At 53.0% G+C, this 61,742-nt stretch overlaps 1 protein-coding gene across 2 annotated transcripts; it reads left to right on the forward strand.

Moving 5' to 3' along the window:
* Positions 1-9,834: 9,834 nt before the first annotated feature.
* Positions 9,835-45,818, forward strand: RCL1 (RNA terminal phosphate cyclase like 1). 2 transcript variants are annotated; one of them, XM_075559884.1, is made up of 9 exons: positions 9,835-10,103; positions 21,945-22,016; positions 25,823-25,998; positions 26,968-27,042; positions 27,854-27,978; positions 30,319-30,444; positions 33,037-33,193; positions 34,288-34,391; positions 42,338-45,817. In XM_075559884.1, exons 1-9 carry the CDS (start codon positions 9,968-9,970, stop codon positions 42,486-42,488), a joined length of 1,122 nt encoding a protein of 373 aa, XP_075415999.1. In that variant the 5' UTR covers positions 9,835-9,967; the 3' UTR covers positions 42,489-45,817. The 2 variants fall into 2 exon arrangements, with proteins under 2 accessions (XP_075415999.1, XP_075416000.1); XM_075559885.1 differs by lacking the exons at positions 9,835-10,103; positions 25,823-25,998 and having other exon boundaries at positions 21,963-22,016; positions 42,338-45,818.
* The last annotated feature ends 15,924 nt before the right edge of the window (positions 45,819-61,742 follow it).

Consider the following 61,742-nt stretch of genomic DNA (forward strand, 5'->3'; position numbering starts at 1 on the left):
ATGTCTTTTGCCAGGAGAGGCACGTGGGCCACCAGGGGATGGGAGTTAGAGACTGAATGCTGCCCAGTCAAAGGACTGCAGAATGCGGGGAAGGAGGGTGGACTATATAAAGAACTTTCAAGCAACGAGTGTCATTGGGAAACGAAGCCTGTTGCCTGGGAGATAACAGCTGCCTCTCCAGGGGGGTGACAAGAGGACCTTCCCTGGGGATGGTGTACAGGGGTCCTGGGTGTGAGGCTGAGCTGAAGACGGGTTCATCTCCAAGATCCCTTCCAACTCTTGCTGCTGTGGCGGTCTTGACGCTGTGGGACAGGTCCTGACTCATGAGGACCCTCGATACCGGGGGAAACCCCTGTGTCCTCTCCATGATGGGTGTGAGCAGGGCTGGGGGGGGTGTGGTTGCTAGCACCCTACGAATGCTCACGGCCACACCCTGTGTGCAGAGGAGAGCTGCCCCATGGGGCTTTCAAGGCTGGGACGTTTCAGAAGTGGAGGGCCAGGCCTGCTTCCCTATGCACTTTTGGTGGGTTTGAACTGCGCACCTTTTGACTTATAGTCAAGCCCTTGTTGGGGAGTGAACTCTCTTAACAGGGCTCTTCCCAGTGTCTCTCGGTAACTGCCCCCAAACGTTTGGGTGGGACTGTGCAAACAGGGCATGTGTAACATTGATTGAGGAGATTAGTCAGATTCAGTCACTCCACACACCACCCTCCCCCCCCAGCCAGGCTATAAGGATGAGCCCACTTTGAAGCAGCAGCAGGGGGAGTGTGGTACAGCAGGGGGAGTGTGGTAAATTACATAATCTGGTGTCAATTTGAGGATATTCAAAGTGAAGGGGTGGAGTTTAGCCTATTAATCCGGTTGCAGCTTGATGACCTCATTTGGAGGTGTGACAGAGATAAATAGCTCACTGGAGGTTGACCCCACACTCTCTCTGTCTTTTCCTTCAAGAAGACACACTCAGGGGCTGGAGGAGCCACATGGAGACCTGTGCCAGTGCTGAGATGCTTCCACCGCCACTGGAACCACAAGACTTTCCACCCACTGGCCTGTGGTCTTTTATTCAGCGTCATTGCATGTGCTGCATGAAAAGAAAGAGAAATTCATGGGCTAATATTGGACTTATGGGCTAATATTGAACTGATGGACGTGATCTGGACTGGGCTGTTTTATTGATGCATAAATGCTCATTTATATAAAGTTATTTCACACATATATGAATGACTCTGGATTTGTTTCTCTAGTCAACCCGGAGTAACACAGGGAGAAAACCCAGGAGCATGGGAAGAGCACGCTCCAGATCTCTGGCTGCAGTGGCTGAGGCGGAGACCAGAGGCTCCAGAGACGGTGGCGCAGAGATGATGGGACAGAGGAAGAGGAGCCGCGCTGCGGCAGTGGGACTGGGGGACAGAGTGACAAGCAGGCTTCCTGGTCCACAGAGGTGAGGCCAAGGGGCCATGTGGCTGAGAGGCTGAGGACCAGAGAGAGAGCTGTGGCTGCTGGCTGAGGAGAGGTGCTGCCGTGAACCAATGATCGTTTCTTTGCAGTTGGCTGATCTTTATTGTGGTAACTCACGAACTTCCCTACTAACCCCCTTCCCTGTGAGTATCGTCTGCGAGCTCTGTGTGGCCATTGCAACGAGATGTCAAACCCAGCACTGAAGGTCTGCCCCCAGGTGCAGACCTTGTTGCGTGACCGATGAGGTGCAAACTCCCTGCCGTTGAGTTGATGCCGACACATGCAGAACAGGGTGGAACTGCCCCCCGTGAGTTCCTGGGACTGTAAATGTAACCAGATTAGCCAGCCCTGCCTTTCTCCTGTGGAGCAGCCTGTGGTTTCAAACTGCCGACCTTGTGGATCGCGGCCCAATGTGTAATGACTATGCCACCAGAGTTCCGATGAGTTGCGAGGTGTTTCTAATTTTGTAAAATCAAATGAACCATGTCTGTCTTACCAGGGTCTGAGAAATAGCAGGAGTTCAGCTAAATGTCTGCTCCAAAGGCCCGTTATGCCACCCAAACGCCCATGGGTGGCCTTCAAGGCTGCCTCCCCTGACCCTCCCCTCCCCCCTAACCTCTTGCCTGTACTTTCCTAGCCACGCGGTCACAATGGACTCAGTGGCAGAGGGTCTGCCTTGACTTGGTGGGATCTCATGGCTGCCTCAGGGCCTTGGTACTTGCTGTTCTTTTGCTTGGAATGTTCTTATTCTAGATCTTACTAATGGAGGCTCTTACCACTTGGATCATGTGCTACCTCTTAAGCGTGACCCTCCCTGACCGCTAGCCTTAGTCCTTTCCACCCTCTGCCCATCTCTTAAGGGTGGAGCCACCGTGACATCGCCATGTGACTTGTTGGATTCCTTGCTTGTTGACCGTCTCCCTGAAACTGAGCGTAAGGACGGTGTCCGCCCAGAAATCTGTTGTCTCCTCTGTTCTGAAACCAGGACCTGGCATCTGTAGGAATTTGATACAGGTTAGTTTCTCTCCTTTTCAGATCATCTCTGAGTTCATACATTAATTTTTTTTTTACTCCTTTGGCCCTGAGAAGCCCCCTGGGTGGCATAAACAGTTAAGCACTTGATTACAAGCCCAAAGGTTGGCTGTTTGAATTTGCCCAGAGTGAGGCTGAGGACTAGAGAGACATGCCTTCCAGTATGACTGAGAGGAGGCTCTGCAGGTGAAAGAACTGTATCCTTAATGTTTTCTGATCCTGATTTGTGGTAACCTGTCAACTTCCGTAATAAACCCCACACCGTGAGTATTGTCTGTGAGTTCAATAATCCATTGCAATGGGTTACTAAAACCAGCAGAGAAGTAGCGTGCTGGTGGAGGTGGGCGGGTGGGAGCAGAAGGATGGTTGGTAGATAGGCCTGGCAATCTGCAGCCGTGAATTTCAGCCAAAGAAAGCCTACTGAGCAGCTTGATTCTGCAACATAGAGGGCTGCCATGAAATGGAGCCAACTTAGGCAACACACAGCTTGCAGGTCATGTTGACCTGAAGATGGCAGAAAAATGCAATGGGTATGAATTGGGTCTATGATGGTCCAACTCAAGATTCTGTTTCTGGCTTCTCAAGCAGCTACGTAGGACAATGTGGCTGAGCTCTGGCCTGTGGTGGCAGAAATCCATGTGCAATTTCTGGACTGTGAAGAGAGAGAGAGAGAGAGAGAGAGAGAGAATATGAGCAAACGAATGAATGAATATGCTATTTCCCTTTCTCCTTTCCTCTGGACCGTACGGGTCATCATGGTGGAAGCTGGAGCTGCTGTTTCAGACCACAAGGTAGAAACCTCAGGAAGATGGGAAGGACAGGACTGGCCCTGTTAGGACACTTGGCTGTGCAGACAGTCCCAGATTTCCAGAGGATTGCAATAACACACGTGTGTTTTCCACCCGGATGACATCTTAGCTGAGTGCGTTGTGGGCTGACCACGAATGTTTTATGTCAGGCTTCATGCTGAAGCAGCAGCCCTGGCTGTGGCTGTGACTACTGCCAGTGAGTCAGTTCCATTCCTGGGTGACCCCCTATAGGACCGACCACGACATTGCCCTGTCCTGCCCCACCTCCACCCTGGTTGGTACGTTTGAGGTGATTGGTGTGGCGATTGGGTTAGTCCATCTGTTGAGGGTTTCCCTCGTGTTTGTTGGCCTTCTGACGTTACCAATGAGGCTGTCGTTTCCTAGAGATTGGCCTTTCCGATGAGATGCTGTGGTGAAGTGAAATGCCGTGCTGTGGCTCTCCTGGCCATAATCTTTGTAACTCCCTCTCAGTGACAGGGTGGAAGCAGACCAAGAAGGGATGTTGTGGCAGTCAGATGTCGTGGAGCCTGTTCTGACTCATAGCTACCTTACGGACGGCAGAAACATGCCTCGGTCCTGTGCCATCCTCACAATTTCCCTTATGTTGGAGCCCATTGTTGCTGCCATGATGTCAGTAAGGGGTAGAAGACTCGAACTCGGGCATTGGTCAGTTTTGCCATGTCGCTGCGTATAAACATGAGCCGTCTCAGAAAGAGACAATCCCACGATCATCAGGAAAGTGGAGCCACCAGCAGAACATGTGCAAGATCCCTGGCTGCAGTGGCGGGTAGCAGACGTACCAGCAGCTCCAAGACCATGAGACAGAGCAGGGGAGTCACATGCACTGGAATGATCAGACAGTGTGGTTGCCCCTCCCTCACAGAAGGAGCAAAACTGAGGGTCTTGGCGCAGGAGGCTGGCTTGCCCTTTGGGTATTTATCAGTGCTGAAGGAGTGTTGTAACCCTTGCCCCAGCAGGACAGAGGCCAAGGGGCTTCTTGGCGGAGATGCCAAGGACTAGAGATATGTCTGACAGTTTGGCTGGGATGATGTTCTTCAGAGAAAGGACTGCATCCCTTGTGGTTTCTGGTCCTGACTTGTGACAACCAGTTGACTTCCCAAGGAAACCCCCACATCCTGAGTATTGTCTGTGAATTCTGTGTGGCCACTGCAATGGAATATCGAACCCAGACAAGGAGCAGGGTGCTGTGGGAAGGACGGTTGGTGTCAGAATAGGGTAAGTAAAATTGGAAGGTGGAGGCATGTCTGACCTCTGCCTTGTGGCAATTTGCCAACCATCCCTCCCACAAGTCAAGATTCTTCTTCCCTGTATGCAGCTAAAGGCGGTCTGACATGTGCCTCACCTCACTATATCCTCACATGTCCAAAGGAAGACAGTCAAAGTTTCACCATCGTTCTTTTCTAAGGCGCATTCTTGGTGGTCATAATTCTTCTAGCTTTGATTTGTCTATTCATGTAATCCATGAGCTGTACAATATTGATCGGCAACACCGCAATTCATATGTGTTCCTTTTTCATCATCCGGGTATCTCGTGCCTATGAGGTAGTTGAAAAGACCCCGGGTTGAGTCAGATACACCTTAGACATCAGAGTGACATCTTCACTGGCTAACACTCTGAAGCTGTCTTTTCAATAGAATTGCCCAAGGCAACGCCTTGGATTTCTTGATGGCTGCTTCCATGGATGCTGATTGATGATCCGAGTAGAACGTGTCGAGACCTCTTTTCATGATAAAAGGGCACAGAGCCAGAGAACTAGTGGAGACATACAACCTCTCCACCCACTGCCATCAAGCCCATGTAGTCACAGTGACCCTACGGACAGAGTGGGATTGCTCCTGAGGGCTTCCCAGATGGAGGCAGACAACCTGTCTTTCTGCTGCACAGTAGTTGGTGGGTTTGAACCACCAACCCCGTGTTGGCAGCATACTGTTTGTTCCATTGTGCCACCAGGGCTCCTTAGAAATATACAAAGACTCTAGAAATCTCCACTGAGAAGTGGCAAGCATCATGTCGGCTCACATACCATTGGTCAAAGCAAGTCATGTGCCAACCTCCCTACTCCCAAGGTAGAGTTGTATGTCCTTCCCATAGAAGCACAGGTGGGGATGTTTGTTCTGCAGGCTTGAGAATGAACCATTCAGAGCAATAGTGCAAGCTGCTGCACTGTCTTCCTTTTGCTTGGTTTTCCTTCCACGCAGAAGCCGTCCAGTGTGTCAACTCTGATGGCTTATGCTTGGTCTACTGCTATGTGTGCCTTGTTGCAGGAAGAAGACATTGGCAGCTCAGTGGGTCGAATGCTTACCTTCCATAAGGGGTCCAAGGAGCCCTAGTGGATCTGTGGGTTAAGAATTAAGCTGCCAATCATAGTGCTGGTAGTTCAAAACCATCAGCCACTCCTTGGGAGAAAACTGAGGCTGCCTGTTCCCATAGAGATTTAGTCTCAGAAACTCGATGGGCAATTCCACTCTGTCCCAGAGGATTGCTATGCATTGCAATCAACTTGACAGTACTCAACAACAAAAAGAACCACAATAGCACCATACTTAAAGCGACTGGGGATATGATGGGTGCCATGAAGAACACCAATGCTCGGTTTTCCGTATTTGACACCCTGACTGTCCACATGCGTTCCTTTAAATAGAGTAACATACTCCAATACAGGAAAGGACTCAGTAGGATACTGAAATCTGAAATGAGAAAAGAAAAAAAAATCTTCCCAAGTCACCATCCATATTTATTACCGTGACAGGGGGTAAATTCTATTTTTAAGGTCACCAGCTGTACAGAGGAATTCTAGCAGACAAGCCTGGTAGCCAAGCCTGGCACTTCTTGGCCTAACGTGGATCTAACAGTTGTTTTTCTTTCTCTTTTTAAATCATTTCATATATATATATATATATATATATATATATATATATATATATATATATATAACTTAATGGCATACAAATGCAAGAATGCAAGTCGACTTCAGGATGCCTGTGACCGTGGTCCAAGGCCCCCAAAAGAACACCGAACTCCCTGCCATCAAGTCACTGCTGACTCACAGTGACCCTATAGGACAGGGCAGGCCTGCCGTGGTGGATTTACGAGACTGTAACTCTGTATGGACGTAGAAAGCCAGCTTTTCAATAGAGCAGCAGCTTCCCCTGAGGTAATGCTTTACTCCTCGGTGTGTGTGTGTATGTGAATTCCTTATTAAATGCTGACCTGGCATTTAGTGCATGTTGAGGATTGGTCTCAGGATTGTCTTATTTTATGTTTTTAACCTTCAAGTGACCTTTAGTTTGGAGTGAGAGAAAAGTCACTGCTTTGAACATCTTTCAGTGTATGCCTACAACTCAGTGGCTTTTAGAATATGTCGTGACATCCTGTGACTGTCATGGTCTCCTGAATTCTGGAGCATTTCCATGGCCCACCAAAAGCAGCTCAGAACTTGCCAATGTCCCAGCACCCATCTCCTGGCAACAGTGACCCTACTTTGTGTCTCTGTGGTTCCCCCAATCCTGCACTCAAGTAAAAAAATGAAACTCACTGCCACTGAGTGGGTGCTGACTCATAGACAACCCCTAGGACGGGGTAGACCTGCCCCAGGGGTTTCCGAGACTGTACATCTTTCTGGGAGTAGGAAGCCTCAATCTCTCACCCTTTGAGAAGCTGGTGGTTTCAAACTGCAGACCTTGTGGTTAGCAGCCCAATGAGTAACCACCACACCCCCGGGGCTCTCTTCATTCCCGAACATGGGCTGTAAATGGAACTGGGCAATGTTAGCCTTTTACATCTGGCTTTGTCTGCTTCGCTTCATGGTAGCCTAAGTTCTTACCGGAGGTTCAGGGATCCCAAGACAGAGAGCGACAGATGGCCTTTCTATTTCTGGCTCTGCCACTGACTAGTGTGTCATGTTGAGCTGGCCCTTAATTTCTCTGACCCACACTTCTCAAGATTGAAAAAGCAGGACTCACGCGCCTCTTGGGGTTGCCTGGAATGAGATCCTGTAGCAGAACTGTCAGTGCAGGTCTCCTGCCTGGAATGGTGGCGCAATGGTTAGGTGCTTGGAGGCAAACCAAATGAGCTCTGGTTAATGAACCCACAAGTGAGTTGCTTCACTGAACAAAGGCCTGGCTATCTGTCGTGGCTGTTGTTGTCAGGTGCTGTGGTATCAACACAACTCACAGGACCCACGCTCTCGGTTCCCCGCCATCCTCACAGTCACTGCTGTGTTTGAACCCGTGGTTGTAGCCACGCTGTACATCCCTCTCAGTGCGGGTCTTCTGGCTTGCTGACCCTCGACTTTACCAAGCACAACGTCCTTGTTCAGGGAACGGTCTGGCCGATAACCTGTCCAAAACATGTGAGATGAAGTTTTGACATCCTCACGTCGAGGGAGCGCTCTGGCTGCATTTCTTCCAAGGCCCGCTTGGTCCTTCTTCTGGTTGTCCATGTTCTTCCCCAACACCATCACTCAAAGGCAGTAGTTCTTCTCCTGTCTAACTGATTCACTGTCCAGCCTCCACACACACACACACACACACACACACACACACACACACGACTTGGCATGGGCCACCTTAGCCTTCAAAGGGATATTCCTAATTGTTAACACTTTGGGAGTGGAGGGGTGTGGGGGGGGGGAAATAATTCTCCAACACCTTGGCCTGTTGGGTCCCATGCACCTAGCCCCAGACCAGGAGGTGTAGGTGTTGACAGAGGAAAACTAAGTCGGTCTGCTGAACTAATCTTGGCTGTGGGCATATGGATTGGGAACTGACGAGGATGATCATTCCAGTGAGGCTGTTGAGTGAATAAGTCAGACAGCATGCCCAACAAGGACTCCGGGGGGTGGGGGTGGTAAGAGGTAAAAACTACTCAGGTCTTCACCCAAAAGTTGAGGTTTCAAGTCCACCGGAGGCCCACAGAAAAAGGCTTGGCACCTGATCTGCTTCTGACGATCTTCTGACTTTCAGCATTGAAAGTCTGTGGCCCACAGGTCTTCTCTGGCAGCAGCTCACAGGGGGTGGCCATGAGAAGGCCCGATGCAAATAACAGAATGCAAACCCTGAAGCAACACACTCCCGCTGCTCCCCCTTGCCCCGAAACTCCTACCTCGGAGGATCTCAAGAGATTCTGGATCCTTCCAGTCGCTCCACACCATCGTCCACTTTATAAATGGCTGTCTGGAGAAGGGCATTAGTGTCCCTGGGTTAGCACCACCCTAGAAGGACTCTTGGATTGCTTCTGCCAAATTCTACCTCCATCTCTACCACCTTGTCACTGGTAGGGCATCAGACCCACAGGGAGGCAAGAATTGGAGTCTCAGCCCCTCAGGTTAGCTCCACCCCTAACCTGATTCAAGCTCCTCCCTCCCTTGTGCTCCCCGGAGCCCCTGGTCCTGTAGTGACAGCACGACCCTAAAGTGACTGTCAAGGTGTGCTATGATGCTGGACACACAAGCATAAGGTTACTTGCTGGCTAGCGGTGCATCTTCGGAGGTTTGGGAGCCGACTGATGAAGACCCATCTTTGTGTGTGTTTGGGTTAGCAGGGGCATGTGGAGGAAGACGGGCAAATCAATTCCAGCGTCTGTGAAATGATTACCACTGGGCTTTGAGGTATTGGAGACAGATAGCTGCCTTGCAGGGAAGCAGAGGCCAGAGCGTCCCGATAATCATTCTGACTCATGGGGACCCCAGGTGTGTGAGGAGAACAGAGCCCAACGGGTCTTCTTGGCTGTTAGAAGCCCAGTGCCCAAAGCGATTGAAGGTTGGTTGCTTGAACTCACCCAGGGGCTTCGTGACAAAAAAACCCCAACAAAACTCTGATGATTTGCCCCTGCAAATATGGGGAGACCGGACGGGACAGTTCTATCATGTCACCTGGGGTCGTTACAAGACAAGTTTGACGCTGAAGCCATCTGCCAACAGCAATCTTTGCCAAAGCAGATGGCGCGGCCTTTGCTCCACGGTGCAGCCGGGTGGGTTGATCCACTAGGCTTTCGGCCGTAGCCAAGTGCAAATCATGCCATCCAGGCACCTACAGTGACAGGACACGCCGGGGCTGAGTGCACGGGGCAAAGTGACAACAAAAGCACAGTGCAAACGCCAGTGCATAACAAGCTCCGGGAGTCTTCTGCGGGGTGGGTGGGGGTACTCCCTTGCAGCGCACATTGGGGGCTGAGGACCGCGCCTGTAACAGGGCTAGCGTGCCAGCCCTTAAGAATAAAGAAAAGCTAGGGAGGTGACATCCACCTCCCCTCGGGGGCTGCCCACCTCCCAGCCCGCCCGCAGAGCAGCTCCGGAGTCGGCCGGGCTCCCGGCCACCCTCCCGCGCTGCCTCCTGCCGCGCGCTGTTGCCGGGGCTTGGGGCCCCGCCCAGCCCCAGCGCGAGCCAATAGCGGCGCGGCACGGGCCCCGCCCCGATCCCTCAAGGACCAATGGTGGCGCGGCCCGGCCGGGCGGGGAGGCGGAGGCCGGCGGCCGCCCCGCCCCGCTCCCCTCTGACCCCGTGTCTCGTCGCTCCGTCTTCCTGTTCCAAACCACGTGGACGCTCCGGGGGCCGCGGGTGCGGAGGGAGCCCCGCCGCCGAAGCCGCCGCCGCCGCCCCGCGAGCCCGCGCCCGTTCCCCGCGCCGCGCCCGCGGAGGGCGTGCACATGGCCGACCCCACGCACTGCCTCGCCTACGCGGGCTGCAACTTCTTGCGCCAGCGGCTGGTCCTGGCCACGCTGAGCGGGCGCCCCGTCAAGATCCGCAAGATTCGGGCCAGGGACGACAGCCCGGGCCTCCGAGGTAACGCGGGGCGGCGTCCCGGGGGCCCAGGGGACGCGGCGGGGACCCTGGGGTCCGAGGTGTCAGGGCGGGAGTCCTGGGAGCCGAGGGGACGGGGCGCGCGCCCTGGGGACCAAAGGGACGAGACGGATACGTCGGGACATCCGAGGGGACCGGGCAAGCTCCCTGGGGTGAAGGGTCGGGGCGGGCGCCCTGGGGGCTGAGGGGCGGGGTGAGTGCTCTGGCGGGGTGGGGGGCAGTGGGACGGGTGGGCACCCTGGGGCTGAAGGGACAAGACGACTCGGCTGCGGGATCCGATCGACGGGGCGGGAGTCCTAGGGACTGGAGGGTCAGGGGGGCGCCCTGAGCGTTCCCCGAGGACTGGGGGGTACGACACCACCAGCTCCAGTGGTGCCCATGGCGGAAGGGACCTGGGCTGGGCCCCAAGGGGAGCGCCCACGCTTTCCAACACTGGGTGTTGCAACACGCCCGGCGTCGCCCCCGGCCCCTCCCAGCCTTGCTCTCTGTGAACCTCTCTAAGGAGAAAAACAGTTTCTTGGCCCGAACCGCGGTGATGGGGCCGATATCAAAATGGAGTGACTGGGAGAGAAAAGTCCTTGGGGTTGTTGCCGGCCCCCCTGGAACTCGGCATCCCTCCGCCCACCGTCTTTCTCCGCCCCCCCACTCCTCTCCGTGGGTGTCATATGCAGCCCCACCTCTTTTAAGGTCCAGCGTTTTCGTTTTTTCCCCCTGTTGTGAGATGAGATTGATGTGCTCAGGACAGGAGTTGGGGGTGGGGGGGGCAGATATTCACAATCTGGGGCCTGTTTCCTGGACTTGGAAAATGTCGGTGACAGGTGCCAAGCCACAGGTCCCCAAGCTCACGTTTTGCCCTTTCAGGCAGATGGGTGCAGATAAACAACACCGTGTTCGCTGGGGTTCCCGGAGAGGAAGACGCTTGCTTTAAAAAGCTTGTCTGGTAATTCCAAATTGGGAGACTCCGATAATAACAAAACCAAACCAAACCCATAACCAGTCATTGCCAATTGAGGGCAAGCATTGGTGGCCGCTCCTGCAGCTTATTTGGTGGCCTGGGTGTGTTCCATTTAGCACAGGCTCTCGTATTAAGCAACCAGCCCATCGCAGTCATTGGCCTGAATGCTTGTGGACAGTTCCAATTCTGCTGCCCTTGGGCTGTGACTGGATAACCTCATGCCACGTCAGGGATGGAGAGAAAAGATGAGGAAAGAGATAACCCAAGGGGCTCCCCAGTTTCACGGTGAGGAGACAGAGGGAGGGCAGGAAGAAACGTTTGCAGGGCTACGTGGCTCTGGTCTGCTTGCGACAGCTCAAAAATCTCCCACGCAGGTTTGGGGGAGCAGGGTCCGCTGGTTTGTGGCAAGTGCTGCCCTCCTCTGTATCTGGTCTGTTGACCTTATTTTGAGTTTGGCCTTTGGGCAAACCACTGCTTGGTGGACGTCCTGTGGTGTTTTCCGCCATCTCTCCCCTCGTTACCAAGGTCACCCAGAGAACTTACGGTGAGTTGGGTATGGTGAGCTTTGACTCTCCGAGAACCGCAGGCATACCTTTTCCTGGGTTAGATGGATAAAGGCCTGTTAGCTTCAGGAGCTGGGGCTTCTGTCACACAGGATACTGCTTCTACTGTCCCTTGTTGTCATCATGTCACTTCGGACTCATAGTGACCCCATGTCTTACTGAGTAGAACTGAGCTCCGTGGAGTTTTCTTGGCTGTAACCTTTCTGGCAGAGGGCCAGGTTTTTCTTCCCAGCTACCACAGCAGAGGGGTGGTCTACCCACCAACTTTATGATTTGTCAACAGTGCAGACCACCCAGGGATATGCTGTTTCCTCTCTGAAGGGGTGGCCTGCAAACTAATAAGCACTGCTCTCCTTCACACGTCTGATGTCCTGTCACTGAAAAATAGGCTCACGTGGCCCTGTCCTGAAAGGGTGCCCACACTCTGGCTCCTGAGGGACGTGGGCCTGATTTGGCACATGTGCTGGTGTTTCTTGAGGAATGATTATTAGGTGCCGTCCAGTGGGCTCCAACTAAAGTGAGCAACCTGTGTACAGCAGCTCCAAACCCTGCCCGGTCCTGCGCCGTCTTCACTGTTGTTCATACGGTTGAGTGCACTTGGAGTCACTGTGTCAGTCCATCTAGTTGTGGCCCTCCCTGCGTCTGTTGCTGACCCTCCACTTTACCAAGTATGCTGCCCTTCTCCAGGGGCTGGCCCCTCCTGGGAGCACTGAGGTAGAGCATCATCTGCCTGCCACATTAGTCCAGGCAAGCCCCGTCCCTGTTGCCCCTCACACACGCCTCTCCTCTTTAACAAGGTGAACGCCTGTCCAGCCCCAGGCCAAGCAAGAATGCCAGCACCAGTTCCCCAGCAGCTCGCTTCTCTCACATGCTGGTCATTCGCACACCGGTTAGGCCTCGGAATGGGTTTTGGGGTGACGACTAGTGCCTCATTTTAATGGAGCCGATCTGTTGGTCTTTCTGTAATCTGTAAACGACGCTCTAAAAGTTATTTTCATGACCCTCAAATCCTGGAGATGTTCTTGAAAATTAAAGCCTCTTGTTTTTAAGTATAAATCCTTTATTACTTTAAAACAAAAATCCCCACCTCATTCCTGGTTTGGGTTTACATGATCAACATGGCCCTCAGGAAAGGAGATACCGGTGCTACTGCAAAGTGTGGTGAAGAAATTAGATGGTGCCCAGCTATCAGATAAAATAGCACCTGGGGTCTTAAAGGCTTATTTATGTCCAAACAAGCAGCCATCTAAGTGAGATATCAATGAAGTCCACATGGAAGAAGCACACCATCATCAGGGACCAAAGGAGTGTAAATCATGTAAGCTGAAGGAAAGAATAGCAGCATGGCCTAAGCTGTGAGATTCTGGTTTGCAGAGGCTATGCTGACAGCGGGAGCCCGAGACACATCTGTGGGATCTCCGTAGGAAATAAGCCTCCGGCGACTTCCTTGATCCATAACAGGGAGGAGAAGAACCTGGTTCCCAAACAGTGCGTTGGAGGAAGGACTGTAGAAGATCAAAACGAGAAACCTGAGTTGAAGAGTTACCTTGTCAGTTGATGTCCCCTCCGATGCACGTTGGACCTGATCTGGCTTCCCATGTTTTCTGTATCTTTTTGTTTGTTCATATTGGGGTTTCTCTCAGATGTACTTGGTCACTTGAGCCTTTGTTACATGTTTTTCATCATATGAAACCCAGGACTGATGAACCTCTAGAGGCAGAGAGCAGAATAAGGTTCTGGTGGTGGTGGGGGGGTGGTGGGGGTAAAAGGGAGCTGCCTTCAAGGACTTCGAGAAGGAGGAGAATGTTTTGAAACTGATTGGGGTAGCAATTGTCCGATACTGCTTGATGTGATTGAACTAAGGAGTGATATGCTATCTGTATTAGCTCCCAATAAAGTGTTTTTTCTTTTTAGGAAAAAAACCCAAAACAAAACTCATTCCTTCTGTCCTGCCTGGGTTGATAAGCTGTGTTTGTATTTAGTTGTGTTGGGTGGGCGGGTGGTCCTTGAGTTTTCTCTACAGACAATATCCGGGTCTTGGTTAAAGAACATTCCTGGGAGGTACATTCCTGATCCGTCTTGGGAGAAGTACAGCCTGGCTCCTTAGAGACAAGGGCCGTGAGACTTTGTCTGGCATACTTTGGACATGTCGTCCGGAGAGACCTGTTTGCTAAAGTGGAGGGGCAGCAAAAGAGAGGCAGGCCCTCAAGGAGATGGATGGACACGTCTGCATTAGTGGGCTCAGGCACAGAACAGTTGTGAGGACGGCGCAGGACCGGGCAGGGTTTCCTTCTGTTGTGCATGGGGTCACGATGGGTCAGAGCTGGCGTGCTGGTACCCAACAACCACAGCCCTTCAAACCAGTGGCGTGGGCTCTTTTCTAAGACTTTCATCTTGGGATTTTTTTTCTTTCCTAGTTTGATGAAATTAATTTGTGATTTATTATTTTTGGTATCAACAGAGATGATTAGAGATTAATTTGCCACAGAATCTCTTAATGTGTCTTCGTGCTGGTTGTCTTACTCTTGGGCTTTTTGATTCTACTAATTCACATTTTTATTTTAACTTTACAAAAGAATGAGGCCATTGATTATTTTTTTCCAAGGAATTAATTGACTTTATATTACTTTATCTCTTCTGGGACATAAACTTTCTCTTTGACTTGTAATTTTATTTCATTTCCACAATACAGGTTTATTTTATTTTGCTTTTTATCTTAATTCCTGAGGTACTTAAGATGTTTGTGGATTTTTTATTCTAATATTTTCATAAAATATATATTTGCTTAAATATTTAACTATGGAGGAGGGTACCAAAAAAAAAAACACCCAGAGAAAAGTTCCGCTAGATGGAGCTTTTGTAGTGTGCATCCCCCCACCCCAACCCCTGCTATGCAGGCCTCAAACAATTCGCTCTGAGTTAGTGCAACCAGTGGCATCACCTGGGAAGGTTCTCTCTGGCCACAGTGAATTTTTTGTAAAGGCAGTTTCGCTTGAACCTTGTTTCTTGTGATGGCCGGTTCAAGAGAACAGCTTGCACCTGTGAAATTTTGTTTCCTGCTTGGGAAAAATGCTGCAGAAACTTGTAATGTTGAACTCAGCTTGCAAGGACAGTGCTATGGAAAAAAACTTAGGTGTATGAATGGTTTTCTCATCTCAAAAAAATGAAGTGCTGAATGATGACAAACCTTGTTGTGGACATCTTTCAGTTTCCCAAATGGACAGAAATGTTGACTTATAGTGCATTTGGAGTTCATTCCACCAGGTCAGATTGTTAAACAGGCTTTCTATTTGGAGGTTCTGAAATGATTGCATAACAGTGTGGGACAAAGAAAGAAGGCTTGATTTGTGGCAGATGAGGAACTGGTTTTGCCACCACAACAATGTACCTGCTCATGCAGCCATCACAGTGTGTCAGTTTTGGGCAAAAAACAGCATGCCTCCCTTGCCCCACACACTTTACTCACCTGACCTCTCGCCATGTGACTTACTGTTTCTGAGAATGAAGACAGACATGAACAGACAGCAATTTGAGAATATGGACAAGGTAAAGAAACTAGAGGGAGGGTGCTGTTAGCCATCCGGACAGATGGGTTTGAAAAATGTTTCCAAAAATGGAATCACAGATTTGGCAAATGTATTAAGTATAATGGAGAGTAATAGAAGACGATAAGGTTTTGTAAAAAAATTTTAATACATAACTTTGGAAACAATCTGTTTTGTTTTTTTTAACCATTTTTAGCCATTTTCCCCTAGCTTGTTTTTAGTTTAGATAATGCTATACATTTGTGTATAGTATAACGTGTTAATTTTAAGTATACGTATGTTTTTTAAGGAGCCCTGGTGGTGTAGTGGGTTATGCGTTTGGCTGCTAACCACAGGTCAGCAGTTTGAAACCTCTAATCTCTTCAAGGGAGAAAGATGAGTCTTTGTTGCTCCTGTGAAGATTTACAGCCTCAGAAACCCACAGGGGCAGTTCCACTCTGCCCGATAACGTCGTGAGCCGAATCGACTTGGTGATGGTAGATTTGCACATTTGTGAAGTGCATGTCAGTTATTTTATGTATCACACCCGAGTGCGTGGAGATCTTCTCCTGTGGTCTGAGAGTTGGGTGCATGTTTGTGACCTTCCCCTCTTTGGCTTAAGGAGGAAAATAATGACACCTGATTCCACTTCTGAGCAGTTTGCTGACGTATCTTCTAGTCATGTCTCTAAGAAAATGAAAATCACATGTTTTAATTTCTTTAATCATTTTATTAGGGGCTCATACAACTCTTATCACAATCCATAAATTTATCAATTGTATAAAGCACATTTATACATTCATTGCCCTCATCCTCAAAACATTTGCTCTCCACTTAAGTCCCTGGCATCAGCTCATTTTCCCCCTCCTTCCCTGCTCCCCTCTCCCTCATGAACCCTTGATAATTGATAAATTATTATTTTGTTATATCTTACACTGTCTGATGTCTCCCTTCACCTACTTTCTGTTGTCCATCCCCCGGGGAGGAGGTTATATGTAGATCCTTGTAATTTGTTCCCCCTTTCCATCCACCCTCCCTCCACCCTCCCAGTATCACCACTCTCACTTCTGGTCCTGAAGGGATCATCTGCCCTGGATTCCCTGTGTTTCCGGTTCCTATCTGTACCCGTGTACATCCTCTGATCTAGCCAGATTTGTAAGGTAGAATTCAGATCATGATAGTGGGGGGAGGAAGCATTTAGGACCTAGAGGAAAGTTGTATGTTTCATTGTTGCTACCCTGCACCCTGACTGGCTCTTCTCCCTGAGACCCTTCTGTAAGGGGATGTCCAATTGCCTAGAGATGGGCTTTGGGTTCCTACTCTGCACTCCCCCTCATTCACAGTGATATGATCCCTTCACACAGGCTGGTGTGCTTCCTCCATGTGTGGGCCTTGTTGCTTCTGAGCTAGATGGCCGCTTGTTTACCTTCAAGCCTTGGAGACCCCAGACGCTATATCTTTTGATAGCCGGGCACCATCAGCTTTCTTCACCACATTTGCTTATGCACCTGCTTTGTCTTCAGCGATTGTGTCCGGAAGGCGAGCATCATGGAATGCCAGTTTAATACAAGAAAGTATTCTTGTATTGAGGGAGTACTTGAGTGGAGGCCCAATGTCCATCTGCTACCTTAATACTAAATCTGTACATCTATATACATAGATCTGTTTCCACATCCTCATATATAAATATATTTACATATGTACATGCCTTTATTTAGACCTCTATAAATGCCCTTTGCCTCCTAGCTCTTTCCTCTATTTCCGTTTACTCTCCTCTTGTTCCACTATCATTTTTCAGTCTTCATTAGGGTTTCAGTAATTCCTCTCTGTTACATTACCCTTGGTCACATCCTACCAGGCCTCCTACACCTTCCTCACCACCAATTTGGATCACTTGTTGTTCTTTTGTCCCTGGGTTTGTTAACACCAATTCCTTTCCCCCCACCTCCCACTCTCCTATGCCCCCCCCAGAACTGTTGGTCCCATTGTTTTCTCCTCCAGATTGTTCATCCAGCCTATCTTATTTAGACAGACCTGTGGAGATAAATAACATGCACAAAAACAAGACAGAGCAAAGCCAAGCAACAAAATAAAACAAGCCAATGACAAAAATCAAATCAAAACACAAGAAAGAAAAGCTTGTAGTTCAAGGACTATTTGTTGGCCTTTAGGAATGTTTTCCAGTCCAGTATGTTGGGGTGCCAAGCCCTGGCCCCAAAATCTATTTTTGGTATTCTCTGGGGACCTCGTTGCTCTGTTCCCCTAGCAGTTCTGTTCCATGCACTTAGTATTTTGCCTTGGTGTGGTGGGATCAGATAGGGTGGAATTCCCACATTGTGTCTCCAGTGTTGTCCCCTGTAGGGCTATGGGTCAGTGAGAGATGTCGTGTCTCATAGTGGGGCCGGCCATGTGGTCTTCTCTGTGGATTGGCTGTTCTGAGCAGGAATATTGTCCTTAAGGCTTGGTGGGCCAAGATGTGATCCACTCTCTCTTCCTCCCGCTTCATTCCTCCCATGTGCTCTGATCAGACATGTCCCTTTCCCGGAGCTGCAGATTCAGGTCTGTCCTCTGGAATAAATTCTTCTGTGGGGAGGGCCAGGTATCCAAGTAGTAGTTGGGAATGGGGCTGGCCCCTCAGACCTCTCCACTGGTTCCCTACTCCATGCCGGCAGGAAATCACATGTTTTTAATTAAAAAATTTCCCCCTTAATGTGAGCATTTCCTCATCTAATTAAATACTTTTAAGAGAATTTTTAATGGCTGCATAGAATGATAAAGAACCATTCTGAATTCATGAAAAGAGTCTTGTTGGCTATTAAAATTGTGTTATAACACTGTTATCTGCATTTTAAAAATTCTGCATACTTAAAAGTAATGTGCTCATGGCATGAAACACAAAGGGAACACGAAGGCTTGCAATTGAAATTACCCGTCTGGTCATATTCCCTTGCCCCCCCCCCACTTTTATTACTTGTGTGTTGTGGTCTTTTCCTCTCCCCTAAAGACAAATATACATAAATATAAAACAACAAGGCAAACTTACAGCCATATAGTGGAATCCGACCCTATAGGAGAGAGTAGAACTTCCCCAATGTATTTCAGAGACTATAAATATTTCCAGTAGTAGAAAGCCTCTTTCGTCAGGGCTGGTGGTTTCGACCTGCTAAGCCCAACGTTGTCAGTTCAGCCCCTCCAAGGGCGAAACCTGAGGCCCTGTGGTCCTCTAAAGACTTAGTTTCAGAAACTTTACACAGGATTGCTAGAAATCAGAAAAATCCACTCACTGCCATCAAGTCAGTGCCGACTCATAGCGACTCTCGGTGAGTTTCAGATACTCCAACTGTTTACAGGAGTGTCAGTCTTCCTCCCTCGGAGCTGTTGGCTGTTGAGAACTGCCGGCTGCATGCTTCACAGCCCAACACATAACCACTACACCACCAGGGCTCCTTAGGAACCAGAAGACATTTAAAAGACAAGAAAGTAAGAGAGATCAAATTGGATGTCAGAAGAGCTCAAAACTTGCTCCTGGGCATTGCGAAAGCAGTGGAAGAAATGACGTGAAAGAGCTGAACACAAAATTTCAAAAGACAGTGCAGGGGCAGTGAATGATTTCATGTGGTTCTTCTAGGCAAAGTCTAACCCCCCACCAGACGCCTTTTCCTTGCACGGGTCTGACAAGATGTATAGGGAGCTACGGACACAGGATTCCCTGGCGTGCCGTCCTGCTGTGTATAAAAGGGGCCCTCTGAGAAGCTGGAGAAGCTTGTCCTCTGGGCCCACTGAGTTAGTTCCCTGTGCGGTGAGCCTCCCGCCTCCAGACGACAGCTGTGCCAGCAGAGCAGCAGCCGCAGACCAGGGCTCAGAGCATGGGCAGAGGGGTGGACTGCCCACCCATGGAGCAAGTGAAGCTGAGAGCTTTTGTACAGAGGGCTGGCTTGCGGAGTGGGTTCCTCTGGGCACTCCATTGGGGAATTGACTCCGACTGGTAGTTGACCTGTGTATAACGGAACAACCCCTGCCTGGCGCGCCATCTTCACACTCTTATGTTTGTGCCCACTTGGTAAGCACTGTGTCAGTCCGTCTCTTTGATGGAATTACTCTATTCGCCAACGCGCGGCTTCTTCCCGAGGCAAGCACGATCCCTTCTCTGTGAGTGGTCTCTTCTGGTAACAAACCCAACCAGCGCACATGGGTTTTGGTATCTCTGCTGAGCTTTGTGGCTGTACGTCCTCCCAGGCTTTTGGGCCACCAGGATCAGTCTTGAAGAGGAACAGTCACAAGGACTGTGGGAGGGGTGGGGTCATTTTGTGTTTGCGTGCGCCCGTGTGCATGCGTGCACATGTGCTCTTAGTCCCCAGGTGCTGCTGTAACATGGCTAACTTAGAGATGGGAGACTAGAAGTTTAAATTTCGGATTCCTGCTCTTGGGAAAGGCTCCCTCTGTTAACTCTGGAAGACGGCTTTTATCTCTGTTGACTACTTGCTCCTGGGTGATCTTCATGGACCACAAAGAGATTGACTCAAGATACGCTGTGTGCAAATACTGTTTTATTAATATACCAAAGAGACTCTATTAGGGTAGGATGTACAGCACATCTGTTGGGGCTCAGGATCAGGCACACCGTGTGCAGGTGAACTGGGCTTTTTAGTTCCAGGTGATGGCGCTCTTGTTTCACTGTTGGCAGGACTCTGGTGCAGCTGTGTGTCCACTTGGATGGACTGTACCCGAGACACCTGTGTGCTGTGTTCGGAGGTCCCCCCAGGTGTGCCTAGCTGTCATTCCTGACGGGTCCACCTGTAAGAACCCCTGTGGCTCACAGCGCCAACTGAAGTCTGTGTGTGTGGCAGTTGCTGAGTTTAATCTGGGGCTGTACTTACGAGGCCTGTTTCTCACCCTCTCAAACACCTGGCAAAGTGTGAACAAATCAAGAGTTTTGTTGCATTTGCCACAAAGCGAAGCAGAAAGTGTTATGACGAGATTTACAATTTTAAAAATGGTTTTGTTGTTGAGACTCTGGCCCAGAACTTTTTCGCCAGTTCAGCAGTTTGTCCGCGAACCTTCAGTTCATTGGCCCCAGGGCCTTCTTCCAGGTGTGCAATCACTCTCCCCTGCTTTCCCGAGTGAAACTCCCCCCTCCCCGACTGCTCTCGTGTGTGTCTGCGTCCTGTGGCTGCCCTCCCTCCCAGCTTTGGAGTTGTTTCCACTGTGATCTCAATCACGAGCAGAATGTGCAAGGCGCATGTTTTTTTTTTTACCCCTGACTGTCGTGCATCAGAAAGCCCCGGAGGCATCTCTTGTTCCGCCCCATAGCTCGGCTTCTGTCGGGTGTTGTGGGGCTGCTTGCAGGTCCCATAAGCCGGGATTTTCACTACAACCTGGGATATCAACAGATGTGTGAGACTGGTCCAGAGCACGGGCAGCGCCCGGAGGCCTCTGGCGCCCTGTCTTCTGTGTGAGGATCATTAAAGGGGACTGTGGGGTGGGGTTCCTACCCTTAGGAAGGCAGGTGAGTGGCCCTGCTGAGACGAGATCGGGTTTTCCAGGGAGAAGTCGGCTCGAGGGCATAAAGGGAACCAAGGCTGAGTGGACGTGGTGTGACCCAGTGGGTCAGAGGACAGGTGTGGGCTCCAGTCCTGGCCCTGCCAGTTGGGCAGGCTTTAGACACACTCACCACCTGCCCGGGGCTGTCCGGAGCAATGAATGAGAGCCTCTCTGCCATCCACTGTTTCCCACTGTGGACAGTCCGGCCTCAGGGTGGGGGTGGGGGAATGCGCAGTCTCGGGATAGTCAGGGGGAGCTGCAGAAGCAGATCCCCACACTATGCTGAACGATGGGCTATAGTGCAGAAGTCACCCATGGCGCCAGAGCCCTGGGTAGTTATTTTCCCGAGCCAGCGGGAAGGTGCAGGGCACAGTAGACCACAGGGGACAGGCTGTGCATGAGCATTTGGCGTGCTTTCTGCCAGCCGTTTCTTCTGGTGATGATTCTGCACACTCGTGGGCCTTCTTAGTGGGTCAAGGCGGAGCTGTTCCACAGCTGAGGATCGGAGTGGTGGCAGGAGGGAGGGCTCTTTGGGGCTGAAGAGTGACCCTCCATTGGGAATTCAGATGTGAGCGTGATTTTGGCTCTAGCCCATCTCCCAGCCCTCTGCCATTTCTTCCTGTGTGGCACACCCACCAGAGGCCATAGGAGCCCAGTGGTGCAACGGTGAAGTACCAAAAGATCACTAGTTCATATCCACCAGCCGATGTCTAGCTTTGAGGGGGCTGGGGAGGGTCACCAGGCCTTTCTCCCAAGGCACTTCTGGCTGGACTCCCACTAGTCAGTCCGCAGCCGAGTTCACCCAGAACTGGACCAGCAGTCTAACGAGGTGTTTGAGTCAGCAGCAGAAATAAAACCCAGAAAGATCTGCTTGGGCTGCTGAACCACCCTCTGCTGTGGGGCCAGTTCCTACTTGCCACAAGGACACGGGCTGGGTCCTCTTGGAGTAGCTGGTGGATCCAAACCACCAATCTTCTGGTGAACAGCAGGACAGATGCTGGGACCCCCTGGATCACAGCTTTTGTCCACGCAGTGGGGCTGCCCTCGCAGGGTTAGCCCGTTCAGTGGCAGCTGGTTGCTGGTGACGTTGCTGTTTCTCTGTGGAATGATGACGCTGAACTGTCTCTAAACGTCTTCCAGGTGATGGCAGCCAGGCCCCTCAGGAAAGCTGGGTGGGAGGCACCCTCTCATATGTGGAGTGGTGAGCAGTTTAAGCCAAATCTCCCCTCTCTCCTCGCAGATTTCGAGGCCAGCTTCATCCGGCTGTTGGACAAGATAACCAATGGTTCTCGAATCGAAATAAACCAAACAGGTAAGCTCCTCCTCCCAACGTTCCTGGAAGCACCTGCCCAGACTGCTTCAGCCTTCCTGCATACCTCACTTTATCCTTTTCTTTATGTACAGGTTATTTTTAAAGTTTTTTTTATTGGGATTTATGGGAAGATGATAGAGTAGATCATCAGCTTTCCATTCAACGGTTTAGACATAACGTTTTTTTTCACCCGTTGCTGACACTTCATGTAGCCTCACTCCTCCACTTCCGCCCTGCCCTGCCTGTGTCCATCCCTCCGTCCTAACCCTTTTTGCTCTGCAGTGGTTGAATTCTAAGTGGGAGCGAGCTCATCTCCAGACCCGAAGGGTAAGGGCCCTAGTCCCACCAGTGTCTGTGACCACGGCACCTGGTTGCTTCCAAGTTCCAGGTCTGTTCTCTCCAGGACCTTCTCCTGCAGCCCTTTCCAGAGCTGCTGGTTGTAGTGGCTGGGTACCATCCAGCTCTGATTTCAAGGTGGTGTAGACAATGCTTGCCTCTGATTTTCACCGTATCATTCGTTCCTCTGGATGGGGGGAGACCCGTGGCTGCTTACAGCTTTTAAGAGGTCAGTCCCTACTTACCAGAGTCTTTGTGAACTCTGGCCAGTTGGCCTTCGTGCCCCTGAGGCTATCGTTTTGAGTTCCCAGGTCCAGGACTCATTCCCTGAACATGTGAGCCTGTGTCTGACGTTTGTATCACTTGACTCCCTGTGTGTGCGCTACAGCATCCATGGGTGTATTTGCAGCCAACAAAGCCCCTGTCAAATCTGTGTGTGTCATGGTGTGTGCCGCTCTACTCCCACCCCTCTGCAGCCTGTGTCCCTGCCCAAGCACCTCCGATTATAGGACTGTGTCTAGAGCAGCATTTGTTTGCCTCAGTTGCTTTTAACTCTTGCAAACCTGCCGGGGTCTTCCCCCCACCTCTGTCATTTTTTGCCAACCCCCTTACTGTATATTGTCTTCCCCTTCACCCACATTAACCCTTGTGCTCCCTCCTCCCTCCCTGCCTTCCCTCTGCCCCTGTTGGTCACCAAAGAATGTTTCCTTTAGAATGAACGTCTTTTCTCAACTTCAAAATGCAGGTCTCATACAACATTTATCGTCTTGTGATGGGCAAATTTCACCCAGCACCGTACCCTGCAGGCACATCCCTGTTAGGAGGTGTTTCGCAGCCCCGCACGGGGTCCTTTAATGCTACGGACCTGCTGTTGCGTGTGTGTGTGCACCACAGAGCTTTCAGAACTCCTCCACTGGGTGGGTGTTTAATGATGGTTTTCCCGTCTTCCTGCTACCGTGAATAGTGCACCTATCTGTCTGAATGCGTTCCGGTGGGATGCGTTCCGGTGGGATGCTCAGCCTCTCCTCTGTGATACAGCTGCTGAGAGATGTCTGAGAAACCCCATATGAAGAGGGGTACACTCCCATGAAGGAAGCTAGAACACGAGGAGAACTTTCAGAAACTCCCCCTTTTTTGAGCAATACAAATAGGCCCACCATTTGGAGAAGGACCTCGCGTTTGGTGAGGTGGTGAGCAGCGATACAGAGGAGGACCTTCGGCAAGAGGGGCTGACCAGGCGGCAGCGGGCTCACTGTTACGGACATGGTGAGGATGGCACAGGACCGCTCAGCGCTTCCTTCTCTGTGCCCACTCGATGGTACTTTGCAGCTGCAGCATCTATCTGCCGCTTTCCAAGCCCATCTACTCGGACGAGCTCATTACAATCTTCGCAGAACTGCAAGACGGCTAGTTTCATCTGCTGGCTTTTTCTTTGTAACAGCTTTACAAAAGTACACGCAGAAACAAATGGGGAACCCCTTCCGCTCTTCGTTCTTTAAATCCCTTTTCTGAGGCTGGCCACCGCCACTGCGTGGGCGCACTCCTGTCTGTCACACAGTTGGCGAAGATGGGCCGGATCTGTTGCAAGGCATCTGTGAGCAGGAGCACGCTCTTCACATGTCCCACCAGCACACGGGCCTGAGAGCCCCACTGTCTGTGCCTCGTGCAGCCCGGCCTCAGTAGCGCTCCGCTGGGTAGAGCCTTCATTTAACTGCTCCTTTCCCTCTACAGTCTGGTGGCCCAGTGACCTACGTCACAAAATCTGCGGTTCAAAACCACCAGCCACTGATTGCAAACAGAACACGCTCGAGGGTGTCCCTGGGGCCAGTGGATGGCTGCAGACACGGTCTGTCAGCAGTCCCCTCTCTTAGACTCCTAGGCTGTCTTCAGAGAAAGGTCCAGTCCAAACTGGATTCCAGTGGATTCCCTGGGCCACTTAAATTCAAGACAGGTCTCTCAGAAGCCTGCCCCAGTTGCTTTTTAGAATTCCCAAATGGGGATCATGTTGGTGGATTTTTCCTGAAGGACACAGGACCACCACGGGGCTTGAGTGGGAAGATGTTGGGAGAGAATGGAGCACCAGGATGTTGAGAAGGCCGGGAAGGTTGTTTCTGTCGGGTTAGCCACGGAACGTCAAGGGCTGGGCACAGGTTACCACACAGACCCTGCAGCCCTGAACTCAAAGGATGTTTGCAAGGAACACGACTCGAGTCCCCCGAGGCTTCCACGCTGCCATGTTCACGTGGTGCCAACCAAAGTGTGCCGTGTTCTCCAGAGGAGGATGAGGGACGGGTGGGGGGTGGGCGGGCATGCCGGGAATGGTGGCTGCATACCTTGCTGTTTGTGGTTCATAAGACAGGTTTCTGGAGCTTTAGTAGAAATACTTTTGACTTAGCTTTTTTCTTTTTACTTAAGTTCTTACATGAAAAGTAAATGACGCTAGGAACAGAGTTTCTAGCTCTCGTTTTAGATATTTCTGTTTGCCAGTATTAGAATATTGTTTCAGGGGCTGCACTTCTCCCAGGGCTGGTGGTGCTGACTTGGGCCCAGACAGGTCCCCAGCCACGTGGGCCAAGATGGCCGTGGGTGTCGGCTCTTCCTGAGTTTTACATTTCAGGGAGACTTATTGCTCCAAGCACAAAGCTCTAAAACCAAACAGACCGGGCTCCTTAAATAGCAGACCCGCCTCTGAAGCTGCTGCTAGAGAGACAGGTTATGTGATGTGTCAGGCAGGGCAGTTGCTGGCAGGACAAGCCAGAGCAGACACAGTGTTGAGGGTGGCATGACCCTCTGTTCAGAAACCCTCAGGAAGCACGACTCGTAGCAACCCGACAGCTCAGAGTGGACTTACCCCGTAGGGTTCTCTAGCCTGACATCGTTACCAAAACAGACCGTCCACTCATTCCCCTGTGGGGTGGCTGGTGGGATCGAACTGCTGGCCTCTTTGGTTCGTAGCCACACACTTAACCCCTGTGTCACCCTCCGTGAGGGAGGGTGGTGACTTGTCTCAACCACTGTCCCATGGGCTGTCTGAGGCTGTGAACCTCTGGGGCATAGCTTTCCTCATCCTTCACTGGGGAAGCGGCTGGTGGCTTCTCACTGCTGACCGCTTGGCTAGCTGCCCAGTGCCCTCGGCCATCACCGGGGCGCCTGTGACTTATTAAAGCCCTCCCTCCCACTCGGCACGGTCTAGGAGTGTGCCCTGGGGTGGGTGGGGAGGAACGATGGCGGCACTGCCCTGACACCCATAGCTCAGGGGGCTTGGGTTGGGCCGCCACGTGCTCACGGTTTACTATTGTGACAGCTTTGGCAGCAGTGTCAGCCTTGGGAGTGAGGTGTGGGCTCCTGGGAATGGCATTTCAAGTGCTCTTGGCTGTCCTTGCTGGCCTGCCCTGGGGTCACAGACTCCGTGGCCTTTGGGCACGTGGCTCCTCTTGCTGAGCGCCGTGTGTCTGTGTCCCCGGCCGCAGGCACGACCTTGTACTACCAGCCTGGCCTCCTGCATGGCGGCTCCCTGGAGCATGACTGCAGCGTCCTGCGCAGCATTGGCTATTACTTGGAGCCCCTGCTCTGCCTGGCGCCCTTCATGAAGCGGCCTCTCCGAGTGGTGCTGCGGGGCGTGACCAATGACCAGGTGGACCCCTCGGTGAGTACCCAGGCCGGGGGCTGGCTTCACTCAGGTTTTGTCTCTGGTCACCACCCGCAGACACGCTCTTTCTTCCCTTCATGCCTCTGATTGATGTCACTCTTCCCCGTCGCTTGTCACCACCCCAACCTCGAGCCTACTCTCCCTTTCGTGTCACTCACACATCTCAGTCCTCCCTGCACTTCCCGGGCCTGCCCTCCCATCCTGCCTTCCCAGCTTTGTGCCTGGACAGCTGTGGCCCCAGGGTCTCGAGTGGCCGGGGATCTGGGGAGCGCACCTCCCTTGTGGGGCCGCTCCCCTTATAGGCCTGTTAGTGATGGGCACTGGGGGCAGGTACAGCCCCAGGACTGACGGCCATTGTCTCGGTTCGCTCCCCCACCCCCCACTCCCTGACGGTTGTACTCCGAGCACCGAGGCCCCCACTGGCATCGGGTGATCCCAGCATTTTGTGTGAAACCCCTCGTACCTAGGCTGACCGTGTGGTGGGTGAGGGCCCCATGTCATAAACCGAGGACAGGGGGATGCAGAAGCCTAGTGGCCTGTAAAGCCACGGACTTCCAGGCAGGCCTGGGCTGAGGGCCCTGTGGGATCCAGTGGCCTTTTCCTTGACCTGACAGCCTCTTGGAGCTGCTGGCCGAGCCCTGATCTGCATTGTGGACTCTCTCTTCTTCCCTCCTCTTCGGGGGCGGAGGAGCAGGCATGGGAGAGGGGCTCACTCCCAGCCACCACCACGCAGCCCTTGCTCGGGGGTGGCATGTGGTGCTGTGTAGGTTCTACCTGAGCTTCCAGACTGGGAGGAGAAGGCTGGTGGCTTGATGCTGACCGTCAGCTAGTGCAGACCCAGCAGATCCTGAGACTCATGCCAGGCCAGGCAGCACTGATCCGTCATTTGTGGGCATGCCCCATTGGGGGCCGGCCCACTGCAACTCCACGGTCTAATTAAACTCTCCCCCCTAAATAACCTCATAGGTTGATGTTCTTAAGGCAACAGCCATCCCTCTCCTGAAACAGTTTGGGATCGATGGCGAATCCTTGGAGCTGAAGGTAAGCTGTGGGAACTTAGGCTGAACGCCTGGGTACGGTACTTTCGTAGGGACTCGGGTATGTGTTTGTGACATTCAAGGTCCTCTTGTGTGAGGGGGCTTCAAGCTGTTTGTGGTAAAACTCCATGGTCTTTGAATTCTGTTTTTTCCACAAGCATTGTGGAGCCCCCTCGTTTGAGAAGGCCCATAACACTGAGGACCCAGCACCATAGGCTGGAGCTGCCAGGATCCCTTAGGAAGGCGCAGTGGCCAGCAGTGAGCTCAGGCATCTTCCTTGGTGGCCCCTGCCTGGCCTGAACAGTTCACCCTTCTTGACCTGCCAGTGTCCCGGAGCTAACAGGCAGGAAGGATCCTGGCTGTGCCTGCTCGCTGCAGGAGATCCCCTTGGTTCACGCCCAGGGGCGCCCAGCCAGGATGCCGAGAAGGAGCCTCAGGGCTTCCAGGCCTGGGAGGGGTAAGCTAGCGCCCATCCGCTGTGGTGACTCCTGACATGGAAGGCATCCGTTAGCATCTGCTGCCTCAGTTCATGGCTTTACACAGGGAAGCGCTTCATTTGTATGGAGCAATGTTGCCCTATGGTTGCTCGTCTACTCCAGCAGGGGCCCTTCCAGAAATGGCAGGCTCAGGACCTAGACGCAGATGTGTGGGCTGTGTCCTCTGCCCCATCCTCCTTGACAAACCTCAGGTGCGCCCTTCCCAGAAGGCATCCACCTGAGGTTGGGGGAAAGTCCCGGCTGGTTGTGGGCTGCTCCTTGGTGTCTGGGGCCACTGCTCTGCCTGGCCCTCACCTCCTGTCCCCCTGCCCCACGCAGATTGTGCGGCGAGGGATGCCCCCCGGAGGCGGCGGTGAAGTGCTCTTCTCCTGCCCCATCAGGAGAGTCCTGAAGCCCATTCTCCTCACAGACCCCGGGAAAATCAAGCGCATCCGCGGAATGGCGTATCCTTTGTGCTTGGTGGCGAGTGCACGCTCTTCTTCCCTGTGGGGGCCTGCCTGAGCTTTCCCATGCTGTGACCGTGGGATTGCGGGCTCCGTTCCAGACTGTGCGCTCTGAGGCGAGGCGCACATTAAGTTAGAAAGTGCAGTAGCCGTGGGGGCCTTGTGGGGGGACAGTTGCCCACGTTGCACATGTGTGACCCTCCCCACCACACAGATGACCAGCTGGGGTCTGGGCAGGAGTGGGCCCGTGGGCTTGTGTTTAACTCCATGGCTCTTGTCCCTCCCATCCCAAGGCAGAGACAGGGAGCTCCCTGCCCTCCCTGGGCCCGAGGTGGAGAGGGGAATAGCCATCTTTCCTGGGCCCTGCAGTGGAGAAGGGAGAGCAGCCAGTCGTCCTCCTTGTGCTCCAAGGTGGAGAGGGGGAGCTGTGTGCTTTCATTTCTGACCTGGCCCTGGTAGCCACATGTCAGCAAGCCCAGGATACAGGGTTTCATGATTCCATACAGGAAGTTCAGTTAGAGGCAGGAGAGAGGTGACCTGTGATTTGAGGCAGCACACCGATTTCCTCACCCAGAATTGAGGGAAGGTTTAGAGCCCTGTCCTGTCTGCTCACATATGTCTATTTGTATCTGAAGCAGGCAGTGGGGGGTGGGCAGGCACTATGGCTCAGAACTTGGGCCGAATGGCATTGCTTCCCCACGGGCCCTCAGACCTTGAGCTCCTGCCACATGTCAAGTGGCACGCTCTGGGCTGTCCCCGCAGCATTGGTACTGCTGGCCCTCTGCCCCGGAAAGAGGGGCCAGGCCAGCGCATGGACCAGGTGACGTGCTTGGTTGGAGCTGGGGCTGAACATATACACTCTGATCCTAGACCTTGGTTCTGCGCGTCCTGGCTTCAAGGTGTCTCTGCTGCTGGTGTGTGCTGAATCCCACCCTGGGCAGACCCCTCATGCCCACCATAGCACCTGGGCAGGGGTTGGGGCTGATTTTTGGAAGGGGGGTGGTGCTGCTGGGAACGTGGCACATGTGACACCAGACATGTGGAACCCAGGGGAATGTGGAACCCAGAGAATGCCGTTGGATCATGTATCATGAGAGGCAGGTGGCCGTGCTGCCCCCTCCGCCTACAAGAACGCTGGCACCTCCCAGTCCAAAGGGCATGTGGAGCCGCCTGCGATCCAGGGACCTCTTTGGACTGGGAGGTGGTGTGGCTGCTCTGCGGGACGGCACGGACAAGCCCTCTCCGTTCACGCCACGATTGTCCTTGGGCGGCTCACAGCTTGGTCTAGTTTCTGGGTACTGGAGCTGAATGGGAGGGCCTCCTGGGGGCCCCGTTGGTGAGCAGGAGCTTATGATGTGAAGGCAGCTGCATGGTCATTCACGTGAGGATGGTCAGGTGCTGGCGGGGGGTGGGGAAAGGGGTGGGTGGGCATGCCCAGGAGAGCCGTGGAGGATGGCTCAGAGAAGGGGGACCTACCCAGCCTGTGCAATGTGAACTATTGCATGGGCTTCAGGCTGGGACCTATTAGAAGCAGGTGCTGCCTCTGGGTGGGTTTGGACCAGATGGCCTTTGGGGTAGTAGTCAAGCACTTAATTGTTTGCACCACCCAAAGCCAGATGTGTTGAGTGGTTTTTTGGTGCACATTGAGCTGCTCTGGGGAAGTGGAGGCCGGGGATTGTCCGAGGCGGACCACCAGGTCTCTCTTCCAGGAGGCCTCTGGGTGGGCCCAGTCTCCGGCCTCGGGCTGAGCAGTGCAGGGGTTGGTCTCTGAGGCGTTGCTTCCACAGCTTAGATGAGAGTTCAACTTGGGGAGTCAGGAGTCACCCTTGAACACTCGGGGCTGGACGAGGCAGACCCCCCCCCAGGCTTACCTGCTAGGGGCTCACCTCTGCCCTGTCGCCACTCCTCCCACAGTGGCAGCTGGCCCTGGCCCGTGTGGGCTGTGCGCTGAGGAGTGCTCAGTCCATCCGTCGTCTTCATGTAGTCCCTGGGCCCGAGGAGAGTTGGTCTCTGCTAGAAACTCAGGTTTGAGGGCACCGGTGACCCAGCCTTCTTGCTTCCTTGCTGGGGTGCTGACTACCTGCATGTCCTGATGGGGCGATGGGAGCTGGTGGTGGCGGTCCCGCCAAGTGGCTCCAGGTCCCGGTCACCTCTGCAGGGAGGCGCTGTGCTGCAGGTGGTGGCCAGGCCTCCATCAGGTGGGGGCGTCCCACATCTTGGTGGCCTCCACTCAGCACGGTGATGCCCTGTTTCAGTTACAGTTCTCTACACACACACCTGCTGGTGCCCCCGCCCCACGCCGGGGTTAAGCAAAGTGGCTTCCTTAGCTCTAGGCTGCAGCTACTCTGTCCGAGTGTCCCCTCAGATGGCCAACCGGATCGTGGACTCAGCCAGGAGTGTGCTCAACAGGTTTCTCCCAGACATCTACATCTACACAGACCACATGAAAGGAGCCAGCTCTGGGAAGTAAGTGCACGTCGAGAGGCATCAAGCTGAGGCTGCTCTCCCGCCCTCCCTTGCCCATGCCCATGCCCGCTCCAAGGTTGGCAGGCAGAGATGGGGCGGATTTAGACTCAATCACCTCTTCACCGGCTGGCTTTCCTTGAGGGCCTGCCACACGTGAAGTGTTGTGAAGTTTCACTTGGTGCTAGGAGGCTGAGGGGTTTTACCTCTATGATGAGAAAGCTGGGCTTGAAGCTTTAAATCCTGCCTGACCTCTGTTCCCACCAAACATTAGTGGGAGCAGCTTCCCCACTTCCCCAGTAAATAGTGAGGGGAGAACTCCTTTTTCTCAGCAAGCGCCAGTTGGCCTCTCCTCACCGATGGGGACAACACCCTTAGATTTGGGCAACTCACAGATTTGGCTTTGGTTTAGGACAAGCTTTTGGGAGAAAGCTCACTTGAAACAGTGCAAACACAATGCCTGACAATCTCTGCTATGGAACTGGATTTCGGCTGGGTGTTTAGAAGCCAGGAAGGATGGAAGTAATTAAAACTAACTCTTTTTATCCTGTTCAAAAACAAAAGCTCACTGCCATTGAGTCGACTGGTGGTGACTCCGTAGACCACAGTAGAACTGCCTCTTTGTGTTTGGAGACTTAACTCGCTCCGGCAGCCAACAGACTCTTCCTCAGAGTGGCCTGTAGGCTTGAACTAACAACCTTGTGGTAGCAGCCCAGTACTTCACCTCATGCACCATCAGGTGACCGTTGCGTTTCTTTACTTTGTGATGTTGAGAATACGCAGCCAGCCATAGATGGAACAGCTCAGCAGTCCCGTGGCAGGTGTACACGGAGTTGTACAAGGCGCTCACCCACCTCCTCCAAACTTGGAAGAGCGGTTCCTCTGACACACAGCCTGCTGGCCCCTAAGGCTGCTCTCTGGTCTCTGGAGTGGCTGTCGCTCATATGATCCCACAAGGGCGCACGGGGAGGTCAGGCTTGGTTAGAAACCTCAACAACCAAACTAACTGCCATTGAGTTAGAATGGACTGGATGGCAGTGAGCTCCTTTGAGCAGTGAGACTGTGGTGTCAGCTCAGTGGGGGCTGAAGGCTGAGGGCAAGGGAGCCAGTACTTCCCTCAGTGGCTGCCCAGGGAGTGGGGAAGAGGAGAGAGTAGAGGGGTCGGGTGAGACCCAAGCTCTCTGACCTCAGAGGCCCAGGGGAGACATGTGGTGGCTTCATCAAACCCAGACTTCGTGACTCCGGAAGTACAGGGGAGACAGGTGCTGGTGGTGGCTGAGGTTGGTAGAGAGGGTTTGGGTGCAAATCCAGTGTTTTTTGCTGGCACCAGGGAAGTCAGTGGCCCCGCCCTGGGTGTGGCACTCCACCCACAGCCTCCAGGGGGGGTGGCGGCTGTTTCCCTGCCTGCCCCTCCCTCCAGGTTACTTTGAAGCGGGTCCTCTGAATGTGAGAGCCCTGGACCAATGGATGCAGTGGCCAGCACAGAGCTGCTGCACCACCCTTTCCACCCCCTTCCCTCTGGGCTCGGCTGGCCCTGAATGGCAGCTGCTCTCTGGGGAGGTGGGTGGCAGAAGCTGTCTGATGGCCTGGCCTCAGCCCCTCCAGATGGAGGGGGCAGTGTGGACCTGAAAGTCAAGTGCAGGGCCTTCTCTGGACCAGTGACTCAGCCGCCCCTACCAGTGGCTGTCTAACCAGATGCTCAAGAGTAGAACCATTTTCAGCGAGTAGCTCTCCAGGCCTTTCTTCCCAGGGGCTTTCCTGGGAGGAGCAGTGCTCCTGTCTTCTGTGCACAGCCTCCCAGGACCGGCCACCATCTCATATTCCATGTGCCTGCTGCTCTTGACCCCTGACGCTTCGAGGGGGCAGGGAGGGGAGAGAGAGGAGCATCATGAGGAATGCCCCCCCCGAGTCACCACATGCACCCCAAATTGAATTAAGTGAAAAGTAGAAACCAAACCCATCACGGTCTCCCTGTGATTACCATGCAGAACTGAAGCCCGCGGGGTTTTCTTGGTTGTTATCTCTAGGGGTGCAGATCACTGGGCCCCTCTTCTAGAGCTCAAGGGCGAGTTTGGACCCTGTCAGCTTTTTAAGTTAGTAACTTGAGGGCGGAATACCCCCAGCCAGGCCCACTGCCATCACACTGATGTCAGCCCACAAGGCTCTGAGGACAGAAGCAGCCCCTCCTAGAGCGGCGGTTCTCAACCTGTGGGTTGGGACGACCCTTTCATAGGGTCACCCGATGCATCACAGTAGCAAAATGACAGGAAGGAGCCACGACCATAATGTTATGGTTGGGGTCACACCACATGAGGAACAGTAGGAAAAAGTGGAGGCGTGAGCAAGGTTGAGAACCACTGGCCTTGAGGTTCCGACAGGTGATGGTCAGGGAAGCCAGCTGCCTCATCTCGGCCCAGAGTGGAGGCGGCTGTGTTCAACAGGTGCAGGCACCTGCCCTCCCAAGCCTTTCCACTCTAAGCAAGAGTGATGGAGACAGAGAAAAGTCTGCGGACAGAAAGCCATCAGAAGCTGCTGCCTCCTTCCCCGCTCTGGGCCGTGGGCCCCGCCTCGCTAACCTGGCTTTCCAATCCCCAGGTCTCCGGGCTTTGGGCTGTCCCTTGTTGCCGAGACCACCAATGGCACCTTCCTCAGTGCTGAGATGGCCTCCTGCCCTCGGGGCCAGGGCACGGCAGTGCTCCCTGAGGACCTGGGCCGTGACTGTGCCAGGCTGCTGCTGGAGGAAATCTACAGGGTACGTGACCCGGCCTCCCCCAGGGCTGATCTCCCTTCCACAAGCACCGGTTCCGGCCTGTCCGCCCCCCCACCCCCAGAGAGGGGCACAAAGGGATGCCAAGGGCAGGGGGAGGGCACCCTGCATTGTTGCTGGGTGGGCAGTAGGGCTCGTTGTTAGTTTTGAGGAAATTTGGGTTTGTTTGTGATCCAAAAAGCCAAACCCGCTGCTGCCGGGTCAGTCTGGACTCCCAGTCACCCTAGGACAGGGTGGGACTACCCAGCCATAGGCCCTCTAAGGGGTTGTCTTCGTGGAGACAGGCTGCCACTCGTGTCCTCCGTTGGCGGGCTTGAACTGCCGGCCGTTCAGCGCTCACCCCTCTGCACCACCAGGGCTCCTTCACAGGACACTGGGTCCATATTCTAAAGGAAAGTCACCACATCCAGCACTGTGCTCTAGAGGAAAGGGCAGGGGACCGGCCTGAGGGCATGAGGCCAAAGACCACTGGCCCCCTCAGCCCCACCCAGTGTGTTCTCCACCCACCTGCACATGACCCAGCACGCTGCACTCCGCCCCTAGCCGGGGAGGGGCCTGAGGAACTGACGGAGGGGAGGGAGGGAGGGAGGGAAGCTGGTGCCTGCAGGAATGAGGCGTGGCTAGAGCACCTCCACCTGTGTGTGTACCACCCTTGGCCTCTGAGTGGGTGGGCCATGCCAGCTCTCCACTCAGATCCTGAGCCGGGCCCTGCTTTGGGTTCGTACGCTGTCGTCTCCTCGCAAGGCAGCAGAGAACCTTTGGTTTCACGTATTTGCTTATTTCATATAAACAAGGCCGTATGATAATTGTCCTTTGGTGCCCACTGGCTTGCTTAGTGCATGTTTTCCGGGTTCGCCCACATTGTAGGTGCCCCCCGGCCCTCACTTTCCTTTTTGGCTGAGTCATTGTACAAAGAATGTGCCCACAGGCAACCAGAGTTGAGTGTGTTGTTTCTGCTTGGACTTTGTCCTAGTCTGACATCTTACGGGTCTGGTATTCCAAGTGGCACCTCCTAGCCTGGCTGCTCGGTGGTGTTTGGTTTGCACCCGGCTTATTCGTTGCCGGGTTTGTGTTTGCAGGGTGGCTGTGTGGACTCGACCAACCAGAGCCTGGCCTTGCTGCTCATGACCCTTGGACAGCAGGACGTTTCCAAAGTCCTCCTGGGACCACTCTCCCCCTACACGTAAGTGCCTCCTCTTACCCGTAGAGAGCCAAAGCTGGGGATTCTTGACCTGGGGGGAAAGGGGGTGGACACAGGAGGGTGCACCTTTCTTGCTGTGCTGTAGTTCTCATCCTTCCTGCCATCCCGTGGACTGGTGTGCATCTCCTCTCGGGTTCCCTTTGGACATCCACCTCGCAGCTGCACCGCCCCTGTTATACTTTTGGTTTGGATGTTGGTCCCTCTTGGCTCCTCTCCTCCCCGCAGTCTCTCTCACCATGGCCCGAAGGGCTGCCTTGTGGTCCAGGCCGATGGTGCTGGTGTTGCTACTGGACTAGCCAGGGGAGTGTCCACTGGATCTGGGCCCACTTCGTGGTGGAGGCTGCACTCTCAAGAGAGAGCAGCTCGTAGAACACCTGAGTCGCAAGCAGCTCGATGAAAGGGTCGCCTGGAAGCGGCTGCTTGGAGCCCTGATGCATGCCTGCGTGTGCTGGTACACGCATGTGCTCTGGTGCCTGCATCCATGTGCTCATGCGCTAGTGTGCTCACAGGCTCAGCGAACATGAGGTGGCTGTGTGCGGCAGGAGGCAGCACGGTGGAGAAGAGACTGAACTGCCCTTTTTCGGTTATCATGGTACCGATGCCGTATGTCTGAAAGGTACAGTACTGTGATAACTGAAGAATGATGGTGCCATCACCTGGAGCAGGGGTCAGGCCTGCCGGGCTCCCTGTCAGCCCTGGTGCCTCAGGCTGGGAATGGGACTCTGGGAAGGGATGTGCACGGTGGGGGTGGCGGTGGATGAAGGGGAGACTTAGTGGGAGTGGGGACTGGAAGCAAGTCAGGGTTGCCCTCTACGGCAAACCTGTGTAAACTGAGTCACCCTGGGTGGCATGCTCTCATCAGTGGTCAGCAAGGCTGGGGCCTCATGAGACCCGCTCCTCTGAGCCATGGAGGCAGCCTGAGAAAGGCCTCTGCTCGGGCCTTCAGAGGCCTGTCTGGAACTGCGTGTGGTCGCGGACATGGGGTTTGGGGAAACGCTGGATGAAAAAGGGAACGTGCGTTTTTATGTTTTCTTGACTTTTTTTTTTTTTTTTGCTCTTGGAGAATTTTTCTTCCCTGAACCCAGCGCCAAGGCCTTATTTGTGCTATTCGTGCCAGCAGCCTCCTCGGCGCACGGTGGTCAGGATGTGACTGGACATCTTTCAGAAGTCTCTGCGTCCGCTGCTTACACCCGCCCTCAGCGGTGTCTCTGCTTTCAGAAACTCCCCAACTCCCCCCCCCCACACACCCCGCCTGTCTGAACTGCACTCCAGAGGAGCCGGGCGGAGTTCTGTGAGCATGGGGGTGGCCCTCCCTTAGCTCCCTCCTCGCAGGACTGTGGGCAAAGGGGCTGCCTGGTGTGCAGGTGGGGAGCCAGCCCGGGAGGGACCTCTTGGCGTCACTCACAGTGAACAAAATGCTGCCCCTGCCCCATCCGGCATCTTCGCCCCAGGCTGGTGGCCTGTGCTCTACTACCTACAGCCTTCTCTGCTGGTACCACTCGTCTCCCACTGTGCCCACTGCTCTTCAGTGGGGTGCTGGTGTCTCTCACGGTCTCAGCAGGCCATGGGGAAGTTAGCGAGTACCGTTCAGGTGCAAGGGCTCAGGCAGCCTGGCTCCATCAGGACGTGTGGCAGGGTTCTTTCAGGTCTGCTCACCAATGCCCGCTCTGAGCCGCAGCAAGCCCGGCTCCCTGCACAAGCGCCCAGAGGAACCTCACTCTGTAAGCTGACCCCCGGCCCCAAAGCACTCAGCTGCCCTTGCTCTGTGTGCTGGGCAGTCACACTGGCGCCTGGTCCTGCTGCTGCCCCTCTGCCCATCCTCTGGTGTCACAGCTAGATCCAGGAGTGCGGCCCTGTGGGGGTCTTGGGGCCACAGGACATGCCCCACCCTGGCTCTAGCTGGTAGGGGCACTCCTCCTCCTGATCCTGAGAGGGCTCATTTTACACCCAGCAGGGTGACGCTCATAGTGAGGCCTGTGGGCAGGTGCTCCGAACCGACGCCTCTCAGTGTCTTTCCTCCCGACCAGATCCTTCAGGAAAAGCTCACCAAGACCGTAGCTGCAGAGCCGTGTTTAGGAATGTACTGCCCTGCAGATCCTTCAGGTTTTCACCAGGCCTTTCCTCCCCGTCTCTCTCAGTCTGGAACTGCCGGCAAGATCTGACTGACAAGTGGTGTTTTCACAGGAGGTGAACCGGGGTCTCTGGCAGGCCAGTGAGCAGTCTGTCACAGCCGCTGGTACGTCCCATGAGGCAGAGCGGCAGGGTGGGAGCCGGGAGCCCTTGTCAGGGTGGTGATCGGGTATAGAGCCGGTGAGGCGAGGGGAGCCTGAGTGCTGGAGACTTGTGTGGTGCTGCCCCAGCCCTGGTCCCACTCCTGTGAGAGAAGCAGCTGCGGGAGCCAGGTCCTTGGGTCCAGACTGTTTCTTCTGACCATGTCCGTCCGTGTGCGCACACAGCTTTGTACAGATCTGGAGACAGGGTCCTGGCTAGGGTGAAGGAGGGCATTTTGCCATTGAGTGGGTCTTTCAGACCCATTCTTATTTCTCCCAGAGCCTGGGGAGTGCACATGGTGGGGATTGTGACAGCCGACTGTCCTGCGATGCACCAAACCCCAGAACACTGCTGTAGACTTGGAACGGACTCGAGGGAGAGCAGAGCTGGGCCCCAGGAGAACTCACCTGGTTCATCAGACAAGCAGGTGGTCGCTGTCTTGAGGCTGCCAGAAGTTCGTGAAAGATGCCCTTGTCTGATAATCTCATCATCCCCAGAACCTTGAGAAGCCCCTCGTACGTTTCAGACAAGAAAGCAGCACTGACCTGCATGTGATGTGCTCACAAAAGCACACAGCAGGGGGAGCACCTGCACCCAGAGCTCCGGCCACACAGCCAGCGTGGGCTCAGTCTCGCGATGCCCCAAACCAGTCAGTCAACTCTCAGAGACCCAACAGGACAGAGTAGAAGGGCCCATAGGGTTTCCTTATGGAAGCAGACGGCCACATCTTTCTTCCTTGGAACTGCCCATTACCTTGGAAGCATTCGCTCACTCTCCTGCTGAGATTCACAACTCCTCTTTGGAGCATTTTGGGCACGCGGCCGCAGAGGGACCAGTCCTCCCGTGTTTCGAAGTTGCCATGTAATGGCCAGAGACCCTTGGTGGCCCAGATGGTGAAGCCTTTGCCTGCTAACAGAAATGCTGGAGGTCTAAAGTACGGTGGAAGAAAGGCCCGGCGATCCACACCAGGACCACGGGCCACTGGACACCCTGTGAATCACAGTTCCACTGTGACACATGCAGGTTTGGGGTCCACTCGACCAGCCCTACCTGGTGGTGCTCCCTCGGCTGCTTAGCATCTCTGCTTCTTAATGTCTAAGGTCAGGGAGACCTCTGGAAGCACGCTGGGCCCGCCTCCCCCTAGCCTTCCTCGGAACGGCCAAGGTATTTGGCAGAACATTCTGTAAAAAGTGGAGCTGACTCAGCTTTTTCTGCCCGTCCCAAAGTCTACGGATCTGCAGCCTGCCCCGCTGGCGCCGGTGTGGTCCCACCTTCCTCCAGGGGCCGGCTGAGAGGGTGTCCGGGCTTCCACACAGTTGAGCGAGTCACAGCCCAGTGGGCTGGATGAGGCCCTGGAGTGGGGGCCAGGGAACCCTGAACTTGGAGGAACAGTTGCCAGCTGGCAGGGGGCTGCGCAGATGCGGACTGCCCATCTGGGAGTGGGGCGTGTTTGTGTGTTTTTTTGCAGTGGACAGGGTGGGCGGAGGTGGTAGGGCTGGGCTGGGGACTTAGAAAAATAAACAGAACACTCGCAGTTGGTCAGTAAGCTGGGGAAGCTGGCAGGGGCAGAGCTGTCTCGGTACGGTGCCTCTGTGATTCTCTTCCTGATGGCGTCCAAAAGGGGGAGCTGGGGACCCCCGCCCCGGTGAACCTGGGTAAGAAAGGGGGAAGGCTGTATTGATGACGTGCTTACGAGTTGGGCTATTGATCTTGAGACTGGCAGTTTGAAACCAGCAGCTGCTCTTGGGGAGAAAGGAGAGGCTCTCTACTGCGATAGAGAGTTACAGCCTGGGAAACCCACGAGCAGTTCTCTGCGCTCCCACAGGGCCATTTCCAGTTGGAGCCAACGTGATGGCCGTGCGTTTGGGTTTGGGTTATGGTACTTCCAGGTAGAGCACTCACTCACCTTCCACTCAGGAGGCCCGGGTTCAACGCCGGGCCAGTGCCCCTCGTGCACAACCACGCCGCTTTTCCCTGGAGGCTGGCATGTCGCTATGAGGAGGAGGAAAACCCTGAGAATCTTCTGAAAACTGACCCTGGGACCAGCCGGCATTTCTTCAGCTGCACTTGGGCCGCCTTGAGCCCTGCACACAACAGTGCCCCGCAGGCCCAGCGAGGGCCTCAGTCATCGGTCAGGACCTGGCCCTCAAGGAGCTTTTGTAACCTGGCAGGGAGGGGGAAGTGAGAATCTAAGCAGGCTTCCAGAGCAGAGCTGGACGTGATCTGGATCCAGAGCTGAGGGGGGCGGCCTGATGGGAACCCCTTGACTGGGTAAGACTTGTCAACGTGTTGGGAGATGGGGCCTCACTTTGACGTGGGGAGAGGCAGGGCAGGGTGCACTGGTGTCATCACACCAGGCTGCTGTCCACCTGTCCTTCGCTGCCTCTGGCCGGTTCAGTCACCTCGAAGGCGGAACTTCATGGCAGCTCTGCGCTTAGTTGGCAGATAGGGTACAGAGGGAGGAGAACCAGCCTCTGTTGGCTTTTTCATTCACAAGCACGTGCCCGTGCCTTCATGTAAAGCAGCTTTATTGGGCGAGAAGCCACACAGCGCGCTAAAGTGCAATCCAGGGTGTTTTGTGATGGAAACAATTAAATTCGCCATCTCACTCTAGAATGTGCCATCGCCCAGAAAGAAACCCAACGCTCTTCAGCAGTCGTTCTCCACTTCTCCCGGCCTCCCAGCTTCTGGGCAACCACGGATCCACTTTCTGTCCTCCTGCCAGGCGTGCTGCCCCTCTCCTGGCCAGTCACATCCGGGTCATACACCATGCTGCCAGCAGCTGCGATTTGGCTTGTTCTTTGGGCTCATCCATGGCATAGCGTGTGTTAAAACTTCGTCATGTTTTGTCACTGAATGGTGTGCAAGAGTTGAAATGATACTGGAAAGTGAATTTGAAAGAATTCAATGAAACCAAAAATGTCAGTGAGTAGAAACCCACTGCCATCGAGCTGATGTTGACTCAAAAGTGGTTCGGGTTTCCAAGGAAGGCTGTACATCGTAAGGGAGCAGGAGCCTCATCCTTCTCTCTGAGAGAGACTGGTAGGTTTGAACTGCCTACCTTGCAGTTAGCATTTGAACGCTTTTCCATTAGTGCATCCAGAGCGCCTCTACTGCCACTTTCACAAATAGTGGTCTGTGGGTGACCAAGGGTGTTGCACCTGCTCACTGTGGTGGGCAGGCCTGCTATGAATAGTCGTGGCCAGGTTCTGTGTGGACACTGAGTGGGTGAAGTATGGGGTCACGTGGCCACTATATTTAACATCTGGCACCAGGGCGTATGAGGACTCAAATTTCTCTACTCCGCCTCCACATTGTGCTCCATGGGCAGTGGAACTGTTAGCCTCTTGTGGTTTGGTTTTGCTTTACCTAGTGCTTCCTCGATGTTACCGGGATGACTAGTCCCTGGAAAAGGACACCATGCTTGGTAAAATAGAGGACCAGCGAAAAGGAGGAAGGGCCTCAGCCAGATGGACGGATACCTTGGCTGCAGCAGTCGGCTCAGCATGGGCACGGTTGTGAGGATGGGCCCGGTGGGCAGCAGTTCCTGCTGTCGTACGCTGGGTCGTCCCAGTTGGCCATCGGCCGGTCCCCTCTGGAGCAGCTCTGCTGGCGCTCGGCTGGTCTGGTCAGTTACTGGCCAGTCTTCACTGGACTCGTGGGGCTTTTCCTTCTCTTTCAGTGGCGGTCGCCATTTTCGTCAAGGCTGTGTTTAGTTTTCAGCCTGTGCCCTTCGTGCCGTGTCATGTTGGTGACAGTGGGCTTCGGGGCTGTGGCCTGAGTTGAGTTAAATAGCCTGTGTGTGGGAAGCCACCAGCAGCTCCCTGGGAGAGAGAGCGCCTGGCTTTCCATCCCCGGCAGCTGTTTCAGCAGGGTCGCTGCGTGCGAGGCAGCATTGACTCGATGGCAGTGAGTTGGCTTTGGTTTTTGGTGGCGTGAGGAAGGACCCAGCATCATTCTTTTGTAGGTGGGTACTCGGTTGTCGCCACGCCGACTGTCACAATTCTAATTGCCCCATTACATGGACTTTGTTTTTAAACTGACCATAAGTGTAGGGTTTCGTTCTGTGTTCTCCTGGTCTCCGTGCGCCGTGGGTTAGCCCTCAGAGCCCGTCAGGTGAGCCCTGGTACAGCTGAGACAGGAACCTGTCCGGCGGGGGTAAGATTGGCAGACTGCCCAGCATCCATTGCTGGGATACACCAGGTGCTTGATGGGGGAGATTCCTGGCTCCTGCATCCTGAGGGTCCGACTCGGGTGGTCTGCACTCGGCCCCTCTGCAGACACGTCTTCCCACTAGTTGCCTGCTGGTCAGCCCCTTGAGGAAGCATCAGATGCGTCATGCCATCAGATTGGCCCGAGTGAGACGGAACCTGCTGGACCAGACTTAGACCTGTGTGGCAGCCTTGTGGCCCTACCACAGAATCCTGCTTTACGTCCACCCGGCAACGCCATCCCTCCACACCGAGGGAGCCAACTCGAGACATCCCATGCTTGCTCCGAGCTCCTGGCCAGTCACCAGACTGAGCCTTACCCCCTGCCAAACCCACCCAGATGCCACTGAATCCACCCGCCCTGCCCCTCCGCCTCTGCCTGACATGTCCATTCTCAGGAGTGTTTGCTGGCCTGAGTTGTCTGCGGTCTTCCCTGGGGAACAGACCTTCTTTTCTGCCCCCCCACTCTGAGCAGGGTCTGACACGCAGGGGACCCTGTGTCAAGCAATGGAAGGGCGTAGTTGAGCTTGTGAGACGAAGGGAGCACCACCTTGGTTCTTTCAGGGTAGTAGGGCTGGCCAGGCTGTGTGTGTTTGTTTTAACTTGTTGGTGTGAATTCGGTGATGGTTTACTGAGCAGTTCATCAGGCTTACGTTCAGCAATGCACACACAGTGTGTCAGATTCTCCGTGGGCGTCCCTCAGTGTGTCCCCACTTCCTGTTTCCTCCACCTCCTATCCCTGCCTGTCCTCTGTCTTTAGCTAAGGGCTGTCTGTCCCTTTGAGGATCCTCACACCAGGGGAGTGCAGCTCCCGACCTGAAGGGCAACTAAGGGCCATGATCTTGGTGGCCCCACCAGTCTCTGCCCAGCCAGCCTGCTCTTCTATGACCCAAGGATTGTTTCGTCGTAGCCTCCTGGCTCTGTGACTCTTTGCAAGCACACACTTCTCTCCTGTGAGCCCCAAGGATGCCCGCCATGCTTGTGCCCAGTCTCTTAACCCGTAGGTACAGGACTGACCGCCGTTGCCATGTCCTCGCCTCCAGCCATGCACACCGCTGTCGTCATGGCAATCCGGATAGGCTCCCAAGGTTCTGAACCTTGATGGCGGTAGACAGCCTCATCCTTCTCTGGTTGGAGCGGCTGATGGGTTTGATCCTGGCAGCACCTCTGAGTCCCCCTGAGTCAGCATTGACTCGAAGGCAGAGTCGGGTTGAGTCTGAGCCTCTGTAGAACATGGGTCTTATTGAAACATTTGAGCTGCCCCTGCCATGTTGTGAACGTCGCTGCAAGCTGTCTAAGCCCTGGCCGGTGGGAAGTTCCCGATTTCACTCATCCCAGCTGCTTGGGAAAGTGAAAACTTGGGGTTTTGGTAAAAGGAGAATTTTTTTTTTTTTAATGTCAAACAGAAGCAAATTCCCCTTCTCATTTCCTCTTTTCTTTTTTTAGGATAGAATTTCTGCGGCATCTGAGGAGCTTCTTCCAGGTCATGTTTAAGATAGAAACCCAACCGTGCGGCGACGAGCTGAAGGGTGGGGATAAGGTGCTGATGACCTGCGTGGGCATCGGCTTCTCCAACCTCAGCAAGACCCTCAAGTGATGGGTCACAGCATAAGCTCCCCGACGCTGTGGGCCACCAGAGGGGCCACGGCCGAGCGCTCTCGTCGGGGATGCGACGGCCTCTTCAGAGCAGGGACTTCCTCTATCTTCCGTGAAGAAGACGACCATGGAGCACGAGGTTCCAGCCACTTCTCCAGCCAGGGCACCTGCGTCCCCGAGGATGCACATCTCCATGCGTGTCCTGACCAACACGTGCACGCGTGTGTGTGTGCGTGTACATATATACACGTGTGGGGGGTGGGGCACAGCAGGAGTCCAGTTGAAGTTCGCACACGTGTACGTGCCAGATGTGCTGTAGATGTTCTCCTTTCACCCTTGGGCCACAAGGACCCCTAGATTTCATGGTCTTCCCAAGATAATAAACTACGTGACTTTTTTGTGAATTGAGTCAAGGTTGACAGAGCAGAGCACGGGTTTTGCACCTAGCAAGACTTAACTTCGTTTCCTTCATTGCGGTCCCCGCAATATGACATGGCTTACGTGACTTCAAAGACTATCCCGTTCCGTGGGATGTGTTGAGCCCTGGGACCACATAGTCGAGCGGGCGACGAGTTAGGCTGTTAGCTGCAAGGTCACAGTCCAAACCCACCAGCCCCCTGCGGGAGGGAGGTGAGACTGTCTGCTTCCTACAGCCTTGGAAACTAAGGGATAGGTCTAGACTTATGTTTTAGACCTTCGTGGTGGTGTGGGTGACAAGTTGGGCCCCCACACTTCCGGGAGATGGAACCCCTCTGTTGGAGGAAACCCAGTCAGCGTACCTCTTAGCAGAGCAGGGTGAGACTTCTCATGCACATGGGACACGGTATCAGTCTGAGGACAGCGTGTGTGCTGGGCATGCGTGAAGAAGAGGAGGACCTGGGGATTGGCTTCAAATGGGCTCCACATTTTCACAGACAGAGCCTGGCTCTGTACACAGGGTCACACAGACCGGAAGGGCCTGGCTCTGTTGTTCGTTCACAGGGTCGCATGGAGTTGGAACAACTCTATTGTACCTCACAACAAGGCATGTGGGAGCCCGGAGCTCAGCCTCCCCGGGAGGCAGCAAGCCCATGACAGACTGATGGTATCTACGAGCCAAACGTCATGAGATCAGGGTGGCAGAAAGGGGCATGCTTGGACTTCCAGTGGTGTCCACTCTGGTGGTGTGGGGTGGCCTGAAGTCAGCAGAAGTCTGCTATACCAGCGCCTCCGGGGACCTTTCTCCCTCTCCGGAGAAACCTGCCCTGATGACCTGTGGGCTGGGACAGCCATTGTGTCCTGGGTTCGGAGGCCGTGGCGGCCCTCAGTGGGGACCATGCAGTCACTGCCGATGCCAGCCTGTCGTCTCCCTGCTTTCGGGCGCTCAGCCCTTTAGGACCGCGTTCTGCGCAGAGGCCAGCCCGTCCTCGTCAAGCGCGGGGCGGTAAGGCTGGGAGGCAGCTAGGACGTCCACTTGGAGTCCCAAGTCCGGTGCCTCAGGAAGGGCAAGGATGGGTCACCGCACAGCCACTGGGGAAAACAAGCACCGCAGCCCATGATGCCTGCCCCCTCCATGCCGCTCCCTGCAGCTGAGCCCCACGGGGCCAGTCCCCACCAAGGGCCTTGGCGCGACTCCTGGGTGAGGCGGCTTTATGGCGAAGGAGTGTTGGTGTGAAGGCAGAGGAGTTAGGAGGACTGAAGAGGCAGGTGAAGTGGGCAGCTTGTGGGGAAGAAGGGGTGGAGTTGACAGCATGAGTGCTGTCGAGACAAGGTGGATTTTGATCGAAGGCAGCGCCCCCCCCCCCCCACCGCCCCCATCACCTCTGCTGTGCACCTAACTGGTCTGTGGACGTCAGGTGGGCGATGAGCGGGGCGGCCAAGTGGTTGAAAGATTTTCCTGTGGTGGTTCAATCGTTTGCACTTTGCCAGTGGAGTTGTCACTGGCTCCAGGGTCGGGCATAGCCACTCAGACCTTTCATGGCAGACGCCCAGGCCTGTTGTTGAGCATTGGGCAGGCAGCTAACCACAAGGTCAGGGGTTCAAACCCATCAGGCGTTCCTCAGGAGGTGGATGAAGCAGTCCACTCCGGTGACGTTTCACAGCCTCTGGGCGGATAGATGAGTTGGAATGAACTCAGTGGCAGTGGGTGATGTCTGGTGACAGTGGGAAGATGGAGCCCCAGTGGTGCAGTGCTTAGGCAGCTGGCCACAAATGGAAACGTCAGCAGTTCAAATCCACCTATGGCTCTTCGGGAGGAAAACTTGGCAGCTTGCTGTAAATAGGCAGATGGGGCCTTCACCCACCACTGGCCAGACGATTGGTTCTGGTTGCTGTAGAAAGATGCACCTTGCATACTTAGCAAGGAGCTTCACGGGAGCGGGTGCTGTTGGCAGAAGCCACGTATCTGCCCTTCTCGGTGGTGACCTTGGGTCCTTGAGTACCTGAGATCTGACATCCTTCATCCCTCTGTCCCCTGTCCACCCAGCCCTCTGAAGGGCCTGGCATGCGTTCAGATTGATCCCCGCCCTGGTCACCCCTGTGCTGTGAATGGGAGATGAGGCATGTGCACCCCAGGAAGGCAAGCGAGTGCTAGGAGTCCGATGGAGCGTGAGCTGGCCCTGTGGGGACAGGCAGTGACTTCACCTCTCCCCCGCACACCTGCTGGGGCCTGTAGGAGCAGCCAGTGCTCCCAGTGAAGGAGTGCCCATGGGATGGTGGGGTAACGGGGGAGGTCTGGTGGGCACTGAATGTTCTTGATGCCGTCCCTCTTGGCACAGGGAGGACTCACCTAAGTGTGGAGACGGGGGATTTGGGGCTGTTGGGCATCTGGCCACTTGGCCCCAGCCCTCCCCCCCAGTTCCTCTCTTAGTCCAAGCACCTTGTTACCCCTCACTTCCCCGTCACTAGGCAGAGACATCATGCTCAGGAGCCCGGAAGGCTTTCAGGCCCTGTGAAAATACTTGCAGGGAACCCAGGGGGTGAGGGTGGGAGTAAATCAGCATGCAGGAAGCGGGCTTTCCCTTCAATGGCTGCTTGTGGCCAAATTCCCTCCCTGTGAGGAGAGGAGTGTTAGTGGCATTGTAGTTACTAACTCCAAGCTGCTAACTCCAAGGTCAGCGGTTCAAAACCAGCAGCTGCTCCGTGGGAAAAAGGCTTTCTACTCCTGTCAAGAGTTAGTCTCATGGAGGAAGGGTCGGGTGGAACGAGGAAACTGATTACAAGGATCTACATATAACCTCCTCCCTGGGGGATGGATAACAGAAAAGTGGATGAAGGGAGACGTCGGACAGTGTAAGACATGACAAAATAATAATTTATAAATTATCAAGGGTTCATGAGGGAGGGGGTAATGGGGAGGGAGGGGAAAATCAGCTGATACCAAGGGCTCAAGCAGAAAGCAAATGTTTTGAGACTGATGATGGCAACAAGTGTACAAATGTGCTTGATACAATGGGTGCATGTATGGATTGTGATCGGAGTTGTACGAGCCCCCAATAAAATGAGTTTTTAAAAAAGTCTCAGAGACCCACAGAGGCAGTGCCACTCTGTTCTGTAGCCTCACCGAGAGCCACAGTCGACTGGACAGCGGTGATTTGGTTTGGTTTGGGGATGGGACGGGCCATATCCTAGGTTTGGTATAACAAGTTTCAAAGTTTTTGTTTTGTGAAAGCCTTTTGTTTTCACGTTTTAAAAAATTTGCTTAAAAATTAAATAGGATGGATTAGAGATGCATTCACTGGGCGGCTTTTAGAACATCTGACGGGCCTGCCTGTCACGGGAACACAGACAGGCACTCTGGGCACAGCTCTGGAGGCCCATGAGCAGCATGTGCCATGGCCAGAGTCCAGAAGGCAAGGAAGCACCAGGAGGAGGGGAGGCGCGACGACACGGGGAGGGGACTGCAGTGGTGAGTTGAAACCAGATGGGTCAAAGCAAAAAACAGTCTGCTTTGAATTTTACCCAATTTGCAATAAATAGTGATTTTAAAAAATCTGATCGCTTAGGAGAAAAGCATGTGCCATTTTGATGGCACCTTGGATTCTGTTGGCGCATTGTGGGGCTCACCCCCAAATACTCCAAATGCACTATCACAGCAACCCTAAAAGGCAGGCTAAGAACCCTGCTGGGGCAAGATATGACAAAATGATAATTTATAGATTATCAAGGGCTCATGAGGGAGGAGAGAGCGGGGAGGGAGGGGAAAATGAGGAGCTGATGCCGGGGGCTTAAATGGAGAGCAAATGTTTTGAGAATGATGAGGGCAATGAATGTACAAATGTGCTTTACACAATTGATGTATGTATGGATTGTGATAAGAGTTGTATGAGCCCCTAATAAAATGATGAAAAAAAGAGCCCCCTGCATGGGAGTGGAAGGCCTCCTTTCTCAGGGAGGATGGTGGTTTTGAACTGACCTTGCATGTAACCACCAGGACTCCTTGGAGACAGCCAAAAAAATTCTCTCACTATCATCCAGTCTGCTGACTCAACAACTCCCTGTGGGGCTCGCAGACTAACTGTTCACAGGAGTAGAAAGCCCCGTCTTTCTCCCTCAGACCTGCTGGTGGTTTCAAACTGCTGACCATGCGGATCCCTGCCCAAAGTGTAAGCACGACACCCCCGGGGCTCCCTGCGGAGGCAACACGGGCGTGAGGAGTTATGTGCCATGGCGGGAGGTGGCCCACATCGCTGGGCCAGCGGCGGGATGGCCTGAAGAGAAATGGCTTCTTGCATTACTCTGGGTGGGAAGTGGACAGCGCTCAGAGAGCCCGGGCTTTGTACACTGAGCTGTCTAGTCCTGCTGGAACTGGTGGATCCCTTTGGGGGCTGTGCAGAGTGGGGTCAACATTAGGGGAGTGTTGGCCCTTGTGTTGAGGCCTTTATGTAACCTTAACATGCTCCTCCCCTTTGAACAAGAAGACCTACTGGCATGGTGTGCACAAGGTTGGCAGTTCAAGATGAGGCTCTCAGTTCCTGTAAAGAGTCACAGTCCTGGGAGCCCTCTGGGGCAGTTCTGCCCTGTCTTGTACATGAGAATCGTCTTCATGGCATTGGGTTTGATTTTGGCTTTAGCATCCTTGTAAACAACTTGTTTAAAGGAACCCAGATGGTTATTAAGCTCTGGAGCCTTAGTCTGACTAAAGGTCTAGCCGGTTTTAAAGCACTGCCATTCACATGAATATGATCATGGAGCAAAGAGAAAAGTCAGAATGGTGCTCAACATTCATTTAGGGGGGCTACATTTATAAAAACTAGTTACATTGAGCTTTTCAACAATAAGCACTGGGTTATGTGCTTTCAAAGGGGTTGTCATTTGATCTTACAAACCTTAGGAAATGAACTTTTTAGGGTGCTGAAATTTTTTATTATAAAATAATATGCTCATTGCAAAAACAAAAACACCGACCCCACAGATCGACTGTCACGCTATGGGATTAGAAAGCTTTGTCTGTTTTCCAGAGGAGCAGCTGGTGGTTTCCACCTACTGACCGTGTGGTTCTCCGCCAGAGGTGTAGCCCACAAGGCCACCCTGGCTCCTTCTCCTCGTGTCGCCTCCCTGTTCGGTACATGCCATGGTGGGGGTGTCTGATGTACCGGTCGTTAGGTTTCTCGCTTTTCTCTTGAATTGGGGCACCTGCGGGAAGCAGAGGGCTGTCAGGATTCTAGATGGAAGGTCCAGGTTCCGGCCTCACCTTTGCTCCAGCCCTGCAGCAGCACCCACCCACACGTCCGGTCGCCTGCCAGACCTTCCTCCCTTCTTATCTGGCTTTCTGGGAATTAGATCGGGCATGTGGATAAGGTGCACATTTCTTTCTCCCCCAGCCCTGCAGCCATGAGCTGATCACACTTCCCAGCGTCTGACAGGTTCACTAGTCCTTTCATTGGCCTGGTGGGAGACCTGTTTTAGGCAGATGGGTTAATGGACTAATGGTCCAGGAAGGGTGCCAGTGCCTGTGGGGTTCACAGGCTTGGAGCCAGGGCGCTGTGCTGGGAGGGGCATCCTGGAGCAATGGAAGGCTCCTGGCAGCTGTGTGGCTGAGTGGGCACTCACTAAGATGATGTAGGACAGTGGTTCTCAACCTTCCTAATGTCGGGACCCTTTCCTACAGTTCCTTGTGTTGTGGTGAACCCTCCCAGCCATAAAATTATTTTCGTTGCTACTTCATAACTGTAACTTTGCTCCTGTTAGGAATCGTCATGTAAATATCTGATATGCAGGCTGTATTTTCACTGTTACAACCTGAACATAATTAAAGCATAGTGGTTAGCCACAAAACCATATGTAATTATATATCGCGAAGTATTTGTTTCTAATTACAAATAAATGAAATGTCTTGAAGCATGGTGTAGCATGGGTAACAGTCTCCATACTGGGTACTCGTAGGTGGGGGTATCTGGATGTGGGTGGAGCCGACGAGATGGACAGAAGGGCAGTGTCGCTTCCTAAAAGCATCGGAAATATGTTTTCCGATGGTCTTAGGTGACCCCTGTGAAAGGGTCGTTCAACCCCCAAAAGGGTCACTACCCACAGGTTGAGAGCCGCTGATGGGTGGTCTGTGCTTAGCAGGGAGTTGGGGACGGGCTGTGGGCTTTTAGACAGAGCCTCGTAGACGTAGAACAAGCCCCGTCTTGAATCTGCCAGCCTTCTCCTCTGTTGTTGAGCAGCTCATGAAACAACTCTTTCAAACACAGGCCCTTCCAAGCTGCTGACCCCTTTGCTCCGGACACTCTGAAGCTTGAAGACCCCTGTGGACACCACCTCCCGTTCTTCTGGGGTTCTGGAAGCAGGAGAGGAACCATACTTTTATCAAAGTCTGAGTGTGGGCCCAGCGTTCAGCCATATGGAGGGGCCGTGAGCCCACCGCTGTCCACTGACTGGAGGAAGGAGAGCGCAGAAGGCAGTCAACACAAAACAAGGCCCCACCCTTCCCATCCTCACCCCTGCCACCTTCTGATCGAAGGAGCTTGTGGCTGGTTGTGTCAGTCTGGGTAGAGTAGAGAAACAAATCCATGGACACACGTGTATAAGAAAGAGACTTACATATAAGAGGAATTGAACATTGAGAAATTATCCCAACCCAATCTAGTCCAAGCCTGTAAGTCTGATCCTAGCCCATATGTCCGATACCAATAGTATCTCCTGCCTCCAAGAAGGAATCCTGGAGTTCCCAGAACTCTCAGGAGAAGGCCACGCCCACACAGAGATCTCATTGGCTATCTCCAGATTGACAGGCTAGACTCCACCCCTACACTCTGAATCCTCAAACTGACACCCGATTAGGTGAGTACCACACTGGTCAACAGTCCTGAGAAAACCTCTTGGGACATGGAGAACCAGCAAGAGAGGGCATGTGGACATCCTTCCGCTCATATTTAAGGAGTCTGGGAGGCAGAGTCTGGTGACTTTGAGCTTGTGAGTTGGAGATGCTTCCCAGTCACCTTCTCCTAAGAAGAAGTGGCTCCTTGTAAGCACATGGTTGCTTATTATGCTCTTGAAGGATACCTACTTAAAGGCTGTCCGCCTGACATCACAAGCACTCAGACCATCCAACCCTAAGTAGCACCCGCTCCCTTCTGATAAAGATCATAGATTGTTTCCCCAGAGACACGCTCAGGGACACCTAGGTCAAGCCAGCTCAGAGATGATCAACGTGAGGTCTCCATCTTCACTCTAGTTCTGCCTTCCTGTCACATGTATGCCTCTAGGACCTCCCCTTCCTATTGGGCGTCTACCCCTGGCTCGTCCCCTTCCTGTTACGGACGTGTGTGATGTGGCTTGCATGGCCGAGATCATATACGTTTGTGAGTGAATACATTGGCCCCTCACTCTGGTTCCGGTCGCCATGGGAGAGGTGAGCACTTGCATGTTTGTCTGTCGTTTCTTTAATTTACCCTCAATTACACAACTGCCCCTTGGGCCCATTTGGATGTGGAGGCAGGTCCCCCACAAAACCCCTTAAGCAAAGGGAGAAGAATGGAGTGGGGCTGCCGCTGCTGACCTGTGCGTCCTGTCTGCTTGCCACGAGCCCACCGGGTATGCCCCGTACAGCCACACACACATGCTTGTTCGCCTCTTTGGCAGCCAGGAGAGCGGCCACTCCAGGTGAAACTACAAGTTGACTGAAAGGCATCACCTGATTCCAAACCAACAAAGCGAACTCACTGCCATGGAGTCGATGCTGACTCACAGGGATCCCCTGTGGGTTCCCAAGATGCTACTTGCTTATGGGAGTCGAAAGCCCAGTCTTTCTCCCTCAGAGCTGCTGGTGGCTTTGAACCTCCAATCTTGGGGATGGCACACAGCCCCGTTTGTCACCACGACACCCCCAGGGCCCCTTTGGTGCAGGAGCAGTTTTCTTAACTCGCTGATTCTATCACTGTGCAGGAGAAAGGTTTAGCTCTTTAAAGAGACCCTCGCGAATTCTGGGAGAGGCGGTTGCTGATGTTAGGTGCCGTGGGATTGGTGCTAACCTATAGCCACCGCCCACAACAGCGTGGGATGCTGCCTGGCCCTGCGCCCGCCCACCATGGTGCCAGCCATCCCCTGGAGGAACGGTGGGATGGTGGTTCTCCTGGGGGCCTTCAAAATGTCGGTGGGGGACAAAACACATGACCTTTCTACTCCCTTTCCCAGGAGCTTTCTGAAGCCGCCATGTAGCGTAGAATTATTCTCCCCTCCGCCATGGTCGATGCAGAGAAAGAGGGGCTTTCTACTCCCCTGATGAGCGACAGTCTCAGAAGCATACCGGGGCAGTTCTGCCCTGTGCACTGGGTCATGGCTGCCTGGCTGGAATGGGGCAGCAGCTGCAGGGAGCGTTCGGTTGGGTCTGGTCGGCACCGAGTGGGCGGCACCAAACAACAACGGCGGTCTCTCAGTTTATTTTCTCCGTGGCACCAACAGTGAAGCACTCGGCCGCTAATCAAAAGGCTGGTCGATGGAACCGTCAAGAGGCCCTCAGAAGAAAGAAAGACCAGAGCCTGGAAGCCCCATCGTGCCGCCGTGCTCTGCACACGCAGGTTGCTGTCCAGCCCAGAGCCTCTCATTGGCTATCGTGGCCGATGGTCATTCTGGAAGGTCTCACTCTCTTGGCTCAAACTCTGGCTATCTCCAGGCAGAGAGGGGTGACAGGCAGGAGGTCAGCTCAGTCCTTGGCCATTTTCAATCAGACTCCAGAGAGATGAAGTCCCATAGGATCTCCCACCCCTGAAACACAGGTGCTGCGTCTGGGGGGGCCTCCCCCTCCACCCAGTGGCTGGGGCCCACAAGGCTGGTGTCTGTTAGCAGGGGGCCAGGACTCCCAGAGGCCAGTGTTTTATGATTTTAAAAAAAAGGATTTCAAAACACTTCTCAGGACACGATCTCATGAAAATCACACCTGCTCACATGTCAGGGTAGCCAGCCCCTAAAATATCATCATGGGTCTGTTAGGTGCAATTGTACAGCAATAATAAGTAAAGATTATAGTAAAGCCATAGAGAATGAGAGAGATAGAAGAGAGAGTAAAATAATGGAGTCAGACACATTTCATGGTAGCATGCTCTCCTTCTGGATGGCCATGATCTCAACAGCCAGGTCTGCGCACAGCACAGGCCAAGAGGGCAGGAGAGAGAAGGAGAGATTTATTGCTAACCAACGTTTGTATCTACTTAGGGGGCATGATTACAGGTAACCACACATGTCGCAGGAAGGGGTTGTACAACAGGCAATACAAGCAATAGGAGGGGGATGTACAATGGGCATAGGTGTAACAGGAAGGGGATGAGCTAGGGGTGTACACATGATAGGAAGGGGAGGGACTAGGGACATGCATGTGACAAGAAGGGTGGACCCTAGATTCATGATGGCGGCCTAACCTTGGTCACCCTTGAGTGGGCTTGACCTCCCTGGGCGCTCCTTCAAGGAAACAATTTACTACTATCCTCAACAGAAGGGAGTGGACCCTACTTTGGGATAAACAGTGGTGTCTGCTTGCTCTGGGTGGCTGATAACCCTTAGGGAGAATAACCCCTGACCTACTTCTGTTGACCTCCAAGTGTATAGTCATTCGCCATGTGTAGCAAGCAGCTAGGTTTGGCATATATTTGGGGGAGACAATTTTGGAGACCTCTGTTTCCCATACCCACACATACATGTAGGCTTAGAGAGGTTATGGAAGGTCCGCTAGCTAGGGAGAGCAGGCACACAGCATTTTGCTGCAAGTGATCCTGGGGTGCCCTGGAAGTGTCTGGTCAATATCTCTTTCCAGGTGGGGGTGCTCTGGTGGTGCAGTAGGTTAAACACAGCTCTGCCCACCAAAAGTCTGGTGGCTGATGGCCCACCCCAGTGACCCTGAGGCAGTCTGCTTGGTGCAGGGTCCAGCCTGAGACCCAAGGGAGCAGGGCAGGTTCACCCTGGAGGAATCTGATGTGTCTGAATCTTCTCGAAGGCAGTGGGGAGAGGACTGAAATAGGTGCTAGAGAGGCAGCGCCCACTTTTCTCATGTCTCATCAGGGCCTAGTGGGAGCATCACCTTGGGTGAACCAAATATCTCCTTTGGCAGTCTCAGCAAAGCTGGCCAGTGACGGTGATGGTGGGTGGACAGCTGACAGAGAAGGACAACTCAAATATTTCCCACTGAGAACAGGAATGTGGTCAAAGGCAAACAACATGTGAGGCGCAGAAAAGCCAGGCCTGCCCGTCCCTATCCGGTTCTTGCCTGGGCAGGTTTCACTGGAAATTAATGAGGAGCTTCTCCGCCCCGCCCCTCAGTGTACATGACTGCAACACAACTCAAAGAGGCTTAAGCAACAGTGAAGACTTAGTGACTCATTGAAATCAAAGGTCCAGGGGTGCCTTTAGGCATAGCTGGATCCAGGGACTTGAGTGAAGCTATCCAGACTCATTGCTTCTGCTCCAAGCTGAAGAAGAGTTTGTGTGTGTGTGTGTGTGTGTGTGTTTGTGTGTAAGAGAGAGAGAGAGAGAGAGAGAGAGAGATCCTGTCCCACTGTGCTTCATTTTCCCATACCCAGACACCAGAAAGTCCCAGAGCTGAGGTTCAGAGGGCTCTGCGGTGTGTGGAGAGGAGGGTGGGAGACTACTGGGCCAGGCTGGGGCAGCTTCAGGTGGTCCGAAAGCCTGCGCTGGACTCTCTAGCTTAAGGACAGCACGTCCAGAGCCACCATGTGGTTCCGTGTGGCGCAGACCTCATTTGGACCTGTAATCTCTCAATGCCCAGCGGATGGATGGCGAGTGTCTGCCGTCCCTTGGAGGAGGCATGTGGTTGGGGTCAATCCTTCTGAAGACACAACCTGCTCCTTGGTGCCCGTTGGGCTACCGCCGTTCCCTTGAAGGAGCAGGGTGAGTAGCACTGCGTCGGCAATGCCACAGGTAGTGCTGGACTTTCCAGAAGGGGAACTCTAAAAGGGACATGCTTGCATACGAATTGCGGCTCAATTTTGGCCCCTTGCTGTGTTAGTCCAGGTAAACTAGAGAAACAAATCCACAGGAACTCATGTGTATAAGAGAGCTACCCAGTCCAGATCAAGTCCAGAAGTCTGGTATTAGCCCATCTGTCTGATGCCAATCTATAAAAATCCTCTTCAGACTCACGCAACACATGCAATGACAGGAAAACCACAGGCCGGTGGGTGGGAATCCCTGTGGATCCAGTGGCATTGTATCATCTTAGCGGTGGCAGGGGCTCTACGTGGCTCCTCCAGTTCCCGGGGCACGGGGTCTATCAGTGTAGTGTCATGTGTCTTAGGAGAGAGTCTCCAAGGGAGTGAGTGGAGAGAGAGAGAGAAGTGTCTCCTGCCTCCAAGAAGGAAAACCAGGAGTTCCCAGAATTCTCAGGAGAGACCTTGCCCACACAGAGGCCTCATTGGTTATATCTTGATTGACAGGCCAGACCCCACCCCTTCATTTGTAATCCTCTCAAATTGATACCAGATGATGTAAGTACCACACTTGCTTCCAGCTGTGCTGTGCCCCTCTCCGCCCAGGTGCCCTTCATTCTGTCCTGGTGACATGCCAAGTCACTTCTGTCTTCTACTAGTTTGCTGGAGGAGCCCTGGTGGTTCCATGGTTAAGCCTTTGGCTGCTACCCTGGAGGTCAGCAGTTCAAACCCACCAGCAGCCCTGCGGAAGAAAGATTTGGCTATTGCCTTTATAATCATCGAGATTATAAAACAAAACCCAACACAACCCTCTGCCATCAAGTCGATCCAGCCTCTCAGTGACCCTTCACCATGGACTAGAACTGGCCCTGTTGCTTCTGAGGCTGTACATCTGTAAGGAAACAGACCGGCCTGTCTGTAGCTACACTTTAACCACTGGGCCACTACAGCTACTCTGGAAAGACTACCACCCAGAAAAGCCTATGCAACAGTTCTACTCTGTCTACCTGGTCATGTAGGGCAGCTGTAGGTCAGACAATGAGGTTTGATGGCGTAGTGGGTTATATGCTGGCTGCTAACCACAGGGTCAGCAGTTCAGACCGTCCAGCCAAGCAGGAGAGAGCTGAGGCTTTCTGCTCTCTTAAAGTGTTGTCGTCTCAGGAACCCACAGGGGTCAGCTCTACCCTGTCTTTTGGGATCACTGCGAGTCAGCATCGATCCGATGGCAGTGAGTGAGACAAGTCACAACAAGAACTAGTGTGCGGAGAACAGGTGGGCCAGCGGGCCGAGCTAGGGCATTCTCTCTTGGGTGTCTCTCTTAGGGACGAGGTGCCAGGTCTGTGCTTGCTTCACTTTCTCTGCAGCCTTCCCTCCCTCTCTTTCCTCCTCCCTGGACTGGCTATCCCGGAGCCCATGGGGGTTGTGGTGGGCAGCGCTGACTACTAAGGAAAGAGATGGACAATTCCATGTCCCCCAGACACAGGCTGAGCACAGGACTCAGTGCATCTCTTGGATGCTCACCTTGCCATTGACTCTGTCAGACCACAAGCTTCTCCTCATCTCCATTCTTCTGCCTCATAGCCAACCACCAAGGTTCCGTCCTGTAGACCCTGGAAGACTGGGCTCAGGGCTCAGTTCCCTTGGTGTGGATCCTGGGCCATCCTTGCAGGCCAGATTCCATCAAGGCCTCTATTTTCCTCAGCAGAGGGAGAACTCGTTGTGAAAGAGGAGGTGTGGGGTAAGAAGGAGGTTCAAGGACAGCTGTGCTGACCTAGATCCATGACCGCCTGACTCAAAGAACAAAGCCAATGCTCTCTACCTGCAGCCACGCACCTGCACACTTTGGGCACCAAATCGCCACTTATAGCAAGTGGACCTGATTGGAGTGCTGGATGTGACTATTGGAATAGTGGTCCTGCTAGTTGTACACAGAGTATGCGATCTAGTCTTACATTAACTAGTACCGAGGTGGTATGCGATGGAAATTAACTTCTACCAGTGAAGACTTTTGAGTTTGTAGGTGATGGAAACACAATTGCAGCTGCTTTAAACAAAGAAATGATGAAGGACAATTTATTGGTCTACACACTGGAAATTCTAAGGCTGGATTTGGCTTGAAGCAAGGTAGAATCTAAGGCTCAAATGATGTCTTCAGGGACCTGTTCTCTCTCTTTCTCTCTTTCTCCAGTTGTCTTCACTCTGTCTCAGCTTGCTTGTTGCAGACAGGCAGGCAGGGCCTCTTCACAGGCAGAGGATAGTGGTAGCGCTCCCAAATGCACATCATCTCAGTCAACCCCTCTTCCCACCTCCTGTGTCAATCTTAGGGGCGATCTTGATCGGCCTTGCTTGGGCTATGTGTTCATGCACAAAGCCAGTCATTGTGGCTAGGGACATTTTGCCCTACACAGCTGTCTTGGATCATGAGCTCTACCTTAGAAAGGGGGTTGGGGATGGGGGCAAGTAAGGGATGACCTGTCCTATTAGGACCACCTAGAAGTTTAGGCAGGAGCTCCTCAGGGAAACAGAAAGCAGGGGCTGAGAAAGTATGTTGCTAGACAAACACTGTGCTTCCTGCAGCCCACTGATTCATTCAAGGCAGCTTAAAGAAAATGGAGGGGTGTTAGGAGGACATGGGGTGTCTTGTGGAAGGACAGGACCTCCTTTCAAAAGGGCCAAGACTATGCAGTTCACTTGGGGGGGGGGGCGCTGGATGAATATTTGTTGGGGAAACCAGAAAGAACAAAGAGGAAGGGAAGGTCAAGGCAAAGAGAGCCCATGTCTTGACTTTTTCTCAGGAGAAAACATTTTTCTTGTTCTTCAGAATTCTAGGAGATTAGAGGGAAAAAACAAACTTCTGAGACATCACTTTGGGGGAGAAGTTCCAGAATGTTTAGCCCCAGTCGTCATGATAACGGCTAACATTTTCAAAGTCTAAGCCAGACTAGGAAGAAAGCCTTGGAAAGTTAACTAATGAAAACCATATGGGTCATAACAAACTCTGATCCAATAAAGCAGGGGCGGGGAGCTTTATTTCTGCCCAGGGCCATTTGGATATTTATAACATCCAAATTTAGGTCATGCTGGTCAAATAGGAATTAACCGACCCCACATGGATAGCTGGAACTGCCTTTCTTTGGTGAGACATGTGATGTTAGCTGGTGTTGGTGATTTTGGTGTGGTCTTTCGACAACCCAAGGGCCAAATGGGAGCTGAGCCCTTTAGGTTGAAAGATGAGCCCTCTAGGTTGGAAGACACTCAATACACAAGGGGTCTCCCCAATGGATGCAGGCGGACCAAGGATCACAAAGATCGGGCACGAAGATCATTGTTGGCCCTATAGTATTTAAGGGGCCGCAGCAAATGGAATGAACAGATAATGAATGTTCCCCTTGACATCACTGAAGACTCACTCATCTAAACTTGCCCCTTGTTGAGCTGACTTCATGGCACTAACAACACCACGTGAGAGCGCACAGCTGTATGTCTCAACGGGTGGGTCACCAGAGCGATGTGGAATGCCCAGGGAGAAGGTTGCAATGTGGGCCTGAGGCAATGGCCCTGGTTCCATGATCTTTCTATAACCTGTATGGGATCCAGGGGCTAGAAGTCACTGCCTGTCCTGGTAGAGTATAGCAGACACAATCCCTGGGTTAGGTACATAATTTCTTTTTAAAAATTTTTTTTTATTTTAACAATTTATTGGGGCTTATACAATTCTTTTCACAGTTCATACATATACATACATCAATTGTATAAAGCACATCTGTACAGTCTTTGCCCTAATCATTTTTTTCTCTTTTCTTCTTTTACATTTTATTAGGGACTCATACAACTCTTACCACAATCCATACATATACATACATCAATTGTATAAAGCACATCCATACATTCTCTGCCCCAATCATTCTCAAGGGTAGGTACATAATTTCATGTCGACTTGATGAATAAGTCTAGGGGTGGAGTCGTGCCTGTCAATCAGTCGAGCCTGATGATGCCTCCTTGTGGGCGTGGCTTTCTCATGAGGATTCTGGGAACCTTCTCTCTTTCTCCCTGGAGGTGGGCCACTTTCTCTCTCTGCTTCACCTTCCTGTTGAGGAGCCACATTCAGAGAGCTGGAGAAGCCACGTGGAGACCCGCCGCAGCATTGAGATGTTTCCGCTGGCATTGGATCCATAAGACTTCTCACCCACCAGCCCGTGATCTTTCTGCATGTGCTGCATGAGTCTGAAGAGGAATTTATGGACTAGTATCAGACATATGGGCTAATATCACACTGGACTGGGATGCTTTCTCAATATACAATTGATCTTTGATATAAAGCTCTCTCTTACACACATGTGAGTGTCTCTGGATTTGTTTCTCTAGTCTACCTGGTCTACCACAGTCCCTGATCAGACCATCTTAGGTTTAGCACTTCAGCACACAGCAGGACGCTCAGCTGCCAGCACTGAAGAGTTCTGCCCTGGGGCTCTATCCACCTACACCTGCTGTAGGCCAAAGCCCAGTGGGATGGGAATACGTCTCAACCAAACACTGACAGGAGTCTGTGTTGAATATTAAAAGCCTACTAACTTAGACATTAGCAACTTCTAGGAGAAGAGTACCCATTGATAAGCTACGAGGGGGCTTACAGACGTCTGTAGGAAGATGGAATAAATAGAGAATGGCCTTTCCCCACCAGCTTCTGGTGGACAAGGGTCTTGAAGCACCACTGTCACACACAAGTCACTCAACCCAACTTGCTACCCTCAAGTCGACCCCACTCAGAGCGCACCCTGTAGCACAGAGCAGGACTCCCCCCGCACACTGCCACCTCTTTCTTTCACAGAGGCTGGTGGGCGTGCGCTCTTGAACTTTTCCTGCAGATTCGCTGTGTGTCCAGGGCTGCCACAGGGCACTGAGCAAGGTGAAATAGCCAGAGTCCTGAGACCGGCTCCGTCCTGACAACTGCGGGAGAGAATGTCGGAGCAAGCCCTGCCTGGCATTTCTGACTGGGCATCTTGGCTCTAGTTTTGTTCCCTTCCGAGTACAGCTCGGCGCCGCAGGGTGGCCTCTGACAGGCAAAAAGGATCATGAGGTTTTGTGAGATGTTGTCGTCTGTCAACTTCGGGTTGATTCTGACTCACGTGGACCATGCGTGAGCAGACAAGAACTGCGGCAAAGGCTTGTTAAGACTCTGACCTCGTTGAAGAAGATCGACAGACACGCTTTCCAAGAAGCCTCTGGATGGGTTTGAACTAGCAGCCTGTGATTAATCATCAACCAAGCGCTTAACTCTTTGTAGCACCCAGGAACTCTCCAGCATGACGTCCACACCTATAAACGCTTGCGTGTGACAAGCAGGCACTCCCTAAAACTTCACGGGCTGAATATTACAGGAGATTCCCACGGACAGATGGTGTCTCAATCTTTTATGTGGAAAGGGGAGGTCCTTCGAGCTTAGAGTGCATTTGTGGCACCCTAATAAGCAGTCTTTGATGTGTTAGACTGATCAAACTCCAAACTGAGCCCAATGTCTTGGGGTTGATGCTGACGCATATTGACCCAGTAGGACCGAGGAGACCGGCCTCAGGAGTTTCCAAGATTGCACATCCTCATGGGAGCAACCAGCCGGCTCTTTGCAGCGGGAGGCCATGTGGTAAGAGACTCAGGGAGGAGAGGAGGAGTTGGCTTTGGGGACCATTTGGAATTGGAGCATTTGTCACTGCCTCTTTCCTAATTCCTCTTTTCACTTCCCTGTTCTGGTGGGAGGGTCTTCTTTACACCTGTTTCCTACCCCAGTTGTGGTCCCCCCCACAGGCTACTGCTGCCGTCCCCACGCTGCCAATCCTCAAGTGTGGATTATGGCCAAGTGCGAGGAGGCTGGAGTCCACAGGAACAGATTCACAGCCCAAATGGATGTTGACTGTTTTTCTAATCTAGAGATATTAGCAATGTTCTAAAATCCATGTACACTAAATGAATCTCTAGTAGATTTTTCTTCTTAGTGTAGCAAGATAAAAGGGCATAAAATGATCCTGGAAGGTAGTTTAAAACTGGCACCTTCACCAACTCTACATCCTCGTCACAGATTCTTCTCACCTGGTGCTAATCATGTAGATTCACATTTCATCGACATGAATTCTCTTTGTTATTGTTTAATTTTCTGTTGTGAATTGGGTGAAGTTTCACAGAGCAGGTGACTGATTACATCTGACCATTCACACCCCTTCTGTTCCATCTCATTCATCGCAATCCCCTCATTGCAGCGTCAACACCCACCTGCCCCTCCTCCCTGCGTTCCCCATCTTCAACCGCCTTCTTCCATAATCCTTCTGAAATGTGACTTTAGGTCAGTGCTGCCTCCTTGGTCCCCAGTGGTGTGCACCCATTAGTCATGTGATTACTCCCTTTGTAGACCTGTCCGTTGTTGGGCTGAACCTTGCGTCACAGGACTGAGTTCGCTTTCAGACCCACAGGGTGACCAAGACCTTAGTTGGGGGAAGCCACCAGTCTTTCCAGCCAGTAAAAGCCTGGTCTCCTGCGTGAGTCTGACTTTTGTTCCACATTCCTGCCCCCACCCGACCCAGGGCCTTCTAATGGGATCCTTTTCCAAGCAGGTTGTGGGGCAGCTGGGCAGCATCTGGTTCTTCTGCTCCTCTTATTGTGGTGAGTAGTGACTGCTCTTAGAAATGCGCGGAGGACACCCAAAGACCACGGATTCTGCAAAGGTCCCTCCCTCCTGTCTGCCCACAGTTATTCCCAGAGGCTGCGTTGAGGAGGAGGCACAGGTGTGAGTGAGTGGGAGGGGTGGGTGGGCAACGGGCCCTTCTTGATGGGCATTGCTGATTTGCTCCATCCTCGGCGTCTTTGCCTCGGCAAGTCGGGCCTTTGAAGCCGACTCTCCCTCTGGGCATACTTCAACCGAGTCCTACACCGCATGTGGTCAGTGCTCGAGGAGCCAGACGAATAATTGGAGGGAATTTCTAACTGGACAGTCTGGGGATTTCCATTGGAATATTTGTCTTCTCTTTAATTCTCGGTTCTTCAAATGGATTTATGTTCAACCCAACCACCACACACACACACACACACACACACACACACACACACACACACACACACACACACAAACCCTCTGAGCAGGGGGTTTCTGCTTTTGCAGCAGTAGGAAACAATTGGGATTAGAAAGAATGAAAATGATACATGCCAAGGTCACAAAACTAGTTAGAAGAGAGCGTGTCAGAGCCTATGTTTTGTGGATAAAAAGTAGCGGTTTCATATCACTTAAAGAACATCAGGGTGGCTCTCAATAGACTTGAAGATTAGCTCTTCTCTTTTAAGTGAGAGAAAAATAGATTGTGTTGCAGCATTTTCTCACTGACCAAAGACATTTATTTATTTTAAAATTTTATTAGGAGCTCTTACAGATATTATTACAATCCATAGTTCCATTAGATCAAGCATAATTGTACAATTGCTGTCATCATCATTTTCAATACATTTTCTTTCTTCTAGAACTCTTTGATTTCAGCTTCCCTGTATACCCTCCCTCCCCACCCTATCACCCCCATGGACCCTTAATATATTATTATTATTATTATTGCCATATCTTATACCATCCAATGTCTCTGTTCACCTCTAATTCTGTTGTTTGTTCCCCTTGAGTGGGGTTATACGTTCCTCATTACTATCGGTTCTCTCCCCCCATCTCTTCCTGTGTCCTCAGGGAACTGTTACTTCTATTATGGCTTCTCAGGGGTTTATCTATCCTGGATTTCATTCATCAAAAGATCTTGATTATACAGGTGTACATATGAAGGTCTAGCAAGATTAGTGAGGTAAATCCAAGGCCCTAATAGTAGGGGGAAGAAATATTCAAGAACCAGAGGACAGTTATGTGTTTCATCAGTGTTGTACTG

The sequence above is a fragment of the Tenrec ecaudatus genome, chromosome 10 (genome assembly GCF_050624435.1).
Source record: "Tenrec ecaudatus isolate mTenEca1 chromosome 10, mTenEca1.hap1, whole genome shotgun sequence".
NCBI classification, from domain to species: domain Eukaryota; kingdom Metazoa; phylum Chordata; class Mammalia; order Afrosoricida; family Tenrecidae; genus Tenrec; species Tenrec ecaudatus.

Coding starts and splice junctions, on each gene's coding strand:
- RCL1 (XM_075559884.1), top strand. CDS start 9,968: ATGGCCGACCCCACGCACTGCCTCGCCTACGCGGGCTGCAACTTCTTG. Junction 27,979..30,318: donor AAGCGCATCCGCGGAATGGC/GTATCCTTTGTG, acceptor TCTAGGCTGCAG/CTACTCTGTCCGAGTGTCCC. Junction 34,392..42,337: donor GGACCACTCTCCCCCTACAC/GTAAGTGCCTCC, acceptor TTCTTTTTTTAG/GATAGAATTTCTGCGGCATC.